The sequence below is a fragment of the Microtus oregoni genome, unplaced genomic scaffold, assembly GCF_018167655.1.
Source record: "Microtus oregoni isolate MIOR12 unplaced genomic scaffold, Mior012 000074F_ref0000038, whole genome shotgun sequence".
Taxonomy (NCBI): domain Eukaryota; kingdom Metazoa; phylum Chordata; class Mammalia; order Rodentia; family Cricetidae; genus Microtus; species Microtus oregoni.
The window spans coordinates 2,763,907-2,835,995 of record NW_024544004.1 but is presented as its reverse complement, the minus strand read 5'-3'; the positions used below and the strand labels follow the sequence as shown (position 1 = coordinate 2,835,995).

The following is a 72,089-nucleotide window of genomic DNA, read 5'->3' as shown; positions in this document are numbered from 1 at the left end:
TTCTTACTATGGCAAGAAATTTGATTTGGGCTTGTTCCCTGGACAGCCACATAGAACCTTCTACTGTTCTTTGGGTTCCTGAATCTTGGACTCAAAGGGCAAATTCTGCCCAGTGCCCTTTCTCAAGATACCAAACGTATGTTATTTGTTTTCTCTTATCCCTCCCTGTGGTTTACCAAGCATTTCAAAAGATCTTAGAGCCAAAAAGAACCTCAGTCAACATCTGGTCCAACTGTACACATGGTGAAATGGAGGTCAAGAAAGGTCAAATGTTGGGCAGCAAAGTCAAAATAAAAAAAAAAGAAAAGAAAGAAGAGAAAGGACGCCAGCCAACTCTCAGGTTCTGCTTCTTGTTCACTCCTCATCTGAACTAAGGTTCGGATGCTGCAACAACTTGAGCACAGCCTTTGAAGTTGAACAGACTTCAGTTTGAATTTGAAATCCTCCACCTATGTGCTGTGTGACCCTGAGCAGTTTAACCTCTTGATTTACTCATCCTGCCCATTAGGGATAACATATCCTACCTCAAACAACATTAGAATGATTGATGAGATAACATATGGGAAGGTCTGTGTCCCTTGAATAGGTTCAGCTCACAAAATCTTTACCCTGACCTATTCTGCCCCTGAGTATCTTCCCATTCTGACTTCATCAGCTTTGAACAAGCAACAAGATGCCTGCAGCTGTTTCCGACATGTGCTCAAGGCGGGTAAAAGAGACTGCCTCTATTTGTAGCTCTCTTAGGAGTAAAGAAATTTCCTAGAAACCTTTGAACAAGCTGACCCAAGTCTCATCTGCCAGAGCTGGGTCATGTGTCTATTTAAGGAGACTAGGAATAACCTTCAGCCAACTAGGTTTCCCCAGAATATGTAGATAGGATTGGTTTCCCTCAGAACACATGGCGGGGGGGGGATCAAAGTGGAAAGGGAGAGCAGCTCTGTTAGAAGAGAAGGCAGAAGGCAGAAGCAAGGGGAAGCAAGGCCTAAGAAGGGTAAGAAAGAAACAGACAATTCTAAGAAATGCCTTCCATTCACTGCTGGGTTTGTGACTCTGAAGTCTGTTTGAGAACTCTTCAGTAGAGGTTTGAGTTGTAGAGACGGAAGGCTCTCCCCAGACCTATATTTCACTCAAGGGGAGTTTCCTAACATTCTTGCTGCAGGATTTTACCACCCCTCTGAAAAATCTGTCAACTTTTAGCTACTTATCCTGGGTGACTCACCGTCTGCTGTAGGATCCCCCCACCACCATGACCAGTTAAAGTAGAAGTGGGTACCTAAGGATAAACTGTCTGTATGAGTACAGACTTTATATTTATCCAGCTCTTAGACATATCTCATGCGAGCCGTGATGTTTAAGAAAAAAGAACGGAGAGAGGTGAAACAACTTGCCCCAAACTGAGCTATTAAACGGCAGTGTTGGCTCTAATGTGCATCCAAAATACAATGTGCTTACTGCTACTTGCTCTGCCACTTGGAATCCTAGGTAGAAATTTGACACATGTGGCAGTCATGAGCAAAGCAAGTAATTGGTACCAACTTAGTGGGAGTTCTACAGCCCAAATCCCAGGATGCTCAGTCCATCAAGATTCATTCATTTTCTTATCCAAAATCTTTCTAGGCACACACATGAGGTCTTCCTCAGTTTAAAACAGAACGTCTTGAGTATTTAGTAAACATTTGCAGAGCAGTTTCCATGTGGTAGGCATTGTGTAATGTGCTTTACAAATATTAACTCAGTTCCATTTGGTTCTAGAGAAGTCCCAATGTCCCGCAGTCATATGCGCTTCACCAAAGCCCTGGATGATTTATTCCCTTGGCAATCCACCGAATGTGATCCACAAGTCAGGAACAGATCAAACTTCCAAGCAGAAATCTGTTCCAGAGCTTAGCAATCTTCTGTCCTGTTCTTTTATTAGAAACAACCTATGCCCAAATTACCAAGACATGCCAGTGCAACCAAATCATAGTACAGCCTGCAATTGCTTGAGGAAAATTCTGGATTGTTCAAAACTTATTATAGAACATAATCTTTTTGTAACGTCTTTTTTTTCAATTGTGGCAGATTATAATCTTCCATAAAAGGCAGGGGAACTTTCTGCACTGAGTTTAAGAAGGCCATAGGGCATTGGCTGGCAATGCTTTGTGTCAACATCCTTAATCTTCCTGTTGGTATTTTAAAATAACAGGTCAGCCATGCAAATTATAAACTGTGCAGTGTAAAAGTCCCTGTGAAGTGCTGCCATTTGCAAGAAGATGGGCTTTCTGACAGCCAAGAAGTCATAATATGTCTCCTTGGTTTCCATGTGACAGTAATTAGCATCTAAGCTCTGACGTGTTTATTCCCACAGCCGAGAGGATGGCATTTGTAACAGGTTCCAACGGAGAACCATTACTGTTTGCAATATACAGTTCCTATTTTCAAGATGGAAGCAGAAAGCCTTCAAAGTGGAAAAGTAGAGACTGGGAGATATTTCCCTTCACTTACCAGCTTGGGATCAGAGTTTTAAGGAGGATGAACGGTCAGCAGCCTCATTACTCTTGCAGAAACAATTCATGCTTCTATAGACACGATCAGCAAACTGCCTATGGGAGCCTTTTCCCCTTTCACGTTTTTCTCCTTTTTTCCTGTTTCATTTAAAATGTTCCATACTTATATTGCAATACCAATAAAAATGACTGTTCCTCACATTTTAGGAGACTCCAGAAAATTTCATTAAATTGTAAAGAATGTTGCTTATTTGAAAACATATGGTTTGTCAGCAATAAATTGCCTTTTCATTAAACAGACTATTATGAATAAGCATTCTTCTATAAAATGTCAAATGAAGAAAATTAAAAATTTTTTCTTCCTTCAAACCGTCTACACCAATGTTTCTGAGATGTCTATGTGCAGAAGACTTGCTCAAACAGAGTCCTATCCAGTCACATGATTCTGATTCAGTAGGTTTGGGGTGAAGCCCAAGTTTCTTCAGCTCCAACAATTCCCCAGTAACTGCTGCAATCAGCTGGAAACCACCCTTGGCACAGTTCTGGACTGGGCTGGTAATCTAGTCAGTAAGGGCAGAAACCTCACTGTGAGAATTCCTGTCTCACAGTGAAGAAAGACACAAGGAAAAAATACCAACTCGGGCTCCAGAGGTGGTTCTGCTAGTCAAGTGCTTGGCACACAAGCTTAAGAACCTGAGTTCAGATCCAGACAAAGTGGTCTGCATTTGGAATCCCTTTGTTGGAGTGACTGGTAGACCCCCTGGGACTCTCAGGACAGTTAGCCAAGCCTAAAAGGTAAATTCCAGGCCAATAAGAGACCCTTTCTAAGACAAAGAGGAGGAGGAAGAGATAGAGAAAGACACTCAATACCAACCTCTTGCCTACACACAGACATGCATATACACACCGATTATCCACACTGAAGTACTATGAATTTCCATCTCAGCTCAGTTCAGCCAGCTTACTGCTCTGCCTTGTACTTCAACAGCTGGAGACACCACTTGTACCCATCCAAACAGGGTGTGGAGGTAGCTGGAGGCTGAGGCAGGGGGATTGTCATGAGTTCAGGCCCAATGTGGACTACAGAGTAAGACCTCATCTCCAAAAAAAGGAAGAAACATACAATTTAGATATGGATATAAGTTATAAGACCAATCATAACAAGGCTGTGCTTTGACAAATGCCCCAAATGAAGTACAACATAAGTATTCAGGGGCTAGCAAAGTGGTGATAAGTAGCCAGAAGATAATCAAAGAAATAGCCTAGAGCAGGCATGTACCATACTTTCCTGTTCACAAAAGATCATATAATCTCATGTTTTCCAAAGAACGGTCAAATGAAATATTGTAACTACGACTTTCTGCATTCTGCAGATGAAGAAACTAAAGCCGAGAAGACTAAAACTCATCTGCCAAATCATTTGACAAATAAATGTCATTTTTCTAAGATGGACTCCCACGATAAAGAAATAACACATATAAAAGGAAATTATAGTTTCTAATGCTGATGCAAGTATCCGTAGTGAATGACATTTCTTGACCACTTAATTATGCAAGGCCCCGTGCCAAGAACTTCATATGCATATACATCATTTCATGTGACTCTAAAAGCAATCCCATAAAATAAGTGTTATCATCATCATCATCATCATCATCATCATCATCTTTTACAGAGGATAAAACTGAAGCATTGAAAAGTAACATGTCCTGGACTGGAGATATGGCTCAGCAGTTAAGAGCACTGGCTCTTCTAGAGGAGCAGATTCTACTCCCAGTACCCATGGGAATGGAATCTGGGTGCTGTCACCCATCTGGCAGCTCACAACTGTGTATAACTCTAGTTACAGAGGACATAACATCATGTTCTGTGGTGTCCACATATACATGTAAGCAAAACACTCATATACATTAAATAATAAGCAAATATATAAAATTATAAAGAGGAAAGGAGCAAACCCCATGTTACATTGATAATTAGAGAGTCTTTTCTAGAACTTTAGTCTGAGTTTCTTAGAATTTTAGCAGAGAACAAAGGATAGACCATGTGGCAGGAGCTATGATACTAAAAATAAGAAGCATGTGAGATTGGGGGAGAGCCTTGATTATCATCTACCAAGAAAAGGTGGACTTGTCTATGGCAAGCAAAGAGGACTTCGAGTTTCTGTTTTGTTTTAAGTATGAGAAAGAAAAAAGTCAGAGATATTTTAGTGTGTGTCTGGCAACAGTGTCTAAGATGGCCTAGAGAGGGACGACATGAGCTAAGTAAATAGATTGTGACTGGCAGGCGTCCCCTGAGAGCCTGAGAGCACAAGTCAGAGGAGCATGGTAGGCCTGTAAGCACGGAATCACAGAAAGGTAAAGAAGAGAATTACCACTCTGCATGAGAGGACCCACAGTGGAGAGGCAGCAGAAATCCCTGGTGAGTTGGAGACCTTAAACAGACATTTCAAATGCAGGCACCTTTACTGTGCGTGCAGTGCAGCATATATCAGACAGCTTTCACACGACCTTATTTTGTCTCCAGGATTAGGCTGGAGAGGCAGATATTATCTGATCCATTTTGTAGATGGAGAAATAAAGGCTCAGAAAGTGAAAAATGATTTGCCAACGGCAAAAAGCCAGGAAACCTAGAAGCAGGGAGTACATTTCTGAGCACACACTTTGCTGAGAGAAAACAAGGCAACATTTTACAATTTGCCTGGGAGAACTCTGATGGTGGCTCACGGTGGCAACAGGTAACAGGACATTGCTAGCTGTTTGTAAAGAGCTTTCTGGACCAAACAAAATTCAATTGTATTTGATTGTCACCTGAAGACAAAATTTGCTAATATGTGTGTGCACAGCAAAACTATACAGAGGAGGATGTGATATGCAACTTAGGCCAAAAAGAAAATACTGGCACATGACAATGCAAACTTTGGGTTTTTTGTTGTTGTTTTTTTTTTTTGGCATCATACATAATAACCACAGGGCATGGGGTGTGACCTCTTAGGCCAGAAAGTGATTCTCAATAGAGTCATTATATAAATGCTTACTGGATTGAAGAATAAACCCATAGATGTTTTCAGCACTTCCACAAACCTCTCTGTGATGGCTGTCACTAGAGTATAGACTAAAAGTTGATCTCTCTCTCTCTCTCTCTCTCTCTCTCTCTCTCTCTCACACACACACACACACACACACACACCAGATATCATTCACTACCTAATATTGTTATGTAAACTCTAGCTGAACTAAAAAACCAGATCGATGTGTGGATACAAAGACCGCTTTTATAGATTTCTATTAAATGAGATACAATTAACTCCCTTGGGGGCAAAAATATAAGGTAAACCTTCATATAAATTGGTCATATTACTAACCACATAGTAGACCGTGGCTGGACAGTCACCATATTCCACCATTCTACTCTTTTTTCACTCACCTCTTTATTACAAAAATGCAAATTAAAATTCTCAACACCCCCCCCCCCCCCGCGCGCGCCTGTTGACCTCTGGTTAGATGCTGTCACGGAGAGAGAATGATAACAGATTGGAAGGGAGAAGAAAATGGTAAGACATTTGGTTCTAGTGGGATCTGACTCAACAGACAGCCTTCTGCTTTTCCAGCACTCTGATGATGGGCAAATGCTGGTAGCTGCCAGCAACTGAACGCTGTAGTGAGATTAACAGATTTGACAGTATGGACAGCTACAGGGACCCAATTTGAGGAGTGACAGAATTCCCAAATCAGTAGCTGTGAATGACTTTTGTGGAGAGCATGCTACTAGGCTCTGGTAGCAGGGTAACATCACCCCTTCAGTTTTGTTCCTAGAGTCCTCTGGTACCAGGGAGAGGGTACTTCCTATAGTGATTACTCTGGATTTTCCTACTGTTCTTTTTCCTGATCCTTGTATCTTGCCAACATGTTGTAAACAATGCCTGGTATTCCACTTCGCTCTGAAATACTTAAAAAAAAATCAGCTCTTGACTAATCCCTAATTGCTACACTGTGGTAGTTTTCCATACCATTGAAATAGTTTGGGGGTGTTTGACAAAGGTACATTCTAAAGGTAAAGAAAGACGGATGTGAGTTCTTATCTTCCCCAGTCCTGGTATCTGGTTGTTTAGTCAAAAGCAGTTTCCAAAAGGCAAGAAATGTGTTTTTCAATCCGTTGTTTCATCTTAATTTTTATTTTCATAAAAGTATGCCTCATAGGTGACTTGACATGAAAGATGTGTCATTGATTATGTAGTTTGCCTTACCCTGACAGGGGTACAAACATCTCAGTTTGAATAGAGAGAAGTCTAAGTACTGACTGATAACATCTCAGCCATAAGCCAACAAAAGACTCGCTCTTCTCCTCAGAGAAAACTTGAGCAAGCAGCTTGGCAAAGTGGAAATTATGTAGGCTTTGGAGTCAAAGTGGGTTACAATTCTAAGAGATATTTATTAGCTCTGTGTATTTGAGCCAATTTTTTAACCTCTCTGAGCCCTGGTTTTATTGTCTATAAATTGAAGCAAGGAGGTTTTCGAGCCTACTGGGTTGGTGTGAAGATTTGCCCTGATGTAAACAAAGTGCTCAGGGCCTTCCACATGCATAAGTGGTGAGCTGCTAGCGCAGTGATCCACTAATGGCAATTACAGCCTTTCCTGGTTGGCTTCCAAGATACTTCTGTCTTCAAAGCTACAGCTTTGGAAATGAAAATAAAGGGCACAGCTTACTCCCATATCCATCAGCCAAAAGCAGACTCCACAGAAATCAATACTGTCTTCTCCTCAGGAAAAATAAAAACTAGGACTTAGAACCAGTGAACTGTTAGTTTTAATCCAGTGAACTGTAGAAGGCGATACATCTACGACCAGAATGATTTCTGTTGTCTGCCTTGGTAGCTTCTTAAATTCCACAGTGGCAAATAAGGTCTACAGACATAGGCACAACTTCTACCTAGAAGGTTATGGTATGCGTCTGCTTTTCTTTAATTATACCAAGTGTAGATCTGATGCGGAAACCACTGTGGTAGTTCACATTTGACTGAAGGCAAAAAAATTCAAGAAAATGGGCAGCCTGTGTTTCAAGCATTTAGGAGGGGCGTACACTTTGGGTTTGTGAAGATTTGGTTCTGTTGTCCACAGGTGAAATTTCTGTTGTTGTTATTATCAAATGCTGCCACAGTCATAATTAATAACACTGCCAAGAAACATATCACTCTACTATACTTGAAGAGCATATGCTGTAGAGTTCAGATATTCCACAATTTAAAATGGGATTATATTCTGATAAATGCCTCATATTTTGAAAATATCCTAAGTCCAAAATGTATTCACTCCACCAAACCCACTTGTAACCTAGTTTGGCAACACAGGCCACTAGATTGGGAGATGCGATGCGTCATCACAAGACAGTACCCTACCAGTAGGCTGGAAATGTATGTATCTCAGTGTCAGGATGCTTGTCCAGTGTGGCCAAAGCCCTGGATTTACAAATAGGGCACTTGAGGAGTTCTGGGTTTGCTATATGCATTGTCAGAGGAGAGGTACACGCACATAGTACGAGCAGGTGAATGGACTAAGCTGTTAAGTACATTATTACAAAAGTGAGTGCCAATTAACCAAAACCAACTGGGGGGTCCCAAACTAAACTGTCTCCCATGTTTGCCAACTGCAGAAGAGGAAGAGGAAGGTCAAAGACTGAAGTAGGATGTAAAAGGGGAGCAGTGGGTGCTTTGGGATGAGGAAGCAGCACATCCAAAGTCCCAGCGAAGGAAGACTGTGTGGCTAGCACAACGGATTAAAGGAAGCACATGGATTGGGGAAAACAATGTGCAAGACAAATCTGAGGTTTCATCATGAGCTTAGGTCAAGTCACCCAGACCAAACTTCGTCGGTCATTGTGGGCATTTGTAACTGCATGCAAGACAAAGAGAAAAGAATGCAAATGTATTCCATTTAAGATGTGATATGATCATCTACAACCCATGCAAGTTGCATTAAAAGGCACCATAAAATGGAAATGATTAAAAATGATACATACACACTTTTACTGTTATTATTCACACTGTGTAGTTGGTCACTAATCTCCCCATGCAGAACCAAGACTTTGTCTTACATGTTGGTAAGAGAAATGTCTTGCCTTTCCCTCTCTCTGGTCCACATTGGTACTTCTGATTTTCCCATTTCAATTTGTTTAAGAACTAAAATATATTTGCAAGAATTCGGAGTACACTATCCTCCCAGAGCTTTGCTTTCTGAGAGCTTTTGCAGATCTCTCCTAATTGAATGGCAATTTTCTTTATAGCAGCCTGTTTTTGTTGAGTCTTTCTAAAGCCTTCAACCCAATTTTTGCAGGAAAAAAATAACCCTTTGAATTATGAATGTGTTCATGTTTCGTCAGCTTACATAATACTTCATTAAATTATGTAATTATCTCAAAAACTGGCAAAACAGGTTAGAGACTCTTCGTAAACACACAGCTTCACAAGCCGGAGCATCCTAAGAAATAAGCCACAACCAGTGACCAGAGTCAGTGCACCGTGGGCATGGGCTCTGTATTTTAGAGAGGACTAAAGGAAAGCAGAGGGTGTATCCAGCACGTTAAGCGGGTGTCAGCTAAGAAAGGGAAACTGAGGGTGGGTTTTAAAGAGAGCGCGATTTTCACTGGAAACTGATCTCTTTAAAAGCTGCTGGTTTTATGGGAACATGTGTATTTGTGTGGGTACTTGCATGCCACAGCACAGCTAGGAAGTCAGAGGACAGTTTTCTTGGGTTCTTTCACCAGGAAGGGCCAAGGAATGAAACTCAAGTCATCTGGTTTATGCAACAGGCCCCTTTACCCACTGGCTAAGGAGAATTAATTTAATGGGGGCAAAAAGGAGTAGCTGTAAGTCAAGAAGTCTAGTATGTCAGATATTGGTATTGTGGATACCATTGATTGTGTACCATGGGAATACACAGGGACACCCGAGTTTAGAAGCTATTTATTGCTATTTTAGTCCATCTGAGCTGCTGGAACAAGTTGTTGATTGGCTAGCTTATAAGCACATTTCTTACATACCATCCTAGGCGCTGGGAAGTTTAAGATTGAAGCACCAACTTATTCAGTGTCTAATGACGGCCAGCTCTGTCAGGTAGTTGCTAGGTTTTTTTTTTGTTTGTTTGTTTACTCTTTTGGTTCTTTGGGGAGTCTGTCACCCAGCTCCCAAATAAATCACACAGAGACTTATTCTTACTTATGAATGCCTGGTCTTAATTTGGCTTGTTTCTAGTCAGCTTTTCTAAAATTATCCCATCTATCTTTTGCCTCTGGGTTTTCTTTTCTTTTCTTTTTTGTTGTTTGTTTTAGAGAGAGTTTCTCCATGTAGCTTTGGCTGTCCTAGAACGCACTCTGTCGACCAGGCTGGCCTCAAACTTACAGAGATTTCCCTGCCTCTGCTTCCTGAGTGCTGGGATTAAAGGCGTGCGCCAACACCACCTGGGACCCTTTTCTATTTCTATATACCTCTGTTTACTTCTTACTGCATGGCTTGCTGCGTGACTGGGTGGCTAGATGGCTGGCCCCTGGTGTGTTCTCTTTTCATCCTTTTCTCATTTCTCCATCTCTATTCGTGGATTTCTCCTATTTATTGTCTCTGCCTGCCAGCCCCACCTATCTTTTCTCCTGCCTAGCTACTGACCATTTAGCTCTTTATTAGACCAAGCAGATGTTTTATACAGGCATAGTAACACAGTGTTACGGAGTTAAACAAATGCAACATAAAAGAATGTGATACGTCTTTGCATCATGAAACGCCACAGCATAAACAAATGTAACACATCTTCAACTAATATTCCACACCATCATATGGTCAAAAGGGGGCAGCTATAAAGCCATAAAAACCTCTTTTCTAAGGGTACTAATCTCATTCATGAGGGATTTGCCTTCATGATTTAATAATTTCCAAAGATTCCCAACTTCTAATTCTATCATGATTAAATGTGACTTTTTAACCAAGAAATTCAGAGAAGGGGACACAAGAATTCGTATCAAGGCAGAGGAGAAATTTGCCAAGTTAATGAGTTGGGTGTGATGAGAGACAGAGAAGATTCAGAGAACATTCCATTTCCATGCAGTTGGCCAGCCCCTAGCTTCCATGTTTGGTAGAAAAACACACTCCCGAAAGTGGTAGTGTAAATTGCCTCTTCCACTAGTTTCCCCCTTGTGCCGCCGACTCAGCAAAGCGACAGCACTGATTTGGAAACAATGGAAAAGAAGGCTCCTTTAAAAGAGACCTGAAATCATCTTTCAAAGTATGCAGAAGGGGGGCATGATTGCCAAACCATCAATACTGTATCCAAAGCTTTCAGAAAGCTTTAGCAAAAAGACAAAGCATTTGACCTCTCTGTCTCTCTCTCTCTCTGCCTCCCTCCCCCCATCTCTCCCTCTCTCTCTCTCTCTCTCTCTCTCTCTCTCTCTCTCTCTCTCTCTCTCTCACACACACACACACACACACTCCATAATCTCCAAGATAGTGACTACGTCATAGGCACCACTGAGTGTGTTAATAAAAAAGGACTTGTTTTGCTATCTGGCAACCGAAGTATCATTCTTTCCTAGGAAATATTTTCTGGATTCCATCATCCCTGGTCATAAATTATGTATTTCTAAATTGTTGGTACTCAGCTGAAAGAGTCAGTTGGACAATTACTTTGACAGAGGCATAACTTGACAGTGATTTCATAGCACAAACTTTATTGTGCCTGCTCTGATTAAGTTTGCCATTTGAAAATCAAATGATTTGAGAAAAGTCAATTAATCGTGTACAGAAAAAAAAATAAGACTTCATTGACTTGCATGTAGCATGGAGTAAAGTGCAACATTCAATTTTCTTTGGTTTCAAAAAAAATAAAGTTGTGTTAATATTCATTCCTTAATTTTTATTTTGATTTTCATTTAATCTATGGGCTCTTTCCATGGAATTTAGCCCACTTAGCTCTTACTCAACTTCCCACCCGACTCTTTCCTACTCACCTCCTTTTGCTGTCCAGATTTTTTACCCTCCCCAATTCCTGTCATAATTAGATCAGGAACGTGTATCCTGTTTTTAGCCTTTGTCTTGATTATAAAGTGGGAATCGGCCCACCACCGCATGCTGACCATAATCAGCCTCCTGCTTGTGTCTATAAATACCGTTTGATTGGAACACAGCCAAATTTATTTATGTATTGTCTACAGCTACTTTCATGGAATAATAGTTGAGTTGTATAGTAGTGATTGAGAGCAGGTAGCCTCAAAGACAAAAACATTTCTATCTGGCCTTTTACGGAAGAAAAAAAAACATACAATGCCATACATGGTAGCTAGCCCACATGTGTAATCCTAGCATGTGGGAGGCTGAGACAGGAAGATTGTCATGAATTTAAGAGCAACTGAGATTACGTCATAGTGAAATTCTATCTAAAAAAAATAAAAGATGACAGAGACGAATGAGAGAAGAAAGGGAGGGAGGGAGGGAGGGAGGGAGGGAGGGAGGGAGGGAGGGAGAACTCTGCAGCCATGCTCTCAGGGTCTCTGGAGGAGCCAACAGTACAGTTTGCTCTTGTTGAACTCCTGGGATGTCACTCACCATCTTCTCACTGCTCTGTCTTTTACAAAATCACTCCTCCCAAAAGTCACTCAGAAGACTGTAGCGATCATCTATAGTGTTAAAAACAAGAAGGAAGGCAGGAAGACACTGAAGCACTGTCACTTCAGATGCCAGGAGGCAGGTGTTTCTGTGGATGCCATTTATAAAAGCCACCTCAGCAGGAAATGTGTCTTCCATTTTGCAACTTCAGTGTCCGAACTGCAGTGTTTATTTTCATTTGTCCTCTTGCCTCTGTACCACCTCTCTCCAGATGGAAGAGCTCCCTGGGGAAAGGAGGCATACCTGCCAGCTTTAAATCCCCCAGCAGAAGGAATTCAATGGCTGAGTCGACTTTCAGAGCTCCTGGGCACAGCACCAACATGAGCTACCACAGCTGGCTGCCAAAGGCTGACGGTGGCCAGGGCTGCTTTCATTTTATTCTTTGGTTTCTATTGTCCCAAGATTTTCCCAGATGTCTACTTTTTGGCTTTGACTTCTACACTGTTGGTTTTACCTTCAATTTAGGAAGCATAGTTTGTTGTCCAAGAAGTTTGAGTCCAATCAAATTTCTCCTTACTCTGAACTGGCAAAATAATCCCTTAGGGAAAACACAAATACTATCCCAGAAGCCTGTGTGGAGTGTGTGTGTGTATGATTCTTCAGTTCTTTATTATTATTATTATTATTGTTATTTTTATTTTTTCTTTCTTTTTTGAAAAATGTTTTTATTGAGCTATATATTTTTCTTGGCTCCCCTTCCTCCTTCTCTCCTCCTCTCCTACCCTCTTCCATGGTTCCAATGTTCCTAATTTACTCAGGAGATCTTCTCTTTTTCTACTTCCCAAGTACGTTAGATCCATATATGTCTCTCTTAGGGTCATCTTTGTTGTGTAGGTTCTCTAGGATTGTGAATTATAGGCTAGGTTTTTTGTTTTATGTCTAAAAGCCACTAATGAATGATTAAATATGATATGGGTCTGGGTTACCTCACTCAATATGATGTTTTCTAGATCCATCCATTTGCCCACAAATTTCAATATGTCATTATTTTTTTTTGCTGTGTAGTACTCTAATGTATAAATTACCACATTTTCCTTATCCATTCTTTAGTTGAAGGGCATTTAGATTGTTTCCAGGTTCTGTCTATGACAAATAATGTTGCTATGAACATAGTTGAGAACATGTCCTTGTGGTATGGTTGCACTTGCTTTGGGTATATACACAACAGTGGTATTGCTGGGTCTTTGATGTAGGAAGTCCTGTAAATGTGCTGCTTTTATTAGTTAATGAATGAAGAATCTGCATTGGCCTGTTATAGGACAGAGTAGAGCCAGGCAGGGAAAACTAAACTGAATGCAGGGAGAAAGAAGGCAGAGTCAAAAGATGCCATGGAGCTGCCATAGGAGACAGATACAAGATGCCAGTTGGAACCTTGCCAGTAGGCCACAAGCCTCGTGGTAAAATATAAAATAATAGAAATAGGTTCATTTAATATGTAAGAGCTTGCTAGGAATATGCTAGAGTTATTGGCAAAGCAGTGTTTTAAATAATATAGTTTCTGTGTGATTATTTTGGTTCTGGGCAGCTGGGAACAAAGAAGTGGCCTCCTACTACAAATTGGTGCCAAACTTGAGGCAACATTTGTTGACAGAGGTTTCTGTCCCACCCAGTCCTGCAGTCATTCAGTCAAAGAAACACACAGAGGCTTACATTAATTGTAAACTGGTTGGCCTATTAGCTTAGGCTTCTTATTAACTCTTACATCTTAAATTAGCCCATAATTCTTGTCTGTTTAGCCGCATGGTTTGGTACCTCTTATCAGCGAGGCATTCTCATTTTGTTTCCTCTGTGTTTGGGTAACAATTGCAGACTGAGCCTTTCCTCTTCCCAGAATTTTCCTGCTCTGATCACCCTGCCTCTACTTTCTGCCTGGCTACTGGCCAATCAGCATCTTGTTCAACCAATACAACTGACAAATCTTTACAGGGTGTAAGACCATTGTCCCATAGCAGGTATTGAGGACGTTTGTTTCCTAATTTTCTGAGAAATTGCCATATTGATTTCCAAAGTGGTTGTACCAGTTTGCACTGCCACCAGCAATGGAGGAATGTTCCCTTTACCACACATCTTCTCCAGCATAAGTTGTCCTCAGTGTTTTTGATCTTGGCCATTCTTAAAGGTATCAGATGAAATCTCAGAGTTGTTTTGATTTGCATTTCTCTGATGGCTAAGGACATTGAGCATTTCTTTAAGTGTCTTTCAGCTATTTTAGATTCCTCTGTTGAGTGTTGTCTGTTTAGGTCTGTGCTCCATTTTTTTATTAGATTATTTGTTCTTTTGATGACCAATTTCTTGAGTTCTTTGTATATTTTGGAGATCAACCCTCTGTGCAATATGGGATTGGTGAAGATCTTTTCCCATTCTGTAGGCTATCATTTTGTCTTGTTGACTGTGTCCTTTGCTTTACAGAAGCTTTTCAGTTTCAGGAGGTCTCATTTAATAATTGTTTCTCTGCATGATTGTGCTACTGGGGTTATATTTAGGAAGTGGTCTCCTGTGCCAATGTGTTCAAGTGTACTTTCCACTTTCTCTTCTATGAGGCTTACTGTGGTTGGTTATATGTTGAAGTTTTTGATCTATTTGGACTTTAGTTTTGTGCATGGTGGTTGATATGGATCTATTTTCACTCTTCTACATATTGATATCCAGTTATCCCAGCACCATTTGTTGAATATGCTTTCTTTTTTCCATTTTATATTTTTGTACTACTTTGTAAAAAAAATCACATGTTCATAGGTATGTGGATTGATATCTGGGTCTTCAATTTGATTCCATTGGTCTGTTTTTAGGCCAATACCAGGTTGTTTTCAGTACTGTAGCTCTGTAGCAGAGTTTGAAGTCAGGGAATGTGATGCCACCAGAAGTTCTTTTATTATACAGAACTGTTTGGGCTATTCTAGGTTTTTTTAGTTTTCCATATGAAGTTGAGTAATGTTCTTTCGAGGTCTGTGAAGAATTTTGTTGGGATTTTGATGGGCATTGCATTGAATCTGTAGATTGCTTTTGGTAAGATTGCATCTTTACTCTGTTAATTCTACCTACCCAAGATCTTTCCATATCAGGTGTCTTCAATTTCCTTCTTGAAAGATTTAAAGTTCTTGTCATACAGGTCTTCCACAAGTTTGGTTAGAGTTACTCCAAGATATTTTATGTTATTTATGGCTATTGTGAAGGGTAATATTTCTCAGCCCATTTATCATCTGTGTAAAAATGGCTAGTGATTTTTTTTAGTTAATCTTGTATCCTGCTACATTACTGAAGGTGTTTATGAGCTGTAGACGTTCCTTGGTAGAATTTTTGGGGTCTCTTATTTAAACTATCATAATATCAGCAAATAGTGAGAGTTTGACTTCTCCTTTTCTGATTTGTATCCCCTTGATCTCCTTTTACTGTCTTATTCCTCTAACTATAACCTCAAGAACTATATTGAGTAGATATGGAAAGTGGATAACTTTGTCTTGTTCCTGATTTCAGTGGGATCACTTTGAGTTTCTTTCCATTTAGTTTGATGTTGGCTGTTGACTTGCTGTATATTGCCTTTATTATGCTTAGGTATGTTTCTTGTATCCCTGCTATCTCCAAGATCTTTATCATGAAGGAATGTTGTATTTTGTCAAAGGTTTTTTCAGCCTCTAATGAGATGATCATGTTTTTTTTTTCAGTTTGTTTATATGGTGGATTACATTGATATATTTTCATAGGTTGAACCATCCCTGCATCTCTGGGATGAAGCCAACCTGATCACGGTGGGTGATTTTTCTGATGTGTTCTTGGATTCGGTTAGCTAATATTTTATTGGGTATTTTTTCATTAATGTTCACGAGGGAGATTGGTCTATAATTCTCTTTCTTAGTAATGTCTTTGTGTAGCTTGGGTATCAGGGTAATTGTAGCCTCATAGAAAAAGTTTGGCAACTCATTGTTCCTTCTGTTTCTATTGTGTGGAACAATTTGAAAAGTATTAGTATTATTTCTTCTTTGAAAATCTTGTAGAATTCTGTGTTGAAACTATCTGTCCTTGGCGTTTGTTTGTTTGTTTGTTTGTTTTGCTTTGGTGACTTTTGATGACTGCTTCTATTTCTTTAGCAGTTATAGGTCTGTTTAATTTGCTTATGTGGTCTTGATTTAATTTTGGCAAATGATATTTATCCAGAAAGTTGTCCATTTCCTTTAAGTTTTCCAATTTTGTGGAGTACAGGTTTGTAAAATATCACCTAATGATTCTCCGGATTTCCATCATGTCTGTTGTTATATCCCCTTTTTGTTTCTGATTTTGTTAATTTGGATATTCTCTCTGCCTTTTGGTTAGTTTGGATAAAGGTTTATCTATTTTGTTGATTTGCTCAAAGAACCAGCTCTTTGTCTCATTGATTCTTTGTTTTGTTTTCATTGTTTCTATTTGTTGATTTCAGCTCTCAATTTGATTATTTCCTGCCATCTAGTACTCTTGGGTGAGTTTGCTTCTTTTTGTTCTAAAGTTTTCAAATGTTATGTTAACTCACTAGTGTGGGATTTTTCCAGCTTCTTTATGTAGGTATTTAGTGCTATGAACTTTCCTCTTAATACTGCTTTCATTGTGTCCCATAAATTTGGGTATGTTGTGTGGTCATTTTCATTGAATCTTAGGAAATCTTTAATTTCTTCCTTTATTTCTTCCTTGACCCACTGATGATTCAGGTGAGCATTGTTTAATTTCCATGTGTTTGTTGGGTTTCTTGAATTAGTGTTGCTGTTGAATTTTAATTTTAAGCCATGGTGATCTGGTAAGATACATGAGATTATTCCATTTTTTGTATCTGTTGGGGTTTGCTTTGTTACCTAATATGTGGTCAATTTTTGAGAAGGATCCATAAGAAGCTGAGAAGAAAGTATGTTATTTTATGTTTGGATATAATATTCTATAGATATCTGTTAAGTCCATTTAGTCATAACATCTGTTAATTCCCTTATTTCTCTGTTAAGTTTCTGTCTGGCAGACTTGTCCAGTGGTGAGAGTGGGGTGTTGACGTCTCCCACTCCACGTCTCCAGTGGTGTGTGGGGTTTAATGTATGATTTAAGCTTTAAAAGTGGTTCTTTGACATATGAGGATGCCCTTGTATTCGGGGTATAGATGTTCAAAATTGAGACTCCCTCTTGATGGATTTTTCCTGCGACTAACATGAAATGTCCTTCTTTTTCTCTTTTTATTGATTTTAGTTTGAAGTCTATTTCATTAGCTATTAGGACAACTACACCAGTTTGTTTCTTAGGTCCATTTGATTGGAAATTTTTCCCCTAACCCTTTACTCTGAGGTTATGTTTGCCCCTGTATGTAGCAGAAGAATGGATTCTGGTTTTGTATCCAATCTGTTAACCTGTGTCTTTTTATAGGTGAGTTGAGTCCATTTATATTAAGGGATATTAATGACTAGTGATTGCTAGTTTCTGTTACATTTGTTTTTGTTGTTGGTGATGTTATTGCATGTGTTTTTCCCTTCTTTGCAATGTGATGCTGTGAGATCATCTATTGTCCGTGTTTTTCTGGATGTAGCTAACTTCCTCAGGTTGGAATTTTCCTTCTAGTACTTTGTGTAGGGCTGGGTTTGTTGCTAGGTATTGGTTAAATCTGGTTCTATCATGGAATTTCTTGTTTGATCTATCTATGGTGATTGAAAGTTTTGCTGGGTATAGTAGTCTGGGCTGGCATCTGTGGTCTCTTAATGTCTACACAATGCTTGATCAGGACCTTCTGGCTTTCATTGTTTCAATTGAGAAGTCAGGTGTAATTCTGATAGGTCTGCCTTTATATGTTACTTGGCCTTTTTCCTTTGCAGCTCTGAATAATCTTTCTTTATTCATATGTTTAGTGTTTTGATTATTATATGGTGAAGTTACTTTTTATCTAGTCTATATGGTGTTCTGTAAACTTCTTATATCTTCAATTGCATATCTTTCTTTAGGTTGGAAATGTTTCCTTCTATGATTTTATTGAATATATTTTCTTTGCTTTTGAGTTGGACTTCTTCTATCCCTATTATTCTTAGTTTTGGTCTTTCTATCATATCCCATATTTCCTGGACATTTGTGTTAAGGTTTTGTTAGATTTAATGTTTTCTTTGACTGATAAGTCTATTTCCTCTATTGTATCTTCAGTCCTTGAGATTCTGTCTTCCATTTCTTGTATTCTGCTGTTAATGTTTGAATTTGTGGTTCCTGATCATTTTCTAATAAAATTTCCATTTCTATAATTCCCTCATTTGTGGTTTCTTCTTTGTCTCTATTTAGGTTTTCAAGTCTTGAATCATTTCTTTCATATATTTGATTGATTTTTCTTGGTTTTCTTTAAGGAATTTGTTGATTTCTTCCATTGTTTGTCTTTTCCTCCATTTTTTAAGAGAATTTTTCATTTCCTCTTTAAGGGCCTCAAACTTTATCCTAAAGTTATTTCTTAGGTCATTTTCTTCTGCTTCATAGATATTTGTGTGTTCAAGTCTTGCTGTTGTAGGGCCACTAGTTTTTATTGGTGTTGTGTTACTCTTTGTGGTGTTTAGTGTGTTCTTACCTTGTCTCCCCATCCTTTCCTCTGATTGGTGTAGTTGGAGCTGTCTGTGTCTCTGGTGATCAATCTTTCAGTGGATTCAAGGCTCAGGTGGTTGCTCCTCATGGTGCAGTCACGGCCACAGTTTCAGTCACTCCAGAGGTCACTTAGTTTTCCTGGAGGTTGTTCAGGGCTCTGGGGCATTCTGCCCTGCTCCTATGGAGGTCACTGCCTTGGGCCTGCTCCAGCTGAGGTCATTGGCTCAGGCCTGCTCAAGAGGAGGTTGCTGGCTCAGGTCTGCTCCCTCAGAGATCACTGGCATGTGCTTGCTCCCTTAGAGGTTGCTGATTTGTGCCCTGTTCCACAGAGGTCTCTGGCTTCAGCCTATTCCCACAGTGGTGGCTTCCTTGTACCTGCTCCTGTGGAGGTCATTGCCTCAGGCCTGCTCTGGCTGAGGTCACTGGCTCAGGCCTGTTCCCACAAATGTCCCTGGCTTTGGCTTGTTCCCACAGAGGTGCCTGGTTTGGGCCCAGTTCCACAGAGGTCTCTAGCTCAGGCCTGCTCTCTCAAAGGTCCCTGACTCATGCCCGGTCCCATGAAGGTCTCTGGTTCCATCCTGCTCCCTTGGTGGTCACTTCCTTGTACCTGCTCCTGTGGAGGTCACTGCCTTGGGCTTGCTCTGCCTGAGGTTGCAGTCTTGGGCCTGCTCTTGTGGAATTCTCTAGCTCAGGCCTGCTCCTATGAAGGTCGCTGCCTTGGGCCTACTTCAGCAGAAGTTGCTGACTCAAGCTTGCCCCCTGTGGAGGTCTCTGCTTCGAGCCTGCTCCAGCTAGGTCACTGGCTCAGGCCTGCTCCAGCAGAGGTTGCTGGCTCAGGCCTGTTCTCACAGATGTTCCTGGCTTGAGCCTGATCCTGTGGAGGTCCCTGGCTTGGGCCTGATCCTACAGAGGTCTCTGGCTCAGGCCTGCTCCTTTGGAGGTCCCTGACTTGTGCCTGGTCCTGTAGAGGTCTCTGGCTTGGGCCTGCTCCCTCAGTGGTTGATCTCTTGTACCTGGTTCTGTGGAAGTCGCTGCCTCAAGCCTGCTCTGGCAGAGGTTGCTGACTCAGGCAAACACAGTCCTCTGCACGGAGAGGGAACAGGAACCAGGAACTGAATCCAGCAACCCGAAGAGAGATGATTCTTCTGTTTTTAAGCAGAAAATTGAACAATTAATACACTCTAGTCATCACAAAATGGTGGTCATTGATAACGTATACTCTTCAGGTCCATTAGAGAACCTGAAATTTGTCCAATGAAGAGCCCTTTCTTAGGTTCTCAGCTGACTTGTAAGGTGAGAAGTTTCCATTTAAAATGGTAATAGCACTTAAAAGAGACCAGGCTTTCACTATGGCTACACATAATCATATCAGCTAGGCAAACCCTGGAAAACTTGATATGGAGAAAGAAAATAATAAAGTCCCTGCATAAGGAACTAAAGAAAGGCAAATAGGACAGTTATCCTAATGAAGAGGCCTGCAGTGTTCTGCACTCCTTACCTAATGGGAAAGCCTAAACACAGCTCTTGCCACTGGGGACATGTGCATCACCTGGGACTCCTTCCAGCTGAGACTCTGACAGTACCCCAGACCTGCTACCTTGGACCAAGATTCCAAGATGATTCATATATTGTTCTAAGAAATGACCACCAGTATTTTTTTTAAAAAAAAATACTTTTTCACCAGGCAGTGGTGGTGCACACCTTTAATCCCAGCACTCAGGAGGCAGAAACAGGAGGATCTCTGTGGTTCAAGGCCAGCCTGGTCTACAAGAGCTAGTTCCAGAATAGGCTCCAAAGCTACAGAGAAACCCTGTCTCAAAAAAAACAAAACAAACAAAACAAAAAAATACTTTTCTCATTTATTAAGTTCTGATTCCGTTTTTTAATTGATTCTCAGTGCTAAGCCCACCCTTCCACACTCTGCTCTGTAACCTGACAGGGTGGCTCTGCAAAGAACCTCCATCACTTTCAGTCTTGCTATCTGGACAACCCTTCCCCCAGGGGTCTGTAGTCAAACCCACCATCCTCACCTCTCAGTTTAGCACCAAGCAAGTGCATATCCTCGGAAGTCCAAGTGTCAGTAAGATGGACCCTATCCTCTACATTTATATGTTTGGGTGTTTCCAGTCTTTTCCTTTATTCTCTCAGCCTCAGAGACTGGAGTTGTCCCATGCAGTTGCAACACTCCATGACACTTTTAATTCTCTTTTTACCTGCTTGGCTACCTAGTGAGCAACTTTATACCTCACTGGCAATGTTTCACACAGAAATATCATTGTTGAAATAACTGGTAGGACTTCTGTGTCCTAACTGGATCCTAAAGTAATACACTAGAACTGTGGGTTGAGGGGATGGTTCAGCAGTTAAAGTGCTTGCCACACAAGCATGAGGAATGAAATTCAGATCTCCCAGAAACCCTTGCAAATGTTCAGTGGGTGTCTCTACTCTTTGGTAATTCAACCTGGGAAGGAGAAACAAGGAATCCCCAGAGGAAGCTACATATCTAGCAACATAAACCATATCAGTAGGCTCTAGTTTTGATGTACAGATGCAGCCTTGATGAATGAGGTAGAAATTGAGGATAGTTCCAGACACCAACCTCAGACTTCCACATGCAAGCACTTGTCCTATACACAAGCACACACACACATACACACATGTGAATACACACACACATACAAAAAAAGAAATCTATGAATACCCATACAGGCATTACACACACACACACACACACACACACACACACACACACACACACGAAGGAAAGGAAAGGAAAGGAAAGAAAAGGAAAGGAAAGGAAAGGAATAAAGTAATACACCATAACACTAAAACTAGCTCAGGGACAGTTCCCATGGAGCAACCTAGTGACTTTCTACTCCACCCTTTTCATCATAAGGGAAATATAAAAAGAACAACACACTGCATGTTTCTCAGGAAAAGGCCTTTCTCCCTCATAGGCTATGTCAGCTCTACTTAGGGGCCAGAGCTAAAGCTAAAGAGGAAGCACTCCCGTTCCCATCCCCACTTGCCCCTAGCCCACCAATAATGTCTCTTCTACTTCCCCTTCACAGTGAAATTCATGTGTTTCCCCTCCAGCGCCCCTTGTTACTTAGCCTCTCTGGGACTGTGGATTGTGGCATGATTATCCTTTACTTTACAGCTAATATCCACTTATAAGTGAATACACACTATATTTATTTGTCTCTCTGGTACTGGGTAACCTCACTCAGGATGATTTTTTTTTCTATTTCCATCCATTTGCCTTCAAATTTCATGATATAATTGTTTTTAACTACTGCGTAACATTTCATTGTGTAAATGTACCACGTTTTCTTTATCCATTCTTCAGGTGAGAGACATCCAGGTTTCCAGTGCCTCACTCTTATGAATTGAGTAGCAGTGAACATTGTTTAGCAAGTGTCTTTGTGGATAGATGGAGAACCCTTTGGGTATATGCCCAAGACTGGTCTAACCAGGTCTAGAGGTAGATTGATTCTCAACTTTCTGAGGATCCACCATATTTTCTTCCATGGGGGTTGTACAAGTTTCCACTCCCACCAGCAATGAAGCAATATTCCCTGTTCCACATCATCTCCTGCTCCAGCATGAGGTGTCACTCGTTTTATTGATCTTAGTCATTCTGATGGATGTAAGATAGAATCTCAAAGTAGTTTTGGTTTGCATTTCCCTGATATCTAGAGATGTGGGTGAGGGAGGGATGAAGGAAGAAAGGAAAAACAACTTGGCTAGGTGGGCATTTAGGAGGTGGTGATGTAGAAAACTAGTGCAGTGGAAACTTCCTGGAAGCTATGAGGGTGACCCTAGCAAGGTCTCCTAGTAATGGAGGCTATGGAGCCTGAGCCAGCCATCTTCTGTAAGCAGGCAAGGCTTCCAGTGGTGGGACTGGGACACTCACCCAGCCACAAAACCTTTAATCTACAACATGTCCTGCCTGCAAGATGTGCTGGAGCAATGGTGGCTCAGAGCTTGTCAGAGTGGCTAACTTGAGGTCCAAGACTCATAATGATATTCTGCTATAGTCATAGATATGCCAAGCCCTATTGTCATCAGAAAGGTTTCCTCCAGAAGCTGATGGGAGTGGATGCAGAGACCCACCTCCAATCATTAGGCAGAGCTCTGGGAATTCCCTAGTGCTGTGGGACAATGCTTTTGTAGCAAAATTTTGTCACTTGTATTTTTTTTGATAAAACACTGATTGGCCAGTAGCCAAGCAGGAAGCATAGGTGGGACAACCAGACTAAGAGAATTTTGAAAGAGGAAAGGTAGAGAGTCAGACCACCCAGGCAGAGAGGGAGCAAGATGAGACTGCCTCACTGAGAAAAGGTACCAATCAATGTGATTAAAAATAGACAAGAATTATGGGTTTAATGTTGTAAGAGCTAGTTAATAATAATCCTGAGCTAATAAGCCAAACAGTTAATAATTAATATAAGCTTCTGAGTGTTTCTTTGGGACTGGATGGCTGTGGGACCAGGTGGGATAGAAACTTCTATCTATACCCCATAAGTGCAGGAGGGAGACTTTTAGGAGCCAGAGGGATGGAGGACACCAAGAGAACTTGGCCCACAGGATCATCTAAGCAGGGCCCATAGGGCTCACAGAGACTGAAGTGATAATCACAGAGCCTCTATGGATCTTTGCTAGTTCCTCTACATATATGTTAGGATTGTGTAGTTTGGTGTTTTTGTGGGACTCCTTACAATGGGAGTAGGGGTGTCTCCAACTCTTTTGCCTGCTCTTGGGACCCTTTTTCTCCTACGGGGTTGCCTCACCCATTCTTGATATGAGGGTTTGTGCCTAGTTTTATTGTAACTTGCTATACTGTGGTTGACTGATGTTACTGGGTGGCCTGTTCTTTTCTGAAAAGAAATGGAGGGAGTGGATCTTGGGGAGGGGGACATACTAGGAGGAGTGGAGGGAGGAGAGGCTGTAGCCAAGATGTACTGTATGAGAGAAGAATAAAGAAAAGAACAAAGACAAGGCAGAGAAGAGGGCACAAAAAGAAATTTCTGGTTTGCTGACCCAGGTGGGACCAAGAGAGTTCAGAAGACCTGTAAGTTTCCAATGCTGAACTTCTCCTCACATCAACTGTGCCACCATAGTCCCATTCTAAGAGGAGGGCTCAGCACCTGGCCAATGAATTCACTCTCCTGGGGGAACTGGGGAGTTTCATCCCATAGCAACCAGCCTTTCACATACCACTGAAAGGGTGCTGTGTTATAGCAGATGTATGTAAGGAGAAGAGAGCAGACCAAAATGTAAGCAGAGAACCCCCGATGCTTACCACGGAAACACACAGACATGCAGATGTAGAATACCACAGCTGTGTGTTACCTTGTGCCTTGGCATGAGTCATAGTTCCCAACTATGGCACCAGAAGAGGTAGATTCTAGCTGCTCGAGTGTCCTTGGATCTTCAGAAGCATAAAGTTATTAGAAATATTTAATCAATTAAATTAAAAAGAAAGCCAATCAACCAAACAACACACAAAGAGTCAGGGTGTTTAAATTTGCAAAACCCCCATCTACAAAAAAATGGGGGCATAACAAGAATAGAGTGAAAAATAAAGATTGACAATAAATTCCAAATGGAACACTTCAAAAATTATGTAACTTGATATAAACTGGCGTAATGAAGAGGAATGGCATAAAACAAAAGGAAAGGCAGATTTTCAAGGAAATCAGAACCAAATTTAGAATACTCTATGTCCTTGTAAGTTCTGAAACCACTTAAAAGTATTGTCACTACAAATCATCTCTACACATTACTTGGACAAAGGGAAAGAGAGACCACATCACAGTGTTGGCTTCTACTATGTGTCAAGGATTAAGGTCAAGAGACATAGATGGCATCAGTACATTTTTCTCTCTGCAGTCAAATAAACCTGTGGTTCTGAGCATCCCTACTGAGGATGGAAATGAAGCTCACATGTCGTGAGTCTTACTGAAATTTGGGCACATGGGCAGCTGCAACAGGGCTACACAGATGCCATAATCTGTCACCGGTGCTATCCAGCTGCCTCAAAATAGTCTATATGTACATTAGTGGCGCCCCAATTTTTAACATCCTGCCTTCATTTATCATTTCCCGAGTCTTGATTAAAACCAGTTTTGCTGGATTCAATTATGTAAGTGGTGTGTTACATAAGCCTCCTCTGGTTCTACTAGTTAAGTATGGAACTTCCAGCCACTAAGAAATCTATAGTTCAGCTCAATCAGAAAGGAAAGCTCTGTTATTATCTCCTTTGTCAATTACGCCCTCAGGCTTTAGCCACACAATGGCATTTATCACCTGATAACACACCAGTGAAGGCTTGTTCTAGGACAACAAAGTGAAGTGTAACTAATTCACCCATGTCTTACACCTCTCCTGTAGCGGCCACTCCATTCATCATGGTACCGACCAAAGAGAACATCAGGGCGCTGCTTCTGTCTTGTGAGCTTTATTTGAAGAGGGTCAATAGAACCTGTCCTCTCTAAGTGCTGGCTCTCACGCTTGAATGTGTGGCAGAACATTCTGAAGGGCTGGTTAAAAACAGCTTACCAGCTCTACCGCCCCCTCCACATTGCTGAGTTGGTTGGTGAGTGAGTCTGGGGTGGAATTTTAAATATTTACCTTTCTGACCAGATCCCAAATGATGCTGACACTGCTGGTCCCAAACCACACTTTGAGACCTACCATTCTATTGAAAGGCATCAAAAAGGAACTCAGGGCTAGAGACATGGCTCTTGGTAAAGGTGATGCCCATGAAAGCCGTGCATGAGAACCTTGTTTAAAATCCTGGTGCAAAGGTAGCAGCATGTGCTTACAATTACAGTGCTGGGGGAACAGTGATAGGCGGGTTTCTAGAACTCACTGGCCAATCAATCTGACATACTCAGTGAACTCCAGGTTCAGTGAAAGAACCTGTCTCAAAAAAATAAAGTGGAGATTGAGAAAGAAACCCAATGTCATTGACCTTTGGCCTTCACAAGCACTTGCGCTGTCTGTCTGTCTGTCTGTCTGTCTGTCTGTCTGTCTTGTCTATCTGTCTCTCTTTCTCTGAACAAGATAAACACCTCCCTTTCTTCTATAGTAATGAAAGCAGTTTTTCATTTAGGGTAGAAATGGTCCTAGCTGAAGGATTTTATTTTTCACTATCTCTTGCAACTGTGAATGGCCACATAACTAAGCCCTGCCCTTTTAACTCTGAGCAAAACAGTGTGTGTGAGACTTGCAGTAAGCCTGCTTAAAAGGAGCAGGAGCCCTAGAAATGAGCCCAGGTTGTCCAGCCTTTCTGCAATCCCTTGCCCTTCAGTGTTTTCTGGATTCTAATATGTGACGCAGCTGCCCTGTCATGAGGCACTCTGTGGGGAGACCAGCAGGAGTGAGCTTGAAAGAGGCTCGTCCCAGACCTTCCAAAAACTGCCCTAACTTTCCCCAGTTGAGCCTCCATGCTGACACCCTGGTTGCAGCCTGAGTTATCCTAGGCCACAAGCGCTCAGCTAAAGCTCCTGACTCTGTCGCACATGAACTTTGAGATGAGTCGTTCCGGTCCCGTGTGCAGAGCTCCTAACGAACCTACCAAGCCAGGGCTGCCTCCACATCTTCAGCCTGCTGGCCTGGCACACAGGCAGGGGAACTAGAGCCCGGGCACGTCCTGTGCTATGAGGATGGCATCCACCTGATGAGAATGGTCATGGAGGGAGGCATCTGGGTCCCAGCAGTACCAAAAACCAACACGGGCTTCATGTTTCCTGACTTTGCTTAGGAAGCTTGAACGAGTTTATGGATGCCTGGCTCTTCTCCTTTCATCAAGTCTATAAAACAACAATGGTATAATTTTTAGCAGACACTTAGTTTGTACTGTGTTCCAGAAATTTAAACACTTTGCAAATATTAACCCATGAAAGACACCTCAGAGTCTTACTGCTTTTTTCCATTCGGTAAGTAAAGAATCTGGGACACAGAGAAGTTAAGAAGCTTCTTGAAGGTCACACAACTAGGAAGTGGTAGAGGCAAGATTATAAACCCAGGCCATCTCAGCCATGGAATCTGGGTTTTTAATGCTAAGCCCTGGTGTGCTAACATTTACCAAGCACTTATTGAGTGCCAGGCATCACGCTAAGTCTTTACACACAAGGGAACTAGACCTCAGGGGGAGTGAAGCAACTTTCTCAAACCTGCAGGGCTAGAAGTGACAAGCTGAAATTCAGATCCACGTTTCTTGGCCTCCAGGGGCCTATATTTTGAATACTTGCAAAAATGGGACTTGGATTTTAGGCCTCACTGATCTTCAAGTGTTCTCCGGGTCGTATTAGGTAGCCCAGCATTCCCTAAACTTGTCTCTGTGCTTCATCCAGAGGTCTTGATATATTCAGGTTTTAAATCAACACATGAGAGCCTGGGCCCAAAGCTCTGCACTTCTCACAGGCACCCAGGTGACTATGGTGCCGCCCACACAGAGAACACTGCGTAGGGAGACTGCAAACAGAAAGAGATGGGCATAATCCTTAGCAAACCTTGGGTTTTAGAGGCTATAAAACAAAAGAGAACTAGAAATGTTCAATCAAGTTCCTTCTGGCTCTTGAAGTTCTTGACGTGGTGCAGAATGTGATCCCCACACCTTTAGAGCTCTGTGACCAAGCAACTAAGTAATGTAAATGACCACACGCATCATTAACTGCATCTGATTCCACAGAAGACCCACACGTCCAAGTCTCTTGCTTTAAACCAATGAGGAAGCAGAGCCGGAGAGGGACTTTCCAGGTTACAGGGCTGGGATCCCTGACACAAGCTGATGCTTCTCAGACCTGGTTATGCCCACAGCTGTCCTGTTCAAATGTAAAGGCTGTTTGTGGGTGTCTGAGATAGCACCATTTCTGCCCTCTCCTACTGAGCTGTCCCCTACTGCTGCCAGCCAAGGGCTGGGCTCTGAGGAGCACCCACCCAGAATGCTTTGTGAATGGTGCCTCAGGGTCAGCAATGCAACCCCCATAGCCTGAACAGACAGGAAGCAAACATGAGACAGGAAGGAATAAGCGAAGTGGCCTGAATTTAGGAGGATCGCTACCACAAACAAAAAAGGTCAGGTTCCCACGTGGCCTGAGGTGCAGAGGAAGTGGTTAAAGTCCCTGTGAGAGCTGACAGCTTGAAAGCAAAGAGGTACCACAGCCAGCCTAGTTTCTGCCTCTGCAGCAGGCGGCTGCTCATCGTTCTGCGACAGGAAATCCTGCCCACCCTGGAGCTGACCCAAGCTCTAAAATTAGGCACAAGCCCAGGTGACAGAGAGTATAAAGACCCTATCTTGGAGGCAGAACCTAGGGGCTAGCCTCAGCTGGAGCCCTGGTTTCCTAAATGTCTAGACCAGTGGTTCTTAACCTCCCTAATGCTGTGACCCTTTAAGACTGTTCTTCATGTTGTGGTGACCCCCAACCATACAATTATTTCCATTGCTACTCCATAACTGCAGTTTTGCCACTGTTATGAATCGTAATGTAAATATTTGTTTGAGACAGAGGCTTGCCAAGGAGAGTTGTAACCCACAGGTTGAGAACCACCACTCTAGAGCCGTCTCTCTTCAATTAGAGAGTCTTTAGTCATATCCACTGCCTACTGCGTTGCTCGCAATATGTCAGGTGTTGTGGGAGGTGTGATGAAAGTAAAAACCCATGTGCTCTCCATCCTCACAGACTTTACCATTGATTTCAAGGCGTCCTGAACCTAGCAGGAAGGTGTGGGTGTTTGGTGAGGACTTCGGAAGGGACAAGAGGTATGGGTCTAAGGAAATCAGAGCTTTCTAGGGAAAGTTGCTATCTGAGTTGGGAGGCCTTAGGCAGGTGTGAGTGCGCATTAGAATGCCCTCAATTCTCTGTTCCTGTATCCTCTGCCTTTAGCCTGTAACTTCTTAGCTTTCCCATCCCTGCACTGAGGGATCAGGCCTTGTAGCTTGTTTTGGCCACCTAGAGTTACCCACCCCCTGCCCTGGGGCATCCAGCCTTGTGGCTTGCTTTGGACCAAAGGAGGGATCGGAGAAATTACCTAATGGATCCACTCACCTTTTATAGTTCAGCCATCACTAAGGATATAGGCTTAGGCTACTCTATAAAAGGCAGAGACAAGCAGGCCACAGTCAACCCACTCCAGTCATTCCGGTGAAGAGATTTTCAGACCAATATATGAACAAGTTCAACCAAGGGCAAACAGAGACATCTAGTCAACTGTTTCAAGCACAAAGTGTTTATTGTTGTATGCCATGGAGGTTTTGTGACTGTTCCAGACATCATTATTATGAAAATAAGTAACTGATATAATAAGCAAAGAGGTTACGAGAATGGAACACTTGAGTATTGAATGCAGAGATTCCTTTGGAAAACTAGCTTCATGTGATTTTAATAACTACTACTTAAAATAAGGCTCTGCTGGTTAAATATGTTGGAGAAATGCCGAGTAAATGAAAATAACAGGTTTCTTGATAGAGGGCTTCCCAGAGACTTGTCTGCAAAATTGAACATTGTGAATCTCAGAGAGTGACTGTTCGGAATGCAACATTTCCCAAACAGTATCTGAAGCGCCCACGGAGCTCGAGCGAGAGTTCAGGAACACATTACGAAGCATGCCAATCCCAGAAAAACCATGTGCCATTTTGCTAGTAGCAAATAAGTTGCCTGGGGCAGGGATAGTGGCTTTTCTATTTGGTTCTGTGTCTCAGACCTACAGCACTGTTGGCCATAGTAGAGGGGCTCCGTAAATAGGTACACACAAGAACCGGGGGGGGGGGGAGGCTGAATGTGGTGCATGTTATCCCAGTTCTTGCATCCGTACTGCTACCTCTGCTGCCAATAAACATGTCCACTTTGTCATCCTGCTCAGCCCCAACTAGTCTTCAAAGTTCTTTCTCGGAAAACATCTCTGACCTTCTCGAACAAAGTTGGGCAATGCAGCCACAGGATGGGGAGATGCAGTGTTGATTTAATTTTTACTGCACCAGGAACAGACTTCTCCACACTGGAGGTGTTTGAAGAGTATGCACTGGAAGAAATGGGAGGAGAGGCTAGGAATGAAGAAGAGAGGGGAAACAAGAATGAACGGGCACAGGGAGAGATAGATGGGAGGAGGGAGAGAAGGGTGGAGGAGGAGAAAGAATGGAAGGAGGGGGCAAGCAGAAGAAGAAATGAATGAAATGTACTTGGGGATCGTATCATAGCAACAAAAGGCTGGTGTCTGAAAATCCTGAAGAGATGGCGCTAGGAGCATGTGATGGAGGCAGATGAACACAGGGAAATGAGTTCACTCTTGATTCCACAAGGAGCTGCGGGTTAATATTTTAAGCAATAAAGCAGTATCAGATAAGTATTCCTCAGGAAATTGTTTACTATTTGTTGACAGTGTCAAGCTAAGGATTCCACAGCAAATCGAAACGAATTTGTCACTTACTAAAGGAGACAGTATATAGCAAAAAGACAAGTCACCCAAGTTCCTCAACCACCTTAAAAAAAATAAGTATCTGCAAAGGGGAAATACTATACTCAGCTTAGGCCTGGTGACCAGACATGGTCACCCATGCAACCAAACTATTCATTTGCATGCCCAAATGGAATCAAATCTGCAACAGGGTCATCAAGAGAGAAGCACAAGTCCCAAGAAGAAGAATCTATTAGCAAATTAGAACTAAATATTTTCTTCTGAAAGCCAATAATACAAAAGCAAGGGTTTAATCAAGACCTGTGCTTCGCCAGCCCATACGCATGGAACATGAAGAGCCTGTCAACATTCCAGGCTGCACTCTCTGCCCTTTATGGTTTCCAGCAGATGCTGACAGCTTTCTCACAGCCCTCATGCCTGCCAAAGTGGAAGGTGTGGTTTGTGTTTGCCAAAGGCCGCATAGCATTATAGGTACCTGAAATGTTCTCTGCTAAGTAAGAGAAAACGAGAAACAGAACATAACAAGTGTGCCTGTTGCAAACAGCTGTAGTCCTGAGTAATTCAAAGGTGGCTGAGAGCAGTAAGCTAGCTAAATGTTATTCATATTGACATTTAATAAAAGGTGAAAATTCAATTCTGCCCAAATCTAAACAAGCCAAGAAAAATTACAGAACTGAAATGGCTATCCAGAAACTTCCAGTAATGCAAAAGACCCCGTGTCTGTGTCTGTGTCTGTGTGTGTGTCTGTGTGTGAGTGTGAGTGTGGGTTTGTGTATGTGTGTCTGTATGTGTGCCTGTGTGTCTGTGTCTGTGTGTGTGTCTGTGTGCACATGTGCACACACAATGGAGGGGGAAGCAGGTTAGAGGAGAATGTGTGAGAAAACTTTGGTTTCGCGTATATTCAAGTGTCTGTCGCCGTCAGTCATTGCAGAGGAGCAAGCGTGACATCTAGGTACTTCCCTGGGAAGGATACTTTAATAATAGCTAAGCATTACCCCTAAAGAATCTATACAGTTTTTGTAAACTTTGGACTGGAAATACTCGAGAATACCCACATCCAAATTAAAAAAAAAAATGAGAATGGTCCCAGGGATGCAGCTTTGGAATATTAATGGATCTAAACAGCACGCTTGTCTGATTATATCCAGGATGGAAATGACAGAGAAATGTTTATATTGGAGAGACTATGCTAAAGGCTCAGAGGCTAAGGAGCTGGTTTAGTGGGGAAGAGCAACCACATTGGAAGGATGAGGACCTGAATTCAAATCCCCAGCACCCGCATGCAAAGCCAGGCATGGTTATGCTGACCTGTAACCTCAGACTAGGAGTCTGAGACAAGCAGATGCTGAGAACTTCCTGGCATGAAAGCGTGAATGCTGGCTTCACTGAAACACCCTGTCTCAAGGCAACAGGGTGGAGAGCGATAGAGAAAGATACTGTCATCCTGCTCCGGCCCCTCCACATGTGCACACTGCATTCTCCTTCACACTCACAGGCATGGACCACATGCGCATAGGTGACATACTCAGAACAAGGAAAGAAAAATAATTTTCAGAAAACAAGAATTGTCCATGTGTTTACGACTACTCAGAAAATGGGCACTTCATAGCCAAAATGAGGGTCCCACCTTCCCTAAACTGATCCTTGATAGCAAAATGAGGGTCCCACCTTCCCTAAACTGATCCTTGATAGCAAAATGAGGGTCCCACCTTCCCTAAACTGATCCTTGATAGCAAAATGCCCTCCAAGCAGATAGGCACATTCTATTTCCCAAATCCTGGGGATACTGCCTTTGATGCCAAAACTGGCTTTCCATAGGTGACGAAGTTTGAGATGGAAAGAATGTTCCATTATATCCGGGAGCCCCACATGACACGATATGTAGTAGAAGGTAATCTGACATACACAGAGGAGGCCAAACCTGGGCTGACTGAGCTTCAAGTCAAGCAATGCCTGACAGTCACTAGGAGCTAGAAAAGGCAAGAAACAGGATAATCACCTGGCATCTCCAGAGGGGCCACAGACCTGTCTAGACCTTGATTCTGCCCAAGTGATACTGACTGGATTTCTGGCCTTCAGTGCAATGAAAGAATCTTTGCCTCTCTCTGTCTCTCTGTTTCTGTCTTGGTCTCTCTCTGTGTGTCTCTGTCATCTCTGTCTCTGTCTCTCCTTCCATTTATATCAGAATGGCCTGAAAACCACTATGTAGCTGAAGATGACCTTAAGCTTGATCTTTTGACTTCCTATCAAGTTCTGGGGTTACAGCCATGCACCACTACATCTGGTTGATGTGCTACTAGAAATCAAATCCAGGACTTGGTGCACACTAGGCAAGAGCTCTACCAACTGAGCTAAATCTCCAGCTCCATATGGATCTTCTTTTAAGACCACCACTCTGTTCCCACTGGCTCACTCTAGGATGAGTGCCTCAGGCATTTGGAACATGGGAACATGAGCCATTACATCCACATAGTTGACCCTGTCTTCCCTACACCTTGGCCCTTCATGACCTGCTGGCCTGGCTTTTATTTCTTGCACACAATGAGACTTGTGGATAATAATTTGGCTGTCTTTGTAGATGAGATATACATAGACAGATGGATGGATAGGTAGATAGATAGATAGACAGATAGATAGATAGATAGATAGATAGATAGATAAATCATAAGTTATAAACTCTTAGTTCTACTCAGTGGGTTTCCATTGTGATTCAGTTTAGACTTATGGAGCAGTCACTCTAACAGTCATCCAGGTCTGCAACATTTAAGTATCAATATGCAGATTCTTAGTGCGCTCACCAGTATAGTGAACCCCAGTCAGCTACCCTTTCATGAAAACAGCTCTACCTCTTCCGTCAAAATATAGCAGTTTTCAAATTGGCAGGACTCATCTTCATGTAGGTGCAGCTTTGGCCCCTAAATATATAAGGACCTTATAAAAACAGACACCTTGTCCATTTGCCAAGACTCACTCAGTTGCAAAGAGAAATAAACCCCAACTGAAATTAGTCTAGACACACAAACAAAACAGAAATATGTTCCATTCTGTCCTTGAAGAATCAAAGAAAAAACCTTCAACTTTCAACTTCAGCTCCAAGCCTATGTAGACACAAGCCTTTGCTGATGCAACCAGGATGTGTTGGGTTGTACCCATCTCTCACTTCAGACTTCTTCTCCATGACTTGTAGACTCTAAGCTTTTCCTAGATTATTGAAATATCAGCAAGAATTTCAGATGTTTTCCCACCCTAACATGTAGTAATCACAGCAAGAAGAGCTTACCTCTTTAATGCTTACACAAGGGAAAATTCCCAGCAGAGCTCTAGTTGGTCCATCTGGGGTGATAGCACCACCCTTGAGCCAATCACAATTGCCAGGGAGGTTGTTATCTCTATGAAATTGTACTTTTCAAATATTTCCATATGACCAGTATCAAATATGTGACTCAACAAAGCTGATCTTAACCCTAGGATTAGCTGTATTTGAAATCCTCTGTTGGACAAGCAACAGCTCCCCAACGTCTCTGTAGACGACACGAAGGTAGCCTACTCAAAGTAGGATGAGTCGAGAACTAATGTGAGCAGCACGGAAAGAACCTTCGGAGAATATGCGGACACTACACTCATGTTCTTCTCTCCTCAACCTTCCTATAGAACAATTCACTTTGCTTATGGAAAAATCTTGTCCAGAAGAATTGAGTGGAGATGAGTCCTCATCTCTGCTGCAGGGTTGTTTGGATAAATAGCCCAAACTGTCTACTCAGTACATGTTGTCCTCTTTTGGTAAATTTCAGGAGCCTCTTTTGGCTCATAGATTATGGAAAGAATAACAATAAACTATATAGACAATAACTTGGGTTCTCTGGAAGAGCCGCCAGTGTTTGTAACTGCTGAGCCTAGAGTCACTTTAAGCACCCATGACATTCATAATTTATAGCTTGGCTAAGGCATGAAATCGCATTGCTCATGCTACAGAAAGCCATGAAAAGTATTTCATTAATGAATGAGCTAAACTGACCACATGTCAACCGTATCTCAGAGTGGCTTTGATCTTTTCTCCTGCATCTACAGAAAGATGAGAACAAGGAGGAAACTTAGTTTGTGAGAAACAGAAAAATATTTTTTTGTGTGTCTAACACCAGGGTTTTATTTTTTTTTATTTAAATTTATTTATTTATTAAGGATTTCTGCCTCGTCCCCGCAACCGCTTCCCATTTCCCTCCCCCTCCCCCGATCAAGTCCCCCTCCCTCATCTGCTCGAAGAGCAATCAGGGTTCCCTGACCTGTGGGAAGCCCAAGGACTCCCCACCTCTATCCAGGTCTCCTAAGGTGAGCATCCAAACTGCCTAGGCTCCCACCAAGCCAGTACGTGCAGTAGGATCAAAAACCCACTGCAATTGTTCTTGAATTCTCAGTATTCCTCATTGTCCGCTATGTTCAGCTAGTCCGGATTTATCCCATGCTTTTTCAGACCTAGGCCAGCTGGCCTTGGTGAGATCCCAATAGAACATCCCCATTGTCTTATTGTGTGGGTGCACCCCTCATGGTCCTGAGTTCCTTGCTCATGCTCCGTCTCCTTCTGCTCCTGATTTGGACCTTGAGATTTCTGTCCGGTGCTCCCATGTGGGTCTCTGTCTCTGTCTCCTTTCATCGCCTGATGAAGGTTAATATTCATGAGGATGCCTATGTGTTTGTCTTTGGATTCACCTTCTTATTTAGCTTCTCTAGGAACATGAATTATAAGCTCAATGTCCTTTATTTATGGCTAGAAACCAAATATGAGTGAGTACATCCCATGTTCCTCTTTTTGGGTCTGGCTTACCTCACTCAGAATAGTGTTTTCTATTTCCATCCATTTGTATGCAAAATTCAAGAAGTCCTTGTTTTTTACTGCTGAGTAATACTCTAATATGTATATATTCCATACTTTCTTCATCCATTCTTCCGTTGAAGGGCATCTAGGTTGTTTCCAGGTTCTGGCTATTACAAACAATGCTGCCATGAACATAGTTGAGCATATACTTTTGTTGTATGATAGGGCCTCTCTTGGGTATATTTCCAAGAGTGGTATTGCTGGATCCAGGGGTAGGTTGATCCCGAATTTCCTGAGAAACCGAAACACTGCTTTCCAGAGTGGTTGCACAAGTTTGCATTCCCACTAGCAATGGGTGAGTGTACCCTTTTCTCCACAACCTCTCCAGCAAAGGCTATCATTGGTGTTTTTTATTTTAGCCATTCTGACAGGTGTAAGATGGTATCTTAAAGTTGTCTTGATTTGCATTTCCCTGATCGCTAAGGGAGTTGAGCATGACCTTAAGTGTCTTTTGGCCATTTGAAGTTCTTCTGTTGAGAATTCTCTGTTCAGATCAGTGCCCCATTTTATAATTGGGTTGATTAGCCTTTTGCGGTCTAGTTTCTTGAGTTCTTTATATATTTTGGAGATCAGACCTTTGTCAGTTGCGGGGTTGGTGAAGATCTTCTCCCAGTCAGTGGGTTGCCTTTTTGTCTTAGTGACAGTGTCCTTTGCTTTACAGAAGCTTCTCAGCCTCAGGAAGTCCCATTTATTCAATGATGCCCTTAGTGTCTGTGCTGCTGGGGTTATACGTAGGAAGTGGTCTCCTGTGCCCATGTGCTGTAGAGTACTTCCCACTTTCTCTTCTATCAGGTTCAGTGTGTTCGGGCTGATATTGAGGTCTTTAATCCATTTGGACTTGAGTTTTGTGCATGGTGATAGATATGGATCTATTTTCATTCTTCTACAGATTGACATCCAGTTTTGCCAGCACAATTTGTTGAAGATGCTCTCTTTTTTCCATTGTATACTTTTAGCTCCTTTATCGAAAATCAGGTGTTCATAGGTTTGTGGGTTAATGTCAGGGTCTTCTATTCGATTCCATTGGTCGACTTCTCTGTTTTTATGCCAATACCAAGCTGTTTTCAATACTGTAGCTCTGTAATAGAGTTTGAAGTCAGGGATGGTAATGCCTCCAGACAATCCTTTATTGTATAAGATTGTTTTGGCTATCCTGGGTTTTTTGTTTTTCCATATAAAGTTGATTATTGTCTTCTCCAGATCTGTGAAGAATTTTGATGGGATTTTGATGGGGATTGCATTGAATCTATAGATTGCTTTTGGTAGAATTGCCATTTTTACTATGTTGATCCTCCCAATCCAAGAGCAAGGGAGGTCTTTCCATTTTCTGGTGTCTTCTTCAATTTCTTTCTTCAAAGACTTATAGTTCTTGTCAAGTAGATCTTTCACTTCCTTGGTCAGAGTTACCCCAAGATATTTTATGCTATTTGTGGCTATCGTGAAAGGTGATGCTTCTCTGATTTCCCTCTCTGCTTCCTTATCCTTAGTGTATAGGAAGGCAACTGATTTTTTGGAGTTGATCTTATATCCTGCCACATTACTAAAGGTGTTTATCAGCTGTAGGAGTTCTTTGGTAGAATTTTTGGGGTCGCTTATGTACACTATCATATCATCTGCAAATAACGAAAGCTTAACTTCTTCCTTTCCAATACGAATCCCCTTGATCTCCTTATGTTGTCTTATTGCTACTGCTAGAATTTCAAGCACTATGTGAAACGGTGGTGGCGCACGCCTTTAATCCCAGCACTCGGGAGGCAGAGGCAGGCGGATCTCTGTGAGTTCGAGACCAGCCTGGTCTACAAGAAACAGAAAACTATTGATATTGCTACTGGAAGTGAAGAACTGGCAGTCTTCTACAAATAGACTCCTAACTGATAAACCATATTAGAAAATTGTAAACCAGGTGTGAGGGTACACACCTATAATCCCAGCACTTGGGGGTGCTAAGGCAGAAGGATTTCAAGTTCAAGTCCACCCGGACCAGCATATAAAGATATCTCATAAATAGAAAATAAGAGAAGACAAGGGGAGGGAAGGAGAATGGAGAAAGAGAGCAAGGTGGTGTTGTGTTAAGAAGAGAGAAGATCATCACGAGTCTAAATAAACCTATTATGGTCTAATATGAATTGTCCCCCAGAAAGGCTCATGTCTCAGGGGCTTGGTGCTCATCTGATGCTGCTGTTTTGAGCGGTTCTGGCAACTTTAAGGGGTGAGACCTGAGTGAAAAAAAGTAGGCCACAGGGCATGGTTCCCTGGGGGACTCTTGTCAACAACCCCTTCCTATATCTTTCTCTGCTTCTTACCCAGCATGACATGAAAAAGTTCCTCCTTCATAATATTCCACTTGACAATAGACCCAGACATGCAGTTAATATGTTAGTTATGTTAGTATTGATGGAACAGTCCAAAACTTTGAGCCACATGAATGTTTAATCCCTTAAGGTGACCCTATCAGTAGCTTGTCACAGAAACACAAAAGTAACTAACACAGATCCCAAACCTTTCAGCCTTGCTTGAGTGAATACTGTAACTTTAAAAGCTATAATGTCTTCAAGAAGGACCTAGAAAACAAACTTAATATAGGAAGGGGGCACTTGGTTCTACTGTATACAGAGTATTTATATAACTTTCCTGATTCCTATCTCAGTTGTCTTTTCTTGGAAAGACAATATCCCAAAGCTTGGTGTGTGCATGGAACAAAATTTTATTTGCTCATGAATGCACACTCTATACTGGACTTGGCTACACAATTCTGCTGCTCTTGTCAATAATCACTCATATGTTTGAACTCCAGGTCGGATGGGGCCTGGGCTCAATAGGATGCCAGAATTCTCAGGACTTTCTCTCTCTCTCTCTCTCTCTCTCTCTCTCTCTCTCTCTCTCATATATATATATATATATATATATATATATATATATATATATGATATATGGTATGGTATATGTGTGTATTTGTGGTATGTGTGATATGATGGGGTTAGGAGGGTGTGTGTGTGTGTGTGTGTGTGTGTGTGTGTGTGTGTGTGTGATCTCTTTCTCTCCCTCCACAAATTCTCTTCTGCAGAATAGCTGAACATCTTGCATAGTGGTTCAGAGCTACTAAAACCACAGTCAGGAGCTTGCATTTCTTCTTAGGCTTAATCCCTGAGCACACTTTGTTGATTAAAGTGGATCATAATGTCAACTTGATTAAAGGTAGTTACTACACAAAGACCAAAAATGTTGAAGGACATACTTTCTGAGAGCTATAGCTATAAAAGACCATACAGTTTCTCTGTACTGTAGTACTGGATGCTTTAGTGTATTCCTTCAGTGAATAAATCCAGATTTATCCCCATTTTATAGATGATTAAAGTGAGGCTTACTGAGGATAAAGAAACTATTCTAAAGTCATCCAGTTAGATTTGATTCCAAACACAGTGTTCAATCCACTAACCACAGGAAGTCATTTTAGCCTCTGAACATGCAATTAAGCTCAGTTCTTGGGAATGTATTCATTAGGTGTTCCCATTTGGTGTTCCCATTGGGTGTTCCCATTGGGTGTTCCCTGGTAGAGGAGCAAAACAAAGGCATCCTTTCATCTTCCTTTCTTTCCCCTTCAGCTTCTACTACAAAATTAACATCCTCTACTTCAGGACTTCCAGTAAGTCAACTTTCAAAGGCAATTCCATCTGATTTTCTCCAGGCTCAAAATTACTGACACTTCTGGGCAATAAATGGTACCCGAATCCCAGTAAAGGCTAGGCCTAAAGACACATACCCTGTGTTTCCCTTTGTGTCTGATTTCCATAAATGTCTGTAGCCTAAGATTAAGGCTTTCAGTATCCCTCAAAAGGGGAACTATGCTGCCTGTCACTTCTCATCTTGAGATCCTTAAATCTCCTTTCGGGGCCAGTGAGGGGTTTCAGAGAGCCACTGAGCAGAAGCTGACACATCTCCATTATTAGTCTCAGAAGGAGGAGTGGGCACTTTGGAAAATAAAGTTGGGGGATCCATGAATCCAAAGGGAGTCTCCAAGGAAGGGTTCTTAAAAATGAATTAAAATTCTAAAAAAAAAACTGTCCAGAGACTTAATCTAGCCACAAATAACTATTAATATATATTGATATAAAATTTTGACTTTGACAGCTTTTCAGAGCAATCTGGTGCCAAGTCATTGCAATAAATGTTCAATTTCATTTCCTGTTTTTCCTGCCCTGGGCTCTGAAATGGTTTGGGAAGAGACAAAACAAAAAAAGGAAGAAGTATAAGAGTGTGCCTACTTGAGTCACACTTGGGCACATGTTCCTCACATGCCAAATATTTCCTTCTCTAAGTTCTACCCCCTATTTCCCAGGGATGCATTCTGTTCCTAACGACACCATCACAGTCTGTGATGCAGAGTTCTCTCAACTTTAAAGCATCCTTAATGCTACAACCCAGGCTGAAAGCTCTCCAAGGACCTTAAAGTGTGGCAGCAGCATAGGAGCCCTTTGAGGGAGTATTTGCCGACCTCCACCCTGGATCCTGGAATGACTGGTGAATAGAGACAGTGTGAGTCTGCACGCCGCTGGGTTTGAGCACAGTCCCCGCTTTAAGCGACTGCTATTTTGTGCACACAGGAGACGATTTAATGACGATGAGAAATTGTCAGTCAGTTCTCCAAAGTCTATAATATACAACAGAGTATGAGGCAAAAATCAGTAAAATGTTTAAACTCTGTAAATAAAATATTAATGATATCATTTAAGTGACTTGTTTACCACTCACTTACATAAGATAAGCCGCTCATCAACACAGTAGTGATTGCGGATATATCATTAAAATGGGCCCTGTTGATAGACTTCTGTAACACTTGATTATGGCAGTAATACATAAAATATACTCATGAGCAGTATGTGAAAATCTATCTTCTAGTTTTATAATTATAACATGAATTTATAGCCCAAAATTTGCTGCTTATAAATGATAGTCACAGCTTAAGGAATTAAGGGAAACATTAACTCTTACTCAAACTAAAATATTTCTTTGTTTTCTCATTTAATTGTTTGCCAAACAAAAAACAATCTATGACGTGTAGATAAGTCTAGGATCATAAACTATTAGGATTTTCTTTTCCCTGCCAGACACACCTTTAGCATATAATTTTTTTTTCAATTGTGCTTAGCTGTATCCAACATTTTATGTTTCCTAGGGTAAAGGACATGAAAGAAAAATGCGCTCAAACATTCCACCTTCACATTTTTACTGAGTAACCTTCACTGTTACAGGACATTGGGAATGCAGTGTTTGACAGCAAGTGAATCCTTGTTGCAAGGTATGGGTACCCAGCTTCATTGGAATAAGTCTTTTCCCAGTTCTTTTGGGCACAGGTTATGTGTTACAATATGCTAAGGGCCAAAGAATGACAGGACAACCGAGTAATATTTCCTCTGCAATCAAGAAAACACAATTGAAAAATACCACTCATGGGCTATAACTTTCAAAGTAGTCAGCTACTTCTCCAGCCAGGCCCCGCCTAATAAAGGCTCTGCAGACTCTGAAAATAATGCAAGGGAACAAGAACCAAAACATGATCCAGTGAAAAAATTTTCTGTTTCAAACTATAGCAAGTCCATGTGAGCTACCTGTAGTATTCAAAGTGTGGCATTTTCTAAAAAACTTCTAGTCAGAATCAGGTAAACAAGTCCTCCGATAAACGACTAAGAAGAGCAGTCTGTAATCCTGACTCTAGAGCGACATTCTAAATGACTGTATACAGACTATTGGCCTCCCTAAATTTTCATACCCCTAGTGTACAAGAGCAGTACTTCCCAGACAATATTTCTGGCTAATATACACTACTTGGCTGTCATTCGTATCACCAATAAAAATCATCTCTAACATTTATTAGGCTAATTAACAAAACCTATAATATTGATTTGAGATTAAGATATTTGAAGAATTATAGCAATTGTTTTGGGAATGTTGATTTCTGATTAGAGTCTATGGAGAGTTAATAATCTCTGGGATGAACATGCTCAATTAGAGAATCTCAAATGTCCACTAGCCACCCCTACGGTATAGATTAAAACCAAAATGCACAAAAACATCAGATTATCTTTGCTAGAGTACCTTAAAATACGTCCAAGCAACCACATGTTTTGAGATATGATGCCATTATGGCAATGATTATAATAGAAGGTGGCTTTTAAGATTTTGTTTTCCATGTATCAGTTTTGGTCAATCTGAATGACTCTGAGGTAACCAACACATATTTGCTAGAGTTACAATGTAATCCAATAATTCTATTTCTGAGTATACATTCACAAATCTCAAGGCAGGATCTCAAAGAAAGTTTGGCGTATCCACATTCATAGTGGCATTATTAAGAACAGCTAAAACATGGGAACAATATGTGTCTATAAACAGAATAAATAAATAACTAAATAAGATGCAATACACACATGCAATAAAATATTTACTAAGCTTTAAAACGGAAGAAAATTCTGACACCTAATACAACATAAATGAAGCTTCTGGGAATGATTTCAAATGGAATGTTAAGTACAAGACAATTACTATCTAGTCCTGCTTTCACGGGGTACCTACATGTTGTGATTTGAATGTGGAATGTCTCCTGGAGACTCATGGGCTAGTACTGTGTAGTTGTCAGGGCTGAGGGGAGGGAGAATAAATAAGGAGTTATTTGATGGATAACAATTTCAACTTCCCAAAATGAAAATAGTTTTGAAATTAGACGGCAATGGTGGCTACTCAACAATATAATCATACAACAAGTGATATTACCATAGTAAATTTAGCTTTATATGTACTTTCCTATAGTAAAATGGGTGAAAGATCACTCATATCTGCTTTTCTCCTGTTGTGTGTGACTTAGTCTGATGATGATATTATGTGAGTTTCTGTCCCTCTGTCATTATCTCAAACCTCCAGGAAGAGTCCACTAGTAAGAGAGACATTGTGATAAGACTTTAAAGGACTGCAAAGCAGTCCACTGTTGCAAATGAGGACTCGGGTGGAGGAGGAACCATAGAGGAAGCCAGGCAGTATACCAAAGGCCAGTACAAAGGTGTTGCAACCAGAGTAGGCAAGAAAGCCACCTAAGAAGTAACATTTGAAGTGACATTCACTCTCAAGTGCCACCCATGAATTTGAACCACCCTGAGAATTGTGCCTCCTTAAGTTTTGGCCCAAGGCTTGTCTTACACTACTTTGAGTCCTTAATCTCAATATAAGGAGCTTGGATTATAGCCCAGTGTCCACGGGGAAGCTTTAAAGGAGCCTGAAGGAAAAATACAGGTTTTTGAATGAAAAAAATTACTCCTTTTTTTCTAAATTTTTTAATTTAGAGGATTAATTGGAAAGAGGTAAGGGTGAAAGCAGGGAGATTAATTTACTCAAGACGTAATTAAGTAATGAGGTAAGGCAGTCATGGGTTGGAGAGTAATGGATGCATAAAGAGCTAAAGAGGGAACAGAATTGAAAGTGTGGTGACTAATTTAAAGTAGTGTTGACAAGGGAGACGAATAGCCACAGTGACTTCTTTCTTTGCTTGGGCTATGTTGACCACAGGCCAAAGCCACCGTGCCTCTAATAGAAGAACATTGCTCCATGCTTCTTCTTTTCCTGCCTTCTCCATAGATTGAATAGGGCTGGGGACAGAGTTTGCTTCTACTCCTAAGTGGCAAGGATTTTCCATTATTCTTTCCCTGTGGTTAGTTGGGGTCAGGTGCTCTTGCTCACCTTCTAATTATTTCTTTGAGCAAAAGGAAGTGCTGAAAAGGTACTTCCAGGGTGGGATAGCTCTATTGACTATTACCCTATGTCAGGCCTCTGTAATCCTAGAACAGCAGGAATGAGGGAGAAGAGAAGCAAAGAGAGAAGGATGGCAAAATAATGTCTAGATGAGCTGGCACTGATTCCCAAAGAGACATAGCCAACAACTTAACCATGCGAGACACCTCCAGACAGGCCATATGCAAAGTGGTGTGTCAGAATAGCACCACGACATGGAGGGGAAATGGGGTAGGGGGACTTTAACAGCTGGTCACCATCTACACCATGTTCCCCGTAGTCCAAAGTTCACCCCATGTGAAGTTAACTCGTATGCATTTACCTGATTCCCGAATCACTGAGAAAACAAGATCCACAATCTGGAGTAAGGGTGGGAAATAGGAAGTGGAACTAAGAGTCTGGCCCATGCCTTAAAGAAAAGGATCACTGGGGCCAGGCAGAAATGAATGCTGAACAACACAAACGGCAGAGAGTCATTGAGACAAAGAGGTTGAGTGCATTTTGGAAGGAAGAGAAAGTGGTCTGTATACACCATTGACTGAAACCCAGAATGGAAAGCAAACTACCATTCATTTGACTCCTAAAATCATAACATTTCTGCTGTGATTCCCTAGAGATTTGTCTTCTGTTCTATTGATAAAAAAAAAGACACTTGTAGTTGCTTACTCCAAAACCATCTGCCTTGCTTTGTCATAAAACTGATTCTCAGGTAAACACATAGCCACCCATAAGACTACATTTTACAGTGTTGGCACTATTCTATGTTTAACATATGTTTTAACCAATGATATGTAACATGAATTCTAATTGTTCTTAATAATAAAAACCAGAGTAAGATATAGGGGCGAAAGCTGAGAGTTCAGAGAAGCAGAGCGGTCAGCTACTAGAGAGACCTTTGACCTCTACCGAATCCTCAGCCCAAAATGGTGATCCTGTTCTCAGACTGCCTCTTCAGGCTGTGTCCTCTAACTGACTGCTTCAGAATGCATCTCCAGACTGTACTTACTGAGCTCTTGTCTCCTTCCAATTTATATTCCTCTCTGCTCAGCCATATCGCTCCTGTCTCCACCTCCCTAGTGCTGGGATTAAAGGCATGGGATCACTGATGCTAGGATTAAATGTGTAAGCCACCACCACCTGGCTCTGTTTCCCTTTGAGACTAGATTAATCTAGTGTAGCTCAGGGTGACCTAGAACTCACAGAGCTCTGTTTGCCTCTGCCTCCTGAGTGCTAGGATTAAAGATGTGTGCCACCACTGACTTCTATGATTATCTAGTAGCTTAGCTCTGCACTCTGATCTTCAGGCAAACTTTATTTGCTGGATTACAAAAATGTATCAAGACAATGATATATAAATATACCTATATGGAAGCCTCTAGAACACCTTCTTAAAAGATAAAATAGTGGCCTTTTTCCCCTTGTCCATTTTTATTTCATTCCATGAATCTAGAAGTGATTGTTGGAACTCTAGCCACCATTTTGGACCATAAAGACAAAGGAGGATGGCGTGAGAAACACAAAAGAATATGAATCTTCTTTATTTTAAAAGTTATTATACCAGCATTTTGCTGTCTACTCTTAGATTTTACTTACATAGAGAAAAAAATCATCTTGCATTTTTTTCAATACTGAATCATTTATTTGTTACTCTTAAAGGCTTTTATTTTTTTATTAGACTCAGATTTATAAGTAAAAGCTCTCAGTGAGGACAGCTTACATCTCTTGGCAATCTGTCCCTGGCATTTTTCTTTAATTTCCTTCATTCTCTTGGCTAAAATTTTAGCATCGTCTACAGTTTTCTCCTTGTTTTTCCTGGTATGCTGTTTCTTTCGATCAATACATAGGTGTTTACATTGCAGGACATGTGGAGTAACAAGATGCTGAATCTTGGGTGGGCTTCTTACCTTCATTGTTTAAGGGCTTTCTGATAACATATTGGTGGACATCATTTCCTCTTTTAGATCTCAACTGCTGAGGCACAATAGAGTCTGCCAGGCCAGGAATATCATTCTCTCCTTTTTTACAGTGACAGAGTTGAAAATGCTCAGATTGTCATCCACAATGCGTCCATGAACAAACTTGTGCTTCTCCTCTCCAGGTCTCCTTGAGCCACAAGAATGTTCCTTATTCAAAAGTAGATGCACTTTGCTCTGGGTCAAGATACCTTGGTTCATGAAAAAAATCATTTGTTGTTCCTACCACAGATTTAGAACACATAACCCTTCCATTCTTCACCCAGAGCATCAGCAGCTACTTCTGTGACCATGTGCTTCTCACAGAAAGTGCAAAGCTTGCCTTCATTGTCTACTTTAATGAGTTTCTGACAGCTGGTGTCTAGGAAAGAGATATTCAGCTTCATCTTGACATGACCACCTAGTGGGCACCATAAAAAAAGGGTCATCTTCTGTATTTTTATACTTCCCTTATGTGGTGGTTTGATATAAAATGTCCCCAATAAGGAGTGGCACTATTAGGAGGTGTGGCTTTGTTGGAGTAGGTATAGCCTCATTGGAGGAAGTATGTCACTGAGTGGGTGGGCTTTGAGGTCTCCTGCACTCAAGCTATGCCCAGTGTAGCACAGTTGCTTTTGCTGCCTGTCAATCAAGATGTAGAACTTTCGCCTACTTCTCCAGCACCAAGTCTGCCTGCATGCCACCAGGAAGATAATGAGCTAAACCTCTGAAACTGTAAGTCAACCCCAATTAAATGTTTTCTTTTATAAGAGTTGCTGTGGTCATGATGTCTCTTCACAGCATTAGAAACCCCAATGAAGAGACCTTTTTTTTGACCTTATAACACATGTAGCTGGCCTGATCACTCTAAGAATAACATCCTTTAGCATCTTTCTTGGAATCCAAACCAAATTTGTCAGTGATTTCTATGTGTCTCAAAGCCTCCAGGACATCCCTATGTTTTATAATTCTTGCTAATTCCATTTAGTATTGCTCATATGTATATGTTTAGGGCTGACTACTTGAGACTGGACAGCCTGTCAGGAAGCTCATCCATGGAGAAGACTGATTCTTCCTCTCTTAGTAGCCATTAATTGCCTGTGGCTCTTTACCTTGTTGTAGCAAATGGAGACCACTACAGAAATACACAGCTAGTCAAAATGCAGAGAAATGCTGAGCATGGAGTATCCATCCCCAGTTGATAACATCTATAACACAACCCCTAAGGCTCAAAGAATATCATGCAAGAGAGGGTAGAAAGATTGTCAGAGAACCAGGACATCTGCTACAAGATAATGTTTTCATATATATATATATATATATATATATATATATATATATATATCATATAGTGGCACCCATCAAAGCTTAACAATATGTTCACCTAAATAACACCCACACTATAACAACATCAGTTGACATCTCAACATGGATGGATTTTTAATGACAAAATTGCCATTAATCAAGCATTTTTATCATATTCTCTCCTATTCCCCTCTTCTCTGGCAATGATTATTCTATTCTAGAGACCTACACAATTAGATTTTTCTTTTTAGACTTCATATGTGTGTATAATAATATGGTATTTGTTTTCTTGTGACTTGATTGTATCACTACAATAATATTCTCCAATCTCACCAATATTGTCACAAATGACAGGATTTTTAATCTTTTAATGGATGAGTAATGTTCTATGCTTTGTATGTATCACACTTTCTATATCTAGTCATATATATATAGTTTGTTTCCATTTATTGCTATTATGACTAGCACTGCATTAAATGGTTTTCACTGCTAAGAAATGATCAATGCTACTGCCTCTGACCCAGAGCAGCGCCTAAAAGCCCAATGTGTACATTGTAACATTTCTGATGACTTTAGCTTTCTTCCTTCCAACAATACCAGGTTTATATAAGGGTACATGTCCATATACTTCCCTTGCTATACTCTGTCATCCCAGCATGAACAGTCAGAAATTATCTCAGTGATGAGTTCAGGTCACATCCGGGGAAACTCAGTAAATTTTGTAGCTCTATAGAAATGGAAAGGGGAAGAAGCATTGCAGAAAGTTCCAAGAGGATTATGTGAAGAAGTTCTGCCAGAACAATCCAGCTGGGCAACATCTTGCCTTTCTTCTTCATGTGGAATCTCTGCTCAAAGCGCACATGGAAACACACACACACATACACACATACACACACACACTTACACACACACACACACACACACACACACACACACACTTGCCCATGAGAGTACACAAGCCCTAAGCAGAATTTGTCAGTTTCCTTAGTCAGGCTTGGTTTTGCAATCAGTGATAAGCCCCAGCAAAACAAGGTTTTGCTGGACTACATTGGAGTAACTCAAAGCAACCGGACCAAATGGCCCAAATACTTGTCAGAAGGCAAACATGTGTTTGCTACTGAGCCAACCAGAACCTTAGGTAATGAGATTTAAATGAGAAAAAAATAGAGATTCTTCAATAGTAAAAATGTAATCATTTCTTTTATGGTTTGACTACAAATAATTCTTGAACACAGCTTGACAACAATACTATGTTAGGGATGCCAAAAAGCACAGAACCTGGCCCTTACACCCTAAAGGGGACAAAGGATTCCTCTCTTTGGTCCTGATATTTCTTCTAATATTTCTCCACCCCTAAGGGATGCTTTCTGCCACGGCCCCTCTCCGTAAGATCCTGAACAAATCCAGATCAAAGTTTGATCTCCCCTGTTATTCTGTCAAGTATTATGTATATCACAGAACTGAACAGAAATGGCACTCCTCTTGCTCTTGCCCTCTCTAATGCAACCTGGCTACAGGAGCACCTGCTTGGCTCTACTGTCACTTCCCCATTATGAGAACACCAGAGAGGGGCTTCCTTGATCTGAAAAGAAAGTTGCAGGGTTTTATGTTTGTTGATTGATTGTAATGGTTTTGTTTGTTTGTTTGTTTGTTTTTAATTGAGGTAGTAGCTGTGTAGCTCAGGTTGGCTTGGAACTTACTAAGTAGCCTTAGTTGACCTCCAACCTGCAAATCTCCTACACCAGCCATCCAAGTGCTAGAATTATGCAAAGGCCACCACACCCAGCTAAACCTTCACTTTTCTACTTACTTCCTTTTGATTTGAATAATTACAGCAGAAAATAACAGACAGATTGATGTGGGCCTTAGTTTCACCAGAGATGTCTTTCTTGCTTCTATTACTACCATGAGGAGAATAGGTCATGGCTAATCCTGTCATTCAAGGAGAATAAACATGAAGCAAATCTGAACTCGGCCGACAATTAGAGCAGTTCCACTGAGCCCAGCACAGCAAGCCACTCTGTCCAGATTGCAGACATATGCATACTAAAGGATCATTGCCACTGAGATCTTGTGGTTGTTTGCACCAAACGGTAATGGATACAAAACTATTCATTCATTACAAATAACTCAACTCTGGATTCCATTTGCTTTGTTTCAATGGCAAACCCTCTGACTCAAAATCAGATGAGCTCAGACAAATTATTCACACTTTGCGCTTTTGTTTGCATATCCATAAACTGGGGGGAACATGTTAAGAGGATTAGATTTATCAAAACAGTCAAAGTACATGAAGCAATACCTGGCACACACTAAAAATAAATGTTTTCCAGTGTTCTTTCAACTAACAATAAACCTGATATTATATTTTTGCATAGGAATACAAAGTTAAGATGCAACTTGCAAACCCAAACTTCTAGCAGGAATTTTGATTGAGATTGTATTAAACCTATAGATTAACTCAGAGAGCATAGTAATAGTTATATGCATATTTTTATTTATATTCATAAGAATATTTCTCTATTTATTTGGATGTTTTGTTTGATCTTTCAGCAATGTGTTTTACTTTAAACATTAAAATCTTGCAGCTATTTGGTCAGATTTTTTTTCTCTTATATTTATTCTTTGTGACTTTCAGATCATGCGTCTCCATTCCATTCATTTCCCATTCCTTTGTATCCACCTTTTGCTCTGACAACCTCCCCCAAATTATAAAATAAAATAAAATTTAAGAGAAAAAAATGAGAGAAGGAAAAATTGATCTTGTCATGGAAACTGTAGTATGATACAGTGAGCCATTCAGTAAACCCTTTTATCCATTGGTCTGGTCTGAGGCCTCTGGTTTCTGCTACGCTATCAAGGTTGGGCCTTCACTGGAGCTCCTCTTGGTTATCCTGCTGTTGCCCGGTGTTGTGGACATCCTACAGTTTTGGGTCTGCAGGGTCAGTCCATTAACATGCTCCAGCCGATTGATCACAGATAGGGTCGATGTTGGACTGGGCCAACACATAACCCTGATCCTAGGCCTGAATAGCTGCAGAGTTGGTCAGCCTGCAGCTTTCCACTGCCCTCACCACCAGGGTGAGCGCTCCTGCACTGTCTTGGTGAGTTTATCCCTTACAACAATGAATAATGGGTGGGGCCAGTTCTCCTACTTTCATTCCTCCTGGTAAGATTTCCCCCACCTACACCTTCAGGGTCAGCTCCACTGTGCTGCCCAGGCATGGTGTAAGGGTTAGTCTCCAGGGCCAACTCTCCCACTGCCTCAGGTGTTGATGGGGGGGGGCATCTCTCCCCTGCCCATGCCACCACATGACAGATGAGCAGTGGTGACAGCTCTCCTATGCTAAAACTTGGGGGCTGACTCACCCACACCTCTGCTAACAGGGTAAAAAGAAATAAAAGAGCAAGAATATAAGATTCTAAAAGAGGAACTGACATTTAAGGTTTAAAATACTCTCTGCAACTGATATCCACTGGCAAAGGGGAAATCAGTTTTCTCCATTGGAGATAACTGGGTATATCAGTCATATCACAGGAATAGTTAACCAGCACAAAATGAACATAGTTCTCTTTGTGGATTTTTTTTTCATTTCATTTTGCTTTTTTTGGCTTTTATTTGTTTGTTGTTTCTTCATTTCTTTCTTCTTTTGTGTGTTTGTTTTGGTTTTCATTATTGTGTCTTTGTGAGATATTTTTCTATTCTTTCATTCTTTAGGGGTTTGTTTCTAGTTTGTTTTGAAAGAGAGAAAGAATATAAAGTTGTATGAAAAGGGAGGTGGGGGAGATCTGCAAGGAGTTAGGGAGGGGGGAAAATATGATCAAAATATGTTGTGTGAAAAACATATTTCAATAAAAGTAGAAATCAAGTTGAACTTTAAAAAGAAGGGATATGTTATACTTTGACAAAACTAAAAGTGCAGGGTCAGGCAGAGGCACAGACAAATGCTTGTGTAACTCAAATGAAGCATCCTGTGTTAGTCAATATTCAGAGGTTTAATCCATTAACAGCATGGTGGGCAGTAAGGAGGGATGCAGGCAGACATGGTGCTGGAAAAGAAGCTGAGACATACATCCAGATCCATAGGCAGTAGGAATAGAGAGAACCACTGATCCTGGCTTGGGCTTCTGAAACTCCAAAGCCCACCCCCAATGACATACTTCCTCTGACAAGGCCACACCCACTTGAACAAGGCCACAGGTTCTTCCTAATCCTTTCAAGTAGTGCCACTCCCTCTGAGCCTATGGGGCACATTTTCTTTTAAACCACAACACATCCCTACAAAAAGGTCAAGGGAATCTGTCTTTCTCATTGTCTATTTAGAGAAATACTAGGATGAAAGACCTGCCATGGCCTTGAGGTCATTGTCTAGAGCATCCATTGTCAACCCATGGGTTATAACCCCTTTGGGGGTCAAAGGCCCCTTTCACAGGGGTCATCTAATGCCATTGAAAAACACAGATATTTACATTACTTTTCATAACAATAACAAATTTACTGTTATTAAGTAGCAATGAAAATAATTTTATGGTTGGGAGTCATCACAACATGAGGAACTGTATTAAAGGGTGGCAGCATTAGGACACTGGTCTAAAGGGGAAAAATCATTTACCATTAATTTTCTCAGTGAAAGTACCAAAAATGACCCTACAGCTTTGAGATGCCTCTGGAATTTCTGCCTTTTAATCAAAAGATTGAACTGTTCTGAGGCTAAAAATAAAACAAATAAAAATGAAAGTTGACTATCCACCACCAAATTTTATATAAATAGTTGAAAGAGTCCCCATATCTTGAGAGGAAGGTAGGAATTACTTCCTCAGTGGGGTTCTCTCCTTTCAAGTGTCCCTTGAAAACAGGGAAAACAGCCACTCCATCTGGACCATCTTCTTCCTTATGTCTGCCATATAGGGCTTGAGAGATGAGTCAGTGAGTGCTTTTTTTTTTAAAGCCTACAGCACCCGGTATTCCCAGGCGATCTCCCATCCAAGTACTAACCAGGCCCGACCCTGCTTAGCTTACGAGATCAGACGAGATCAGATGCGTTCAGGGTGGTATGGCCATAGACCAGTGGGTGTTTTATATACTGTTCTATTGCTGTGAAGAGGCACTATGAAGGAAACTCTTACGAAGGAAAGCATTTAATTTGAGGCTTGCTTAAAGTTTCATTTTAAATGTACTTGCCTAAAGTACATTTTCATCATGGTGGAAAGTGAGTCAGCAGGCAGGCATAGTGCTAGAGAAATAGATAAGAACTTCATCCTGGTCAACAGAAAATGAGCGAACTGGGTCTAGCATGGGCTTTTGAAACCTCAAAGCTCATCTCCAGTGACACACTTCCTCCAACAAGGCCACACCTACTTCAACGAGGCCACACTTTCTAATCCTTCTAATCCTTTCAAATCCTTTCAAACAGTTTCACTCCATGATAACCAGGTATTCAAGGTATAGAGGCCATTCTTAATTAAACCACTACAGTGGGTAAAGGGACCTGCTGGAAAGCGTGATAACATGAATTCTATCATTTGGACCTTCACTTTTATAGCATGGCACAACCTCCTGACAAAACATACATACATATATACATACATACCTTAGTAAAAAGAGTACCACAGTAAAGGACTTTAAAGGCAGAGGTGTACTTCTGTAGATTAAAGGTCAGCATTTGCAAGTGGCCTTGCTGGTGGACACCTTTAATCCCAGCACTTGTCAGGCAGATGTCTGAGTTCAAGGTCAGTTTAGTCTACAGAGCAAGTTCCAGGACAGTCAGAACTACACAGAGAAACCCTGGACTGAAAAGAAAAAAATGAAAGGAAGGAAGGAAGGAAGAAAGAAAAGGAAGGAAGGAAGGAAGAAAGGAAGGAAGGAAAGTCAGCATTTGCAGCCCAGCTGACTGTTCTTAAAACCCCTCTATCTTCTATCTTCAACACCACTAACTGTACTGGTCCAGGGCCTGCTCCAGGCCTAGGCAGTTACCTTCTGGAGGCAATCCTTTTAGATCAAAGATTTTGGCTGGGCATGTTGGTGTATGCTTTTAATCCCAGAATTCTGGCTAGTCTTATCTACATAATATGTTCCAGGACATCCATGACTGTAGAGAGAGACCTGTATCAATAGAAAAATGAGATCTTGCAGAGCTAGTCAGCATAGTGATATTTTATTTGTGTTTTAATTAATAAATAAAGCTCGCCTGAAGATCAGAGTGCAAAACTAGTCACACTAGTCAGCCATACAGGCCAGGCAGTGGTGGCATACACCTTTAATCCCAGCAGTCACACTAGTTAGCCATAGAGGCCAGGTGGCAGTGGTGCACACCTTTAATTTCAGCACTAAAGAGGAATATAAAACAGGAGACAGGAGCTCAGGGTAATAGTCTCATTCTGAGGATTCATGGAAACAGGATTGCCCATTTCGGTCTGAGGTTGAGGTAAGAGCTAATGATGGACCACTTTGCATTTCTGATCTTCAGCTTGAACCCCAATATCTGTCTCTGGGTTATTATTATTTGTGCTACAAGTCAGCTTCAGAATTTCTACAGAACAGAGGGTCTTGAAGAAACATCTCTGCAAAGATACAACTAATATACCACTTATCCACAGACGGAATATATGTGGACTGCAGAGCTTTGGGAGTATGGTATTAGAATGTAATAACCACAGATAGAAGGGTCTCTCTCTCTCTCTCTCTCTCTCTCTCTCTCTCTCTCTCTCTCTCTTTCTCTCTCGTAGAATCCAGCTAGGCCCAAATCAGCCAGCTTGCATGTTCCACCACTTGTCACAAGACTTTTCTCTGACCTCAGATCTTGGTGAATTATACCATTTGCATAAAGGAAATCTAGGCCTCTTAGAAACTGTCACATGTGAATCTTTAAGGTCTTATCTGGCAAATCTGATGGGGGCGTCTTGTCCACATATGTCCTTAGGCTTGGTCTATATGCTCAAACACTAGTGTCACCTTAGTCTCTTGGTCAGTTCAGGAAGTAGCATAGACATCCTCAGCCAGACAACATAGGCATGCTCAAATGCTTCCAGCGTCCTCCGTAAGACTACCTCAAAACCCACTCAAGCTCCTCCTCTACTGGGGACTCTCAAAGGCCATAAAGTGGCCACTGTGCAAATCATGGACCTTATACAATATTCCATAAGCGCTGTTGCCAATTTCAACCACTGACATGTATTGAGAGGCAAGCATTGTCAGATAAAAGGGATATCCTGATGATGAGCCAGGAGTGGCAGAGCTATTTATCAGAGCCTAGGAACTGGTTCCTGTGGTACCATATTCCAAGGTTAAGTCCCATGCGGCTGGATGTCATGGGCAAGACCATAGACACAGGCGGCAGACTCCCTCAAGTACTTGGTCAGATTTATGCTTAAGTATTTTATAGTTTTTTAATGATGTTATTTATCCATGATATTATTTCAATTCACAATTGTTCATCACTACAACATTCTAGTGTATATTTGACCTTGTATTGTGAAATTGTAGTAAACTAACTTAATCGTTTTAGTGGGTTTTTGATAGACTCTTTTGTATTTTCTACATAGATAGTCTTTTTATTTGTTCTTAAAGACAATTTTATTTCTCCCTTTTTCTATTTCTGGTCTTTTTATTTTTTTTCCTTGCCTTTTACCACGAGCTAGGACCCCCAATACAATGTCAAATTAGAAATGATCAGAACAAATATGCCTTAATTTGTATTATTTGACAGTTTCATGCATATTAAAAATGAATTTTAGTCCCTTTACCTTTATTACCCTCTCTTACCACTCCCCCACAAACACACATTTAATCTCCTGCTGGACCCCTTGTCAGATAGTCCTCCTCCTAGTTTCTTTTTTTCTTTTTGCATATGAACCACAGAGCTTAATTGCTTTCTTGCCTAAGCCTGGGTAGAAGTTTACTGGAGACACTGAAAAAAATGACGCACTGCCCTACTCTCTTGAGGGTTGGAGATGATGTCAAGTTTTCACCCTGAACATCCTTGGTGCTAACATTCAAGTCAGAGACTGTCTGGGCCCACCCTGGTCTGAACTAATGCAATGCTTCCCCCACCCCCCACCCCCCACCCCCCTGCCTGAGATTTTTACCACCAGAAGGTGAGGAGTTTTGAATTTCAGGCAGAACTTGGTCAACGTAAGTCCCTCACCATGAATGCTTTCTATTCTAACAAGAAATGTTCCTTCAGAAATTGATCTCTAATGCTTCTGATGTCATGGATAAAAGTTGCTGTGATAGCCTGACAGATCTGTCCAAGTTGCACAGGGGTAAAAAGCTGAAAATTGACACCATCCCAACTCTCAAAAATGCACCCTGACCTTGGTGGAGACAAGTATTGGCATGATCAAACCTGACCTCATAGATAATTTGAAAACCATTGCTCAGTCTGGCACAAAACTTTCATGGAGGCTCTCCAAGCTGGTGCAGATGTCTCTAGGATTTAGCAGTTTCATGTTTGTTTTAGTTAGGATTTCTACTGCTGTGATAAAACATCATGACCAAAAGCAACTTGGGGAGTAAATGCTTAATTTCATTTTACAGTTTATAGTCCATCATTCAGAAAGTCAGGTCAGGAACTTAAGGTAGGAACCTTAAGAACTAATGCATATGCCATGGAATGATGCTGCTAACTGGCTTGTTCCTTATGACTTGCTTAGTCTGCTTTTTTACATAGACCAGGACCTCCTGCTCAGGTTAGCACCACCTGCAATGAGCTAGACCCTCCCATGTCAATCACCAGTTTTAAAAATGTCCTAGAGGAGTAGATCACATCTTTAATTCCAGCACTCCGGAGGCAGAAGCAGGTGGATCTCTATGAGTTTGAGGCCACCTTTGTTTACATAGAGAGTTCAAGGACAGCCAGGGCTATACAGAGAAACCCTATCTCAAAAAAATATGGCTGGAAGTGGTGGTGCAGCCCTTTAAGCCCAGCACTTGGGAGGCAGAGGCAGATGGGATCTCAATGAGTTCAAGATCAGCCTTGAACTTGGTCTACATAGTGAGTTCCGGACAGCCAGAACTACATAGAAAGACTCTCTCAAAAAGAAGAAAGAAAGAAAGAAAGAAAGAAAGAAAGAAAGAAAGAAAGGAATAAAAAGGAGGAAAAAAAGAAAGAGGAAGAAAGGAAGAGGAAAGAAAGGAAGAATAAAAGAAAGAAAAAAGAAAAATTAGTCCATAGGCATGCCTCCAGGCTTTTTTTTGGGGGGGGGGGGGGACAGAGTTTCTCTGTGTAGCCTTGGCTGTTCTAGAACTCGCTCTGTAGAATAGGCTGGCCTCCAACTCACAGAGATATGGATGACTCTGCCTCCTGAGTGCAGGATTAAAGGCATATGTCACCACCACCCGGGTGCATCCAAGCCAATCTTATGGAGTGATTTTTTTCAATTGTGTTTTCCTCTTTTCAGATAAACCTAGCTTGTTTCAAGTTCACAAAAAAGACAGTATTGGATTTCATTCTGCCTCTCTGGTGGCAGAGAAAGTTGAGATCACATAGTACAATGATGATGAACACTATTGAGTCTTCTGCTGATGGATCCTTCACTGTACAGGCATGTCACGGTGAGCCTATTGGCAAGGATGTAAAAGTGATCCTTCATCCCAAAGATCAGACAGAATGCTTATAGGAGAGTCAAGGGAGTGGCTAAGAAGCACTCACAGTTCATGGGCTATCCTAGCACTCTTTATTTGGATAAGGAAGGACAGAAGAAGATCAGCGATAATGAGGCAAAGGAAGAAAAAGAAGAGGACAATAAGAATGATGAGGAGAAGCTAAGACTGGAGCTGTGTAACATGAATGGCCAGGCCTGCTTGTTGTTGGGGTTTTCTGTCCCACCCGGTACCCCACAACTGTTTAGCCCCAAAGAAAATCACACATAGGTCTCCATAAATTATAACCTCTAGCCTCTCACTGGCTAACTCTCACATCTTGATTAACCCATTTTTCTGATCTATGTTAGCCATGTGGCTCAGTACTTTTTTTCAGTTGGGCAGATCACATCCTGATGCTTTGGTGGTCTGAGCAGGAATGGGAGGAATCAACTTCCTCCTTCTCAGAATTCTCCTGTTCTCATTACATCATTTCTACTTCCTGTCTGGTTTTCCTGCCTATATTTCCTGCCTGGCCAAACAGTGTTTATTTATAACATGATTGACAGAATACAGACAATTCTCCCGCACCAGAGCTGGAAGGTCAGATGAGAAGGATGATACTGACACAAATAAGAAAAAGAAAACTAAGGAGAGATACATTTGTCAGGAATAATTGAGCCAGACCAAGACCATTTGGACCAGAACCCTTGATGGTATCACTGAAGAGGAATATAGTGAATTCTATAAGAGCTACACCAGTGATTGGGAAAACCACTTGACCATCCAACACTTCTTTGTAGAAGGTCAGCTGGAATTCAGTTCACTGTTCATCATCTCTTGGCAAGTTTCTATTGTCCTCTTTGAGAACATCAAGCTTTGTTCCATCATATGTTCATTATGGACAACTATGGTGAGTTAATATCAAACTATCTCAGCATTATCTGTGCTATGCGTGGCTCCAAGGATGAACATCCCCCAAGAAATGCCCCAGCAGAACAAAACCTTGAAAATCATCTACAAAAACAGTGGGAAGAAAAGCCTTGAGCTCATCACTAAGCTGGCAGAAGACAAAGAGAAATACAAGAAATTCTGTGAGGTACATTCTAAGAACCTAAAGCTTCGAATCCATGAAGATTCCACTAACTGGCAATGATACTTCTCTGAGCTACTAGGCTACCACACCTCTCAGTCTGGATATGAGATGGCTTTCATATCAAAGCGTGTATCTCCCATGAAGGAGACACAGAAATCCATTTGCTACCTTACTACTGAAAGCAAAGACTGGATAGCCAACTCTGCCTTCATGGAGCATATGAAGAAGTGGAGCAGTGAGGTGGTTTATATAACTAAGCCTATTTACAGGGGCTGTATGCAGTAGGTCAAGGAGTTGTACGGGGGAAAGCCTAGTATCTTTGACCAAGGAGGGCAGGTAACTACCAGAGGACGAGAAGGAGAAGAAAATGGAGTAGAACAAGGGAAATTTTGAGAATCTATGAAATCTCATGAAGATCTTTGGTAAGAAAGTTGAAAAGGTGACAATCTCCAATAAGCTTGTCTCTTCACTATGCTACATTATAAAAATCACTTACGGAAGAACAGTCATCACAGAGCAGATCATGAAGGCCCACGCACTCCAAGACAACTCTACAACTGGCTACATAATGGTCAAAAAACACACAGAGATCCATCCTGACCACCCCAGTGTGAAAGTCCGCAGCAAACATACAGAGATCCATCCTGACCACCCCAGTGTGAAAGTCCGCAGCAAACACACAGAGATCCATCCTGACCACCTCAGTGTGAAAGTCCGCAGCAAACACACAGAGATCCATCCTGACCACCCCAGTGTGAAAGTCCACAGCAAAAGACAGAGATCCATCCTGACCATCCCAGTGTGAAAGTCCGCAGCAAAAGACAGAGGCAGACAAAATGACAAGGCTGTGAAAACCTAGTAGTGCTACTGGTTAAAGCCACTTTACTTTCCCCTGGCTTCTCTCTGGAGGATCCCAAGCCTACATCTACTGAATGATCATAGTAGGCCTGGGCCCTGATGAAAATGAATTGACAGTAGAGGTGCTGAGCGTAGTTTATCCCACCACTTTTGCATGGCGCCATGTGGAGGCCCCAAAATATGAGTCTATTTCCACCTTGTCTGAAGGTCAGAGAGTTTGGGGGTGCTCAAAATTGTTGGCAACAACCAGGCTTACACCTCCTGACCCAGGATTTGGTTACTTGATTGTTTTGACATTAAGATGGCACACACGGGTAGATCCACTCCACCCTGACAGTTAGGATATGCAAACATACTTCTGCGCCTTCTTTTGTATTAGGAGGTTTAACCTGGGCAGTGGCTGCCTTCAGGATACTTGGTCTAGGGCGACTTCACTTCCTAACAACAGAATGCTAATGACTTGATGTCTCAAAGTTTTGAAGCAATTGAGTGTTCCAGTTGTCCTTTGTATCATGTTAAAGAAGTCTTTTGTCTTCTTCCTCTTTTTGTATTGGTGTACACGGGTAAGGAAAATTAAACGCAGGGGATTTCAGTGTTCATTGGAATTCCCTCCCAATACTATCTTATGTTTCTGTTTTATTATTTTTACTTGTGTCTTCATATTCTTTACTAACATTTTTGATTCCTTTGCCCCCACTCTGGTAAGTGTATTTTTGTTGAAGCTGGCCTTGACAATAAGGATACTGTCATTTCACATGGAAGTAGACTTCCCACTGGGAAGCCTATGCCCTTTGTATGTTTCTCCCTTTGGCTCTCCTGCAGCCTTGGCTGACTCTGACCCACCTAGCTCTCTGCTGATGTCTGCAGGTTATCTCTTCCCTCCTGCCCTTAGTGTCTTAAGGAAGAAAAGTCTCCCCTCCTTCACCAAAGAGTAGGACTGGGTGTTGTGCATTATGTTTTGTTCATTTATTTATTTTGTTCTGAAATGAAAGGTATGTACAATAAAGAGGATGCAGTTTTAAAGAAAAATAATACCCACAAATCTCTCAACAACCATTAGCTACCAATAGTCCCTCCAGGAGGGATGGGACCTCATGGGTCCCCTCCCCCATCCATGATGAAATGCTGAGAAGCTTAATCTGGTCCAAGTGTTATTCAGATAACCACAGCTACAGTAAATTCAGGAGTGCAGCAGTTATGTTGTTTCCAAAAGATGCCTTTTTGTTACATATCTCCCTATTCTCTGGCTCTTAAATTCTTTCCATTTCCTCTTTCATAATGCTCTGTGAGCCTTGAAGGGGGAAATATAGCTGTCCATTTAAGGCCAACCATATCAAGACCATTTATTCTTCATGCTTTGGCCAGGTATGGGTTCTTACATTAATGGCCACCCACTATTTCCATTGTTCTTGAGACAAAGGGATAAGTTTAGCCTTTCACCACACAGATCAGCTATAGACTATTCACTGTGTCGGTGTGTGGGGGGGTGGGGGTGGCAGGTGTGTGGATATGGATACACAAATGCGCACATGCAAGTGGAAGCCAGAGACAACCTTGGGTACTGTTTTTCAGGTACCACCCAACATATTTTTTAAGACACGGTCTCACTGGCCTGGAACTCATAATGTAGGCTATGCTGACTGACCAGAAAGCCCAAGAAATCTACATATTTCTCTCTCCCCAGCACTGGAATTACAAGTTCTTCACCATACCTGGCTTTTTATATGGATTCTGAAGACGGAACTCAGGTCCTCATGCCTGCAAGTACTTTACCAACTGAGCTAGGTCCCTATTTTTTCATTTCCTGGGTAACATCTTTTGATATACAAAGTTTTTAAAATTTGTTTGTTTTCAGGCCGGAGAGATGGCTTAGCAGTTAAAAAGTGCCTGCCACCAAGACTGAGAACCTGAATTTGATTCCTAGGGCCCACATGGTGGAAAGAGAGCTCTGATCCCCAGGCATTGTCCTGTGTCCTCCATGCATGTGCCATGACGTGTGCATACCTATACTCATACACACGCATATAAATACTTTTTAAAGTTTTCAATTTTCACAAAGTCTAATTCATTGATTTCATTCTTTAGCTACTTGTGTTTTTAATAGCATATCTAAGAGACTTATTCTCAGTTCAAGGTCATGTATGTTTTCACCTGTTTCTTTGTCAGAGTTTATAGTTTTGACTCTTAGATTTAGATCTTCAATTCATTTTGAGTTACTTTTTGTCTATGCTGTGATGTACTGAAGATAAATTCATGGTTTTGTGCTAGGATATCTAGTTTTCCCTGCACTTTTTTAAAACAAAAGTGCTTCTCAAAAAAATCTTGGCACCCATGTTGAATGACAACTAACCACCTATGGATGGATAGGTAAGCCAAATCTTAATTGATAAAAAGTTGCCTTTAGCTGATATGGTCTAAATTCTATACCTAGAGGATACTTCAAGTTATGTTTTGTTGAAATATATAGATATATAAGCTCAAATATTTTCTCAAGTAGTGACATTTTGCTTCTATTAGGAGTATCTTTCTTTAACAAATACTTTAAATGTGACAACAATTTTAAAATAAATTGTCTCTACTTTTGATCCTTCCTAATGGTTTGTAAAAATGTAACGCTGCAAAATTGTAAGTCCTCTCAAAATCATTCTATTTTGATACAAACTAAAAAATTATCCAATTAAAAATAGGAGCTTCATCAAAAGATGCTTCAAAGTAAGATATGCCAACATTCAATTATAGAATTGCAAAATTAGATCTTAGAAACCATTTGGATTCTCATCATTTAATTTCAGTTCCCCTGAAATAAACTCAATGCTTTCCTGTTTGCAAGCTTTATTTGCAATAATTTCACTTTTCTAAAATTATCAAATGAACTTTTAATGAATTCTTTGATTAAAAATTTCCAAATGCTTTTGAGAAATCAAAACAACAAAAGCTGGAAGACTTTTAAAAAATCTGGTTAGTTTTACGTCAACTTGACACAAGCTAGAGTCATCAGAGAGAAAGGAGCCTCAATTGAGAAAATGCCTCCATAAGATGCAGCTGTAAGGCATTTTCTTAATTAGTGCTTGGTGGGGGAGGACCCAGCCCATTGTTGGCAGTGCCATCCCTGGGCTAGTGGTCCTGGGTTCTATAAAAAAGCAGGTTGAGCAAGCCAGGAGAAGCAACCCAGTAAGTTGCACCCATCCATGGCCTCTGCATCAGGTCCAGCCTTCAGGTTCCTACTCTGTTTGAGTTCCTGTCCTGGCTTCCTGCAATGATGGACTATGATGTGAAGTGTCAGCCAGATAAATCCTTCCTCCACAACTTGCTTTTTCATCATGGAGTTTGCTTCATTGCAGCAATAAACACCCTAACTAAGACAGCAGTGCCAATGTAGGACACATAGAGTGATTAACAAAGTAGTTCTTTAAGGCTCAAACATTTGATGATGCATGCACTAAAGTGCTAAGTATCTTTTTTATTATTTAAAACACTTTTGCGGACAATGTATTTTGGTCATGTTTTATCCTCCTCCAACTCCTCCCAGATCTTCCCCTCCTCCCTACCCGACTTCATTTTCTCTCTCTCCCTCTCTCCTCCCTCCCAAAATTACAAAAAGAAAATCAAACTAAACCAAAATAAATAAGATCTTCATTTAGTATTAGTTTTCTGTTTTGCTTTGTTTGTGGAAGTACATCTCACCACTTTGTTCAAGTCGGCCTGGAACTTGCAATCTTTCTGTCTCAGATGAAAATACACTGGAATGAACCACTATGTCAGGTTTCAACATCAATTTTGTCATAAAATTTGCATTTAAGTTACTCTAATATTGCATAATTAAAGACATTTGTAATTCTTGACAGTAACAACTTCTGTTTCGGTTGGTGGGATATTGTAGTTTGTCTTTTTATAGTGAACCATGAATCATGTGTGCACCTTGACTCTTTATATAGCTCAGTTCCATAGGGTTCTCCGTTATTTTTTTTAAGAATATTGTCCTGGCTCTGATGTTAGATTTTTAACAACTTAGATTTGAACTACTATCCTCTTTGTGATAAGTCATTTTATTTCCAAATACTAAAGTTTAAAAAATGAATTTACTATTACATGACAGATGTTATACCTTGAACAGAATGAACCTCTGAAGGTTTTATTTAGATACACAAACCAGATGAAAATATCAAGCTATATTTGAAATGAACTGATGATATTCGAAGCATCTGATAACACTAATAGAAAATTGGTATCAGGTAACTCTTCATGACCTTCCTCACCTTGTGATGGAGCCAACCCAGCAAGAGCTATTGCTTCACTTTTTTATATCAGGACAAGAGAACCCTGGAGTAAAAAACCAGCTGGAAGAGAAAGTGAAAATAAATGTTGTATAAAATCATATGTAAATATCCTTAAGACATGGGCAATGAGTGCCCTGTCTGAGATCACTGTGGATCACAGACATACCTAAAGGGTAAAAGCATTTTAAAACCCATGGACAGCTCTGCTACTCACAATCAGTCTCAGTGATGACAGACAGTGAGCAAACACCCTAAATGTCTACATTCAAGATTAATACCTTGGCTGGAAATGTAGCTCTATCAGTAGAATGCTTGACTACCATGCATAAAACTCTAGGTCCATTCCTAGCATCACATAAATCAGGTATAGTGGCATGTGCCTTTATTTCAGGTCATGGGAGCTAGAGGAAAGAAGATTAAGGACAGTGAGTTTGAGTCCAATCTTGAATACACGAGACCCTGTCTCCAAAAAAAGATTAACATTTTTTGAACTTTTTCCTGATGCCGTAGACAGAAAAAGCAACCACATTCAAAAACACTAATAGCAAAATCAGAAACAGAAGCAATTTTACAGGACAGGAAAGAAGCAATGGAGAGACTTATAAAAGACAAACAGAAAGTTAACTTGTGAGATACCGGCCTTCAGAGAGCCGGCCTGCAACAGATCTGTACATAAGCAGGTATCACTTCCTGCTATTATTGGACATACTTCTTTTCTTTTTATCCAACTCCTGAGTTCTAAGGGAACAAATGATTTCATATGCAGTTCCAAAACTTAACATAATAAGGAATTCGAATTACTCTTAAATTCATATATGTATGCATACTTATATTTATTTGGATGTGCATATGCCTACAATTATATGCCGATCTGGCTATAAAACAGGTCAATTAGAAACTAAGTAGTCACTAGGCAGTGATGGCACACGCCTTTAATCCCAATACCCAGGAGCCAAAGCAGGTAGATCTCGGTGAGTATGAGGCCAGCCTGGTCTACATAGTGAGTTTTAGGACAGCCAGGGTTACACAGTGAAACCCTGTCTTGAAAAACAAACAAAAAAAAGAAAAGAAAAGAAAAATAGAAAAGAAATAAGAAAAGTAGGCATTGTTCCCTAGAATTATAACTAGGTCTCCATCTATAATTTGTTTTGTTTTGTCTGATTTTCCTTTCTTCCTTTAATTCTCCTGCAGCCCAAAGGTTTGTCCTGAACTCACACTCCAGCCTCCAATCTTGAACACTAGAATTACAGGCATGTGCCACCATGTTCAACAAGTTTCTTTCCTTCCTTTCTTCCTCCTTTCCTCCCTTCCTCCACCCCCTTTGTCTTTTGAGGCAAGGTCTCATGAAGTACAGTCTGATCTCATACTCGATATGCAGTCGAGAACGTTGCTGAACTGCTAATCCTCTTGCCTCCCTTTCCCTAGCCTCTTAAGTGCTGGAGTTAGACAGCTGGATTAGAAAATTGTTTAACACAATTTTCATTTCATTTGGACTGTAAAATATCATGATATTCATTAACTATAATTTATATTTTACCTTTTAATTTCAATTGATACTTTTTCTCCTAAATATTTAAAACTATATCATTTATAAAATCATAAATTGTCTAGCTTAAATTTAAAATTTACTTTATATTTCTGTATGAACATATATCCAAATTTCATACATTTTGAATATAAATGGATTTTACTGTTATAATCCTTTAGACCTTTAACACTAATAAAATGCAAATTACATGAAAAATCTTTTTAAAGTGGTACTGGAGGTTGAAGTCACGGCCGCTCATGTGCTAGGCAAGTACTGCATTAGTGAACTACACCCCCATACCTTGTTGTTTTAGTTATGAGACAGTCTTATTAAGTCACCTGGGATGGTCTCAAAGTACTGATCTTCTTGCCTTAGGGTCTTCTTTTTAATTTCAGGGTTTTTTTGAGAATTTCCTTCATGAGTACATCATTTCCCCCTCTTCTCTCCAGCATTCAATCCTTAACCACTTGGTATTGTATAACCTGTCAGGCTGCTTGTCCCTGAAGAAAACTGAATTACAGGCACCTGGCTTGTAAAATCCTTTATCACAATTTTTATTTCATTTTGACTATAAAAATTTCATGATATTCATTAACTATACTTTATATTTTACCTTTTAATTTCAATTGCTACAACAGTCACTGATTACCTGTAGCTCTTCACCTAAGGGTAGAGGTTTCTGGTCCTCTGTATCTTAAAATCATTCTGGTCCCTCTTCTGTCATTATTTTCTCCTAAGCCTTAGGTGTAGGGCTTATATTACAAACTTATATTTAAGTTTGGCACCCCATGATCACTTGTTTTCTGCATTTTGACCAGTTGTGGATCTCCGTAATAGTCTTTCTCTATTACAAAAAGCATCATCTTTAATGAGAAGTGATTCATACCTTCTCTGTGGGTGTAAGGATAGTATTTAGAATATAGTTAGAAATTGTATGATTCTATGGAAATGTCAGGAATAGGTTCTCCTCTGGGTCCATGGCCTCTCCAACCACAAGTAGTTACTGAGCAAGCTTTACATCTAATTAGACAGCTGTTGGTTACTCCCAAGACAAAAATGCCGCTATTACACTACTGGGGATATCTTGTCTGGATGGCCAATGTTGTGGTGGTATTTAGAGTGGGGTAGGACTATTGATTGCTTTTCTCCCTTGGCAGTTTGTATGTCAATTTTCTAATACTATGAGAGTTAGTTCTCAGGGAGGAAGCTATCAGGTCAGTTCCAGCTCAGTTCCTTTAAGTCCTATGTCTGAAGTACATAGAGTCTTCAGCAATAGGGTCTTGCCTTCCCTTCCCATTCCAAAGACCCCAGTTTTCCCAGTGTCCCCCTACATAACATATGTGTCCTACCATTTCCCTCACTAGACCTCTCCTCCCCATAGTCCCTGTCTATGTGTTTCCGGTACATACATCTAACCTACGATGTACCACATTCCCAATGATCTACCAAGAGACAGCCTACATAGCTATGCATATGATTCTGGCTGTGACAAGAGTCACAAGAAAGGCTGCAAGAGCAATGGCAATAGCCTGTATTGTGTGGGTAGTCTTTTGAACCCCCCTGATCAACAACTCAAAACGTGGTTATCCGTGCCTGGCACTGAGTTTTTGTTAGCTAGTCTGTGGCTCCGGGGAGAGAACATCACCATGTGCGGCATGGTTCCATTTAAATACAGATATTGTCTATTTCAAGTAAATATTAAATAATATGTTTCCCTGTGGCTTTTTCAAGCATCCTTAGTGGTATCTACTTCTCCTCCTTCCCTCTTCCTCTCTACTGCCCTTTCTCCTCAGTTAAAGGACCGAAGTTTTTCCCATTTCCTTCACTTCTTCTGACCTCTAGAATTCCCTCTCCCTCATCACATAGTGATTTTCCAATTTTCTGGTTTCTGAAGTTACTCCAGGTTAGTATATTCACATCTAAAGACTCAGAGCTAGAGTCTAGGAGAGAGAGAGAGAGAGAGAGAGAGAGAGAGAGAGAGAGAGAGAGAGAATGCAAACAACTCAGGTTCTGGATAACCTCATTCAGTATGATAACTGCTAGATCCATCCATTAACCTGTAAATCATTTTACAGCTTAAAAGAATTCCTCTGTGTATGTACAAGTGCCACTTTTTCATTTTCCATTCATCACTTGAGGAACATTTAGGTTGTTTCCATTTCCTAGCTACTGTGAATACAGTGGCAAGGAACTTGCCTTAGCCTCTTAAGCAGCTGGAATCGCAGGCAGTACCAACGCACATCTCATGAAGATCTTGAGTACAAAAATGAGATTACTAAAATAATAAAATAAAGGAAAAATTTTGCCTGTATTTTTGTTGGTATGACTATTAGAGATTAAATGCAAGGCCTCAATGCATACTGAGTAATTGCTCTATCACTGAGCTACATATTCAACAACATGAATTTTATGGAATAAATGCATAGTAATTCATGAGTCACGTATTAATTTACTTGCATTACATGTCTAGACTTTGCCAACCCATCCAGACACTCAGACATATTTAAGTTCAGTCATCTTTGAGTTTTGCCAATTCCATATTCAAAAAAAAACCCATAGCAACATACACTTTTGTCATAATGAAGGTATTTTTGTTCAGGTAGGAGCACAGACATATTTTATTTAACAGCCTGCTATCTTGATTCATAACTTGTAAATATTTAAACCTAATGGAATAAGGGCTTTCATTTGTCCTCTTGCCCCAGGCCCACAAATATCAGGAATAAAGCTAGAACACACCATTTGCAGATGTGTATGGCTATGGCAAATCACCATCCCCAAGCAGGCCTTGTACAGTAGCAAGTGCTTTTAGAACTAGACAGCACTATTTTATCAGCATCTGCATGTCTTCTGTTTTCCATGTAGTTACTGATACCTGGATTGCCTTGTGGAAGGTAATAAATGGCCACAAATGCTTTCTGCAAGTTAGACACCTGACATCAACGTTCTTTAGAGGTAAAAGTCTATTTAATTTTTAGTGACTATTCCCTTGGGCTCATTGCTGCCTGAAGAGTTTATTGCAGAAACAAAAATAATAAGCATTAGCTAACAATATAATAAATAATAGATGTTGGCTTATGCAGCACAATAAATGAGAAAACCTTTGCAAGCTAAAGCAGTGAGATTCCCTTTCTACCTTCTGGAACAGCCCAGATCTGCATTTCTTTCCTGCACACACTTCATATTCATCTAACCTATAATGTCCCATATTCCTCACTGATACACCAAGAGGCAGCTTACAGAGCTTTGCATATGACTCTAGCTGAGAAAAAAGCCACAGTAACTGAGTACTACGCAAAGAAGCTCTTGAGAATAACAGCTTCAATTATTTCTTGCAGCATTGCCTGAGATCAGAACACAACTCCTACAGCGATGTTGGAAATATTTAGCTTTATCAGGAATAGTCTGAAGGCTCTCCTTCATTGTGAGGTAGCTCTAACTATCATGTAACAAGAAAGTCAGGCAAAGAAAAGCGGGGCACTGTCTTTACTCCAGATGTAGTTGCATAATGAAATAAGGTCTCTGTTTGATGAATCTTGATCTCACTCACTACTTGACAACTCTGTGACTGAATCTGGAAGTGCCAAATGGAAGTCCACCACTTGCTCCAACTTTTCTGATGCCTGATAATAATACTTAATTTTAAAATGAAGTCTGGGTTATAGATAGCTAGAGCTCAATTAATAGAATGATTGCCTAGCATGAGCAACGCCTGGGGTTTGAGCCGCAGCGCTGCAAAAAACAGACAGTGACACATCCTTCTTAATCACCGCACTTGGAATGTAGAGCCAAGAGAATCAGGAGTTCAAGTTCATGCTCAGTTACATAATGAGTTCGAGACCAGCCTGGGATACATAAGACCAGAGAGAAAGTGGGAGGGAGGGAAGGAGGGAGGAGGGAAGGAAGGAGGGGAGAGGGATGGAGGAAGGGAGGGAGGGAGGGAGGGAGAGAGAGCGAGCGAGCTTATGACAAATGCTAAACTAGGCAGAATAATAGAGCAATGAGGATAAATCAAAACTGTGTCAGGCCCACAGGGAAATAAGTCCACTTTAAATGCTCCCTGCTTCTGATTCATTCTGCAGGGTACAGTCAAGGTGGTTTTTCTAAAGTATTGCTCTGATAAGATCGGTCTTTGTTAATACACACTTCAATTACTTTCCACTCCTCTATTTTTTAATTAATTAATTGTGTGGGGGGGGGTGAGAAAGGGTTTCTCTGTGTCATCCTTGTTGGCCTAAAACTCACTGCAACTCACTCTGTAGACCAGGCTAGCCTCAAACTCACAGAGATCCCCCTGTGTCTGCCTCCTGAGTGCTGGGATTAAAGGGGTGTGTCACCCATGCCTGGCCTCAAGTACTCTAAAGTTAATACCTAGGCTCCCTAATGCAACGGGCTAGCTCAGGATATCTTAGACTACCGCTCATACTTCCACTAGACCTAAAGGAATTGTTTTACCTGATCTTCCATCTTCTTAAAATAGTCCTCCTCTGTGGCTTGTTTTTGATAGACAATTGTCCTGTCAAGACACATTGTAGTCATAGCCTTTTCTTGTAAGAAAGAGGTCTTTTCTGGCCCGCTATTCTAACCAGGTCATCTGTCTCTATTCCCCAGGGATGCCTGTTGAATGCCTATATTAAGGAGGTGATAGCATTAGTTTCACTACAGATTTGACTGCATGATAAAATAAAGCCTTTGATTTATCCCCAGCTCAGATTTTCCTTTATCTGTGGAACTCTTGGAAGCTAGAGATTTCATTATCTCTATATCCTCAACACTTAAAACATTAGACTAGTCTAAATGAAGTTGAATTATGTTGGGTTGAGTTGAGCACATTTTTAAATTTTATTTTATTATATTTATTTATTCAGTCTGTATGCACATGTGCATGTGCAGGTCAGAGGATAACCTGCTAGGAATGCTTCTCCCTGTCTACTACCTAAGTCCCCAGTATCAAACTCAGGTCATCATGCTCGGCAGCAAGTGCCTGTACCCACTGATCCAGATCACTGGCACCCGGTGGTACCAATTTGAAAACAATACTGGGAACCCAAATATTAAGAAATCTAAATGCTTAGTTGATGAAATTGTGCTGGGTGGATGTAGGGATAAGTCCCGCCCCTTAAGGGGCGTGTTCGCCTCGGGCTAATGTCTGCCTATAAATTTTAAGGGGCGGGACTTATCCCTACAGGTGGATGCCTGACAAAGACAAATGGGGCAATTCTGAGCAGAAAGAAAGCATGTAGACAGAGTTGGTTTAGGAAAAACAGTCTGGGATTGTATAGAGGATGAACTGAATTTCTACTCATTCTAATATACTCCCAACCAATAATATTCCCAGTAAACATTCTCACAGTCTCCTTCCACTCACTCCATGCAAGCCTATAAAAGTAGCAAGCACATGAGAATATAAGTCAAGAGCTATCATTTTTAACAGACATAATCCTGATTAGCTTTAATATCCTTACTATGTAAATAGAGAACTCTTGTAAATAGGCATGAAAAAAACTAACACCAGCTGGACCACAGGAAAAGAACATAAATAGAAATTTCACAAAAGAAAAAAGAGACCAACAGATAAATTAGTAATGTGATGCCAGTTTTGCCTATCAAATTGTCAGAGACTATAAAATTAATACTAATTGGAGTTTGCAAGGGTTTAGGAAAATAACACTCTTATATAAGGTGTGAGAGTGGAAATTAGTATAAGGCTTCTGGAGAATAAAATTCTCAGATAAGAAGTCAAAGATATATTGTACAAAATAGTCAGCACATTTACAATCACTCAGAAATCTGGAAAACTGAGTAGCCAATAAAAAATGAAATTAAAACTAGTGTGGTACATTAATTAATGATACATAAATATGTCCAAATACTAATATCCTATCTTAGTCCTTGTTCTATTGCTGTGAAGAGGCACCATGACTACAGTAACTTTTATAAAAGAAAACATTTCATTGGGATGGCTTCCAGTTCAGAGGTTTAGCCCATTATCACCATGGTGAGACACGGCAGCATGCAGGCAGACATGATGCTGGAGAAGGAGCTGAGAGTTAATAATCTTGATCCAAAGGCAATAGGAAGTAAACTGAGATACTGAGCGTGACTTGAGCATATATGAAACCTCAAAGTCCACGCTCACTGTGACATACTTCTACAAAACCACACCTTTTAATGGTGCCACTCCCCATGGGGCCCACTTTCTTTCAAATTACCACATACCCCAAACCTGCAAGTGTTGCCTTATTTAGGCAAAAGAACTTTGCAGATATAACTGATGATTCCATGAGTTTAATTATTTAATTTCATGTAATTATATAAAAAATCACAATATGCAAATATTAAGAACTTGGACTGCTTCATGTTCATATTATAACTTTTGGGTTATAAAATAAGATATGCATATATACACAATGCATGCTTTAGATGATATTAAATATCTAAGTATTACCAATGATACTTGTCTAAAACTGAATGAACTGGCATACTACAATAACCCAGAACTTCAGTCCAACTTTCACTATATTCAAAGCTTTCTTTTAAAAACTTGTAAAGATAATTAATTAATTAAAAAGATAGAATTCCTAGCAGTCAAATTGTTTTCATGTGTGTGTGTGTGCGAGAGAGAGAGAAAGAGAGAGAGAGAGAGAGAGAGAGAGAGAGAGAACACTATCTGTTCTTTTCTTTAATTGTGGGAGTGGAATGGAACTTAGGTTAGTAGGCTTAGCATCAAGCACCCTTACCTGCTGAGCCACCTAGCCATCCCAGTAGTCAAAATTTTTAAAGTTACCATTATAGTATAGAACAATTAATTTAGAATAGCCAATCATTACTGACTTACAGCTGAGGCTGGTGGAAGGAGATATCCTCGTGTAATTTATTTTTTCCCTAAAACAATATTAACCTAACTTTGTCTTCTTTATACTTTTCATGATGTAAGTGTTAAAGATTCTACAACATGAATGCTGTTAAACAAGAGCTTTGAATTTTGCCTTATATATTTATTCACATTTTCAATATTTGTAGACTTAAAAAAGAAAAAAATGAATTTACTAAAGCTACTGAGTTCATGCGCTGTTTTTATCTCTATTTTTATTATCTGTATATTTATTCATCTATTTTGATTTCTGAATAATTATAGTATTTTAAAGTAACAGATTTCACAATATTATGACATAGCTAAACTTCATTTAATCAGTAAAATTTAATATAAAATATGAAATTTAATATGTTCACTTCAAATTATATGTAGAATGTATACCCACATTAAAAGGGAGTGATCAAACAGTAATAAAAATTCAAACATAATTGATGTCATCTTAAGATTTCTGACATTGTTGAGTTTTACTTTTTAAACTAATCTGACTATATATCTTTCTTTTTTAAATTTAATGTATTTTATTTTCTTAAAAAAGAAAAACTATCTTTTTTCATTTTACATACCAATCCCTGTTCCCTCTCCCTCCCCTCCTCCCATTCCTTCCACCTACCTCCCACCCCACCCCCTCATCCACTCCTCAGAGAGGGTAAGGCACATTGCTTTGGGGAAGGTCCAAAGCCCTCCCTACTATATCTAGGCTGAGCAAGGTATCCATCCAGAGAGAATGGGTTTCAAAGAGCCAGTACATGCAGTAGAGATAAATCCTGGTGCCACTGCCAGTGGCCCTGCAGTCTGCCCCAGCCATACAACTGTCAACCACATTCAGAGGGTCTAGTTTGGTCCTATGATGGTTCCTTCCCTGTCTAGCTGGAGTTAGTGAGCTCCCATTAGCTCAGGCAAACGGTTTCATTGGGTTTCCCCATCATGGTCTTGACCTCTTTGCTCATATTCTCACTTATTTACTGTGTTCTTTGCTTTGCAGAAGCTTCTCTGTTTCAGGAGGTTCCATTTATATATTGTTGCTCTCAGAGTCTGTGCTACTGGGGTTATATTTAGGAAGTGATCTCCTGTGCCCATGCATTGAAGGCTACTTCCCACTTTCTCTTCTATCAGGTTCAGTGTGGTTGGATTTATATTGAGGTCTTTAATCCATTTGGACTTGAGTTTTGTATATGGGGATAGATAATGATCTATTTTCATTCTTCTACATGTTGATATCCAGTTATGCCAGCACCATTTATTGAAAATACTTTCTTTTTCTGTTGTATAATTTTAGCTTCTTTGTCAAAAATCAGCTGTTCATAGGTGTGTGGATTAGTATCCAGGTCTTCAATTCAATTCCATTTGTCAACCTCTCTGTTTTTATGCCAATAGAAAGCTGTTTTCATTACTGTAGCTCTATAATATAGCTTGATATCAGGGGTGGTGATGCCTCTAGAAGTTTATTTTATTGTACAGAATTGTTTTGGCTATCCTGGGTTTTTTTTTTGTTTTGTTTTTCCATATGAAGTTGATTATTGTTCTTTTAAGGTCTCTGAAGAATTGGGATTTTGATGGGGATTACATTGAATCTATAGATTACTTTTGATAGGATTGCCATTTTTGTTATGTTGATCCTACCTATTCAAGAGCTTTGTAGATCTTTCCGTTTTCTTCTTCAATTTCGTTCTTTAAAGACTTAAAGTTCTCATTGAATACATCTTTCACTTCTTTCACTTGTATTACCCCAAGATATTTTATGTTATTTGTGGCTATTGTGAAGGTTGGTGTTTCTCCGATTTCTTTCTCAGCTTCTTTATCATTTGTATATAGGACAGCTAATGATTTTTTTAATTGATCTTGTATCCTGCCAACATTACTGAAGG

At 40.7% G+C, this 72,089-nt stretch overlaps 1 non-coding gene and 2 pseudogenes across 1 annotated transcript; 1 reads left to right on the top strand and 2 right to left on the bottom strand.

The window, feature by feature from the left end:
* Nucleotides 1-50,955: 50,955 nt before the first annotated feature.
* On the bottom strand, nucleotides 50,956-51,074 carry LOC121441362. The gene has a single exon (XR_005973450.1). It is a non-coding gene; the product is annotated as a 5S ribosomal RNA (ribosomal RNA).
* A 1,442-nt stretch (nucleotides 51,075-52,516) lies between these two features.
* On the bottom strand, nucleotides 52,517-53,197 carry LOC121441316 (annotated as a pseudogene).
* Nucleotides 53,198-53,301: 104 nt separating this feature from the next.
* Nucleotides 53,302-58,477, top strand: LOC121441315 (annotated as a pseudogene).
* Nucleotides 58,478-72,089: the final 13,612 nt, after the last annotated feature.